We start from the raw sequence: 72,089 nt of genomic DNA, 5'->3' as shown, positions 1-72,089 counted from the left end.
GCAGCAAGCAGAAAACTCGAGCTTGAAGCAGCGTTAATGGCAACCATGGCAGCAGCAGTCCGCAACACGTTTGGACTGGAAGATGAAGCAGCTCGATGAAGCTTTGGTCGCTTAGGTTCTTGAGGTCGTTCATGGGAGGTCAGCTTGGATGTGTTTGGTGAGTGTGTGTGTGAGTGTGATGTGGGGATGAAGGGAATGGGAGAGGGGCAGCCATGGTTGGAAGGGATGTGAGCTTGAGGAAGAAGAAGAAGATAGGAGAGGGGGGGCGGATTGGTTAGGTTTTTTAGGGTTTTCTTCTCTCTTTTTTTTGTTTTGTGTTGTTTGTAAGATAATAAGATGTTGGGTTATGGACTGGGTCGACCCAGTTCGAAATGGACTGGGTCGTAGGGAAGATTGGGCCATTTTTTGGGCCTATGGCTTGAAATCGAAGAAGAGGCCCAATTCCGACTTTCTTTATATTTTCGCTCTCTTTTCTTCTTTTATTTCTCTAAAACTAAATTATAAAAATACTTAAACTATTATTAAGAACTAAATTAAGTTATAAAAGTGCAAATTAACTCCAAATAACAATTAACGCACAATTAAGTAATAATTAAGCATAAAATTGTATATTTGGACATTAAATGCTAAAAATGCAAAAGATGCCTATTTTTGTAATTTTCATTTTTTGTAAACAAATTTAATTAGTAACAATTATAGAATTAAATCCTACATGCAAAATGTGACATATTTTTGTATTTTTTATAATTTAGCAAATAAACACGCACAGACAAATACAAATAATTATTCAAAATATCACAAAATATCACAAAATTGCACACCAAAGAAAAATCATTTTATTTTTAAATTTTTTGGGAGTAATTCTCATATAGGGCAAAAATCACGTGCTTACAGTGTCAGCAGCAAGCAACCAAGCAGCAGTAACACAACAATGCAAACAACAACAGTGTAACCTCTAGCCCAAGAAGCCCAACAACAGTTCAATAATGATAACCCAAGGTGGTCGAGTACCACAAAACAAACCCAGAAACAGAGTTGCAACCAGCAGGAAAAACCCAGAATACTCAATGCAATAGCAACAGAAATCCAATAATCACAAAAAGCTCGGCAAATAACCAACAACAATTGGCAAAGACAGCTTGACCAACTTAATCTCTTCTGCAGTTTTCTGACAGTGTTTGGTTACAATGTTCGGAAATTTTCTTTCTGATTCTTTCTTTCAGTCTTTTTCCCTTAAAAACCCAACCACCTACTTAGCTAAAATAGCTCTATTTATAATCTGAAAGAGACCCCCTAAGGTCTTCCTAGAACTACACAGCCTCCAGGTCTGCCCATACCCTTCACTTCCCATGCCTAAACATCTTCTTGATGCAAGTTATTTGGTTCCCCATGCTTGGCCTATTGCTCTAATCAAGAGTCATGGGTTTTAAGTATTCATTTTAAACTCCCATGCTCCTATGTTTTGTCCCCACTAATACTAGATTAATAGTATTCCTGATTAAACAATTGATAGCCCATTAATCCTGAACATTTAATCAGTTTTTTGCCCAACCAAAATTACCCAAAAGGCCCTTGATCATTACTGCCTTGCCCCACCCTTTTACTCTATTGAATCTGCCAGTTATAATCATTTGAGAACTAGTTCGAACCCCCCCCCCACAGCTAACAAACAAACCTATAATCAGTCCAATACAACCATTTAACAAAATCAGCCAGTAACAGTTAGGTCGTTTGTTATTTAATACTGTGAATCTAACGACAACATGTGTCGAGTCGACTTTGCGAGTTATCACGTATACTAATTAGTCGCTAATCAACTAAAGTCAAAACAGAATAAACTGAGTGATTCAGGCATTTTTCGGACAACTATGGAACTTTACGACACTTAATTATTTGACGACGTTACTCAGGTCGACTATACGAACTATTATACGTAACAATTAATCGACTAACAACATAGACTGAACAGGGCACCAATTTATTTCAAAACTCGGGACATTTAACATGTAGCACGAAAATTAACTAGTCAACAACATCAATCGAAGCGAATAGACATCTTATAACACTCAACTAACACTTAAGAAAAGAAATCGACCAAACAAAAGGGTCTTTGAAGATGGGGGGAATTGACAGAAAAATAATCAAAAATTCAGAACAAATCTACGAACATATGCACAACACAAAGGGAAAGAAAAGAAGATTATACCGGAAACATACCTCAACACGAACCAGGTTTGGTTTTTAGGGCTCTTGAACTCAGATTTGGGGTTCGAAGAGCTCTGCTTATATTTGATCGGAACCAAAGCTGATTAGGGTATGAGGGATGTTAGGGGAGTGACTAGGGTGAATTTGGGATGGTTTGGTGTAGATCTGGGTTTGGTCTCGAATCTTCAAATCAAGATTCGAGATGATGGAGTGTGATTCGAGGTACATGGTTGGTGGATTCATGTTCAGGGTGGTTGGATGTATCGGGGGTGTTGTTTTGGCAGTCACTGGCGCCCTTGCCGCCGGCTTTATGGTGAAGGTGCACAGGGGCGGCTAGGGTTTAGAATGGGAGGTCTGGGTTCGTGTTTGGGACGATGGAAGGGGGGGGGTTCGGATAGAGGGGGCCGGGTAAAGGTTTAGGTTTATATATGTAATGGGCGATTAGATCTTGGCCGTTGGATGAATCGAGATTGATGGCCAGGATCTTTCACTTAATATGGAACGACACCGTTTGGCCTTGGTTCGGGGTCGGTCTGAACCGGTTACTGGGTCGGGTTTGGAAACGGGTTGCTGAAAGGGTCCTGGGCCGTTGGATTGGACTGGATGGATGGTTCAGATCAAACGCCCTATGCGGCGGCGTTTAGGGTTCGTGCCTGGGCAGCCTGTGTTTGGACTGGATTTGTGTCCTGGTTTTGGACCTCACTTTGGGGCCCAATCTGATTTTCCCACAACTTTTTTCCCTTCTTTAATTAACAAAATTAAACTAAAACTCTTAAATAAATTGTAAAATTAAAAATAAAATTACACACATATTGGTTAACACCTATAACAATTAACACACAATTTAACATTAAATAAAAATCACTCAATGACAAAACATATATTTTTGATTTTCTTTTTCTTTTGGAGTAACTTTCATGAAGCGAAAATCACGTGCTTACAGCTGCCCCTCTTTTCCCGAAGACACGAAGGGTTTTTGTCCAAAGATAAAGTGAGCGATTTTTGCTCGTCCGTGTACTCCGTGTGAAGCATTTTTTGAAAAAGATTTGACCGAACCTTTGCTTCAGAGGTTTCCTACATATCCTGGGCTGAACAGGAATCAGGCCAATGTAGTTCGGGAAGTTTTGGCAGCTGGGACTACCGTGTGACTGTAACGTTCGCTGTTGTTGTGTGCTGTTACATGCTGCTGTATGCTATTATTGCTTACCGATCTCCTTGTTACATCGTGCCGAAAAAGAAAACAAGAAGCTATGCTAGACTAACGGATCATAAGATCTCATCTATCTTCAACTTGTTCTTGTTGCCTTGCTTTCTTGTCGGCTTGCGCCTTCCTCTGATGCTTTTATTTTGTTGAACTTGGGGAATGACACTGGCCCCTTTGCTTTTCTGAATACCAGTTTTCATTATTTTGCTTGGTCCGCTGGGGACATGGTTTTCTTTATTGAGCTTCTCGGCGGTTCCTTTGGGGGTATGCTCTCTTCAATAGACTTGTTATGCTGGGCATATTTTGATGTTCACAAACCGCTTCTTTCAACACGCGTCTTTTCTTTCTTTTGACTCATGCGCCTGAATTTGTGTTGGGACCTCTTGTTGCCACTTTTTGCTTCCCGGTGCCGGGGATTTTTATTGTTTCCTGCTGGGTATTCCTGTTGTAACCTTCTGCCTTCTGGTGGGGTTACTGATTTTCCAAAATCTGTAGTATAAGACTCAAAAGTATTCCTCTTGTTATACAAGTGGGCGCCTAAATGCAAAACATGACATGTATGCCCGCATTATACATGGTGGGCGACCTAGAACAGAAAGTATTCCCGCATTATACTGGTGGGCGACCTAGAACATGAATGTATTCCCGCATTATACTGGTGGGCGACCTAGAAAAGAAAGTATTCCAGCATTATACTGGCAGGTGACCTAGAACAGAAAGTATTCCCGCATTATACTGGTGGGCGACCTAGAACATGAATGAAAGGACATAAAGTATTCCCGCATTATACTAGTGGGCGACCTAGAACAGAAAATATTCCCGCATTATACTGGTGGACGACCTAGAACATAAATGTATTCCCGCATTATACTGGTGGGCGACCTAGAACAGAAATGTATTCCCGCATTATACTGGTGGGCGACCTAGAACAGAAATGTATTCCCGCATTATACTGGTGGGCGATCTAGAACAGAAATGTATTCCCGCATTATACTGGTGGGCGACCTAGAACAGAAATGTATTCCCGCATTATACTGGTGGGCGACCTAGAACAGAAATGTATTCCCGCATTATACTGGTGGGCGACCTAGAACAAAAATGTATTCCCGCATTATACTGGTGGGCGACCTAGAACAGAAAGTATTCCCGCATTATACTGGTGGGCGACCTAGAACATGAATGAAAAGACAGAAAGTATTCCCGCATTATACTGGTGGGCGACCTAGAACATGAATGAAAGGACAGAAAGTATTCCCGCATTATACTGGTGGGTGACCTAGAACAGAAAGTATTCCCGCATTATACTGGTGGGCGACCTAGAACAGAAAGTATTCCCGCATTATACTGGTGGGCGACCTAGAACATGAATGTATTCCCGCATTATACTGGTGGGCGACCTAGAACAGAAATGTATTCCCGCATTATACTGGTGGGCGACCTAGAACAGAAATGTATTCCCGCATTATACTGGTGGGCGACCTAGAACAAAAATGTATTCCCGCATTATACTGGTGGGCGACCTAGAACAGAAATGTATTCCCGCATTATACTGGTGGGCGACCTAGAACATGAATGTATTCCCGCATTATACTGGTGGGCGACCTAGAACAGAAAGTATTCCCGCATTATACTGGTGGGCGACCTAGAACATGAATGTATTCCCGCATTATACTGGTGGGCGACCTAGAACATGAATGTATTCCCGCATTATACTGGTGGGCGACCTAGAACAGAAATGTATTCCCGCATTATACTGGTGGGCGACCTAGAACATGAATGTATTCCCGCATTATACTGGTGGGCGACCTAGAACATGAATGTATTCCCGCATTATACTGGTGGGCGACCTAGAACATGAATGAAAGGACAGAAAGTATTCCCGCATTATACTGGTGGGCGACCTAGAACAGAAAGTATTCCCGCATTATACTGGTGGGTGACCTAGAACAAAAATGTATTCCCGCATTATACTGGTGGGCGACCTAGAACAGAAATGTATTCCCGCATTATACTGGTGGGCGACCTAGAATATGAATGAAAGGACATAAAGTATTCCCGCATTATACTGGTGGGCGACCTAGAACATGAATGAAAGGACAGAAAGTATTCCCGCATTATACTGGTGGGCGACCTAGAACAGAATGTATTCCCGCATTATACTGGTGGGCGACCTAGAACATGAATGTATTCCCGCATTATACTGGTGGGCGACCTAGAACAGAAAGTATTCCCGCATTATACTGGTGAGCGACCTAGAACATGAATGAAAGGACAGAAAGTATATGAATTTGTTTCCTCGTTCCTCCGAGAAAATTTTTGACAACGGCAGAAAATTTTCTGTCCCGATTTTGGTGACCTTTCTGGCATCGCGTCCTTCTGCCATCATCAACCTTTATTTTCCTGCAGCAAACAAAAGGATTTGGTTAGTTTTAATCATGGTGGGCAGCGATGTCCTTTTCGCTGAGGGATGATTTTTCCTTTTCTTTTCCTTGCTCTGTGCCCCCACAACTGGTTGGTAGATAAAGTTGCCTGCTGGGGGTGACCTGCCTGCTGGGGATGGTTTTCCATTTTATCCCCTTTTCTGCTTTCTCCTTGCAGAGCAAGCTGTGAGAGTCCTCTTCAATCCCGAAACCACTCCCTTAGGAGTTTATCTCCTCCCAGAATTGCAAGGCGTAGAATTTCATCGCATGGTGATAACCTTTAGGACTATTAGGGTTATCCTGCATCGGATTAATTCTCCTTTCCTGTGGGGTCTGACCACTTTGGATTCGGGTCCGTGATTTATCGACATTCTGTGGGGAGACCTTCTCGGAACTAGATCCACAAGTCTTTCACCCGTCATTTTCCGCTTTTTCCACGTCACCTTTAACTTTCTACGCAATTCGTCCTTTGGTTTTGCAACCGACGCCTTTTGTCTTATTCTCGGCTTTTGGCCTATCCCTTTTGTATTTTGCTTTTGTACCCCTTCGGCCTCTGGTAGTAAACTTTGAAAAATACTTTTCAAAATGAATTTTTAGAAAGAAATGAAACAGATAGAAAAAGGAGAAAAATCTTTCTGAACCAATACTTGGTGGAAAAAGGAAAAGAGAAGAACTTATCTAGATGACATGACTGGTCCTTATGATCATGATGTGCACCATAGATTCCCGACCCAGTCTATTTGTATCAATCATCTTGCCTGATGGTCTTACTTGCTAGGGACAAATGAGTGTCCATTTCTTCGCGAACATGGACCCTCTTGTCGATCTGTCCTGTCGCCTTATAGTGCCCTTCGAGGGGTTTTCACTAATGAGACTCTCTCTTTTCTCTCATCTCCCGGCGCCTTATGGTGCCTGTGAAGGTTTTCTCCGATAAGACTCTCTCGTTTTATATCTCTCATCTTTCGTCGCCTTATGGTGCCTGCGAAGGTTTTCACCGATAAGACTCTCTCGTTTTATTTCTTCAGCGGGGAATTGGAGTGCTGTTGATATGACTCTCTCTTCTGGAGATTCCTTTTGACTATCAATTCATTTCCAGTTTTATGATCTTCTTCTTTGCTGGGGATCAATGTATTATTTTCGGCCTTATTTGCCTGACTTGACACCTCTTGGAGGTTGATCGGGAGGTCTTTTTGGACATCGATGATGGTTTTGGTACGGGGCTAAAAGAAAAGCTATCAAGGATTCGAAATAACTTTGACGGATGAGCCACTACAACTCTTGGAATCAAACCTTTGTTGAGACTTTAAAACATATCCTCTGTCCCAATTTCTTGATAGGGGGATTTTTATTTTTTACACTATGTTGAGCTATGTGCGTTACGCACTCTGTGCACACTATGCACACTATGACCGAGTCGTGAGGTGCCTACGTATCCTCTTTGAGGAATCAGGTCAAACGTAGTTCCTAACGGTTTTGTTTTTCTTGTGATTTTTATCTTTTCTTTTTTTTCATCTTAAATCTTTTTTCTTTTTCTTTTTCTTTTCTTTTTCTTTTTTTTTCTTTTCCATTAGTGATTCCAAAAGTGGGGTATGAAAGAATAACTTAAGGCTCAAAAGGGGGAAACAAGGGTTAAAAGTGTTTGGATAGAAGAAAGAATTGCCTCCGTCATTTCATTATCCAATAAGTACCAAATACAAACAAACGAACCAATAACTACCATAATCACAGAAATTACGCATAATATCTTTTAACTGCATCAGAATTGATAGCCATGTCAACACATCTTCCTTCGATATCCGTCAAACATAAAGCACCATTGGACAACACTCTGGTCACGATATAAGGCCCTTGCCAATTTGGGGCGAACTTGCCTTTTGTCTCGACCTGATGCGGGAGGATCCTCTTCAATACCTGCTGCCCTACTTCAAACTTCCTGGGGCGTACCTTCTTATTGTATGCCCTTGCCATTCTCTTCTGATACAGCTGACCATGGCACACTGCTGCCAATCTTTTCTCGTCTATCAAGCTCAACTGTTCTAGTCGAGCTTTGACTCATTCATCATCATCAATTTCGGCTTCAGTGACAATCCAGAGGGACGGAATTTCGACCTCCGCTGGTATTACGGCCTCAGTTCCGTACACTAACAAATAAGGAGTTTCACCTATGGAGGTCCGGACGGTAGTGCGATAACCCAACAAAGCAAAGGGTAATCTTTCGTGCCATTGTCTAGATCCTTCCACCATCTTCCGCAGTATCTTCTTGATGTTCTTATTGGCTGCTTCGACCGCTCCATTCGCCTTGGGACGATATGGGGTGGAATTGCGGTGTGTAATCTTGAATTGTTGGCATACCTCTCTCATCAGGCTGCTATTAAGATTCGCACCATTATCCGTGATGATCACTTTTGGGATCCCAAATCTGCAGATGATATGGGAATGCACAAAATCCACCACTGCCTTTTTAGTTACTGACTTGAAGGTTTTAGCCTCAACCCATTTGGTGAAGTAATCAATGGTCACTAGAATGAATCTATGGCCGTTGGATGCTGCTGGTTCGATAGGTCCAATGACATCCATGCCCCATGCTACAAACGGCCAGGGTGCTGACATCGTATGTAACTCTGTTGGCGGAGAATGAATCAGATCTCCATGTATCTGGCACTGATGGCATTTCCTCACGAAAGTGATACAGTCGTGTTCCATGGTGAGCCAATAACACCCTGTTCGAAGGATCTTTCTTGCCAATACATATCCGCTCATGTGTGGCCCACAAACTCCAGCATGTACCTCTGCCATAACCGTCGTTGCTTGACTGGCATCTATGCATCTCAACAATCCCAAATCCGGGGTTCTTTTGTACAATACTCCTCCACTGAGGAAGAAACCATTCGACAAACGCCGAAGGGCTCTTTTTTGGTCTCCAGAGGCATGTTCTGGATATATCCCCATTCTGAGGTATTCCTTGATATCATGAAACCAGGGTTCGCCATCTGCTTCTTCTTCTACGGTGTTGCAATAAGTGTGCTGATCACGAACCTGGATATGCAGAGGGTCAACATACATTTTGTCCGGATGGTGTAACATTGATGTTAAGGTGGCCAATGCATCTGCAACCTCGTTATGGACTCTCGGGATATGTTTGAATTTCACTGATCGAAATCGCTTGCTCAGATCGTGCAAACATTGTCGATATGGTATAAGTTTCAAATCCCGTGTTTCCCATTTACCCTGAATCTGATGTACCAAGAGGTCCGAGACTCCCAAGACCAAAACGTCTTGGACATCCATGTCCGCAGCTAATCGCAGACCCAAAATGCAAGCTTCATACTCGGCCATATTATTGGTGCAATAGAAGCGTAGTTGAGCTGTAAAGAGATAGTGGCGTCCTGTTTCAGAAATGAGTACTGCTCCTATTCCGACCCCTTTCGCGTTTGCGGATCCATCGAAGAAAAGCTTCCAACCCGATTCCTTGGGTAATTCCAGCTCACTCGTATGCATCACTTCTTCGTAGGGAAAATACGTTCTTAAAGGCTCGTATTTTTCATCAACGGGATTCTCTGCCAAATGGTCGGCCAACGCTTGGGCTTTCATGGATGTCCTTGTCACATAGACGATATCGAACTTTGTGAGCAGAATTTGCCATTTTGCCAATCTCCCTGTGGGCATAGGTTTCTGAAAGATGTACTTCAATGGGTCCAGACGAGATATAAGATAAGTAGTATACGAGGACAGGTAGTGTTTCAACTTCTGAGCCACCCAAGTTAGGGCGCAACAGGTTTTCTCGAGTTGAGTATACTTAACCTCATATACTGTGAACTTCTTGCTGAGATAATAAATGGCCTGCTCCTTCCTTCCTGTGTCATCATGTTGTCCCAGTACATAACTAAATGAATTTTCCAGGACCGTTAGATAAAGAATTAAGGGCTTCCCCAGCTTAGGTGGAACCAACACGGGTGGATTGGACAGATACCCTTTGATTTGGTCGAAAGCCTCTTGACACTCTGTCGTCCAACTTACCGCAACATCTTTTTTCAGCAGCCGAAATATGGGTTCACAAGTCGTTGTGAGTTGAGCGATGAACCTGCTGATGTAATTGAGTCTTCCCAGCAGACTCATTACCTCTGTTTTGTTCTTTGGCGGTGGCAAATCTCGGATGGATTTGATCTTGGATGGGTCCAACTCAATACCCCGTCGACTGACGATGAATCCTAACAGCTTTCCTGATGGAATCCCGAATGCGCATTTGGCCGGGTTGAGCTTGATATCATACCTTCGGAGTCTTTGGAAAAATCTCCTTAGGTCTGCTACATGGTCTTCCTGACGCCAAGACTTTATGATCACATCATCTACGTACACCTCAATTTCTTTGTGTATCATGTCATGAAACACAGTAGTCATTGCTCGCATGTACGTTGCCCCGACATTCTTCAATCCGAACGGCATTACCCGATAGCAGTAAGTTCCCCATGGCGTAATAAAAGCTATTTTTTCCGCATCCTCCTCGTCCATTAGGATATGATGATATCCCGCATAGCAATCCACAAAGGATCCAATCTCGCGCCCAGCGTAATTATCGATCGGGATATGGATGTTGGGCAAAGGAAAATTGTCCTTAGGACTTGCTTTATTGAGATGGCGGTAGTCGACGCACACCCTGATTTTCCCGTCCTTCTTCGGAACTGGTACCATATTGGCCAACCACTCGGGATACCGAGTGACCCGAATGACCTTCGCCTGCAGCTGCTTAATCACCTCTTCTTTGATCTTTACACTCATCTCTGTTTTGAATTTCCTTAGCTTTTGCTTGACCGGATGGTATGCCGGGTTAGTGGGCAATTTGTGAACCACTAGATTGGTGCTTAAACCCGGCATGTCATCATATGACCATGCAAAAACGTCTTTGAATTCCACGAGGGTTTGGATCAATTCTTCCCTGACATTTGGCTCGATGTGGATGCCGATTTTGGTTTCTCTGACGTTATCCGCATCTCCTAGGTTTACAGCCTCAGTGTCATTTAGGTTAGGCTTGGGTTTCTCTTCAAATTGGCACAGTTCTTGGTTTATCTTTTCGAAGGCTTCATCTTCGTCATATTCAGATTCAACATCACAAACGACCTCTTGTATCATTAAGCCAGACTCGGATTGATTTATTAGACTAGGTCGAAGATCCGCTGTGCATGCCATGTCATTAGAACCAGTAAAAAGAGAACTGTTCATAAAGAAAAAGAACAAAACAAAATTAAAATGAGACAAAAGAAGAGAACTTTATTAAACTTGCGGGATAACAGGGTTCACACTTTTACAAAAACAAAAATAAAAATTGGGATTACACCCTGGAATAATCCGAACAAGAAAAGCATAAATCAGAGCCTACTACCAAGACTCCCCCCGGACAGGAAGAGGAGTAATCGTCCAATTGTTGGTTTTGGGCTCAGGCCCCACAAACTGTATATCCGCTCTACTGGAACTCTCTCCAACTTCTACCATATTGACATCAGCGAATAACCTCTCGAAACTCTGATTCAGGTCCCCATCCATATCAATCAATGGTCCGAGAATCTTTGGGACCGGCGACCCCTTGGCACTTGCTTTAACAAAAGATCTTGAGAGACGCGGCACAGGCTTGGGTAGAAACCAAACTTTCTTCTTCATTTTTCGCGCTCGCTTCACATCTGCCGTAGTTGGTTTGAACCCCAACCCAAATGTTTCCAAATTTTTAGGCAGGGAGACAGGTTGGACAATCCCCTGAAGCTCAACTCCCAAGCCTTTTCCCGGCACAAACCCGTTGCCCAGCATTTCCGAGACCATCATAACTATTGCGGAAGCTACCCTAGGGTGCGGGATGATTTCACCCTCAGAAATCTTGTTTGCGGCCATCGTATCGAAAATATGGTAGACCCAAGGACCTTTGTCATCATCGGTCTCTATGAAGGGCACAATGGCGCCACCCATGGTGCACGCCGTGTCCTCGCCGTGCAGTACGACCTCCTGCCTATCCCACTCGAACTTGACCATCTGATGTAGGGTGGAAGGCACTGCTTTGGCAGCGTGAATCCACGGTCGTCCTAACAGAAGGTTATAAGATACTGTGGCATCTAACACTTGGAACTCCATGGTAAACAGGACTGGACTGATGGTCAATTCAAGTACAATATCCCCCATAGTGGCTGTTCCATTTCCGTCAAACCCTCGGACGCAGATGCTATTCTTGTGGATTCTTCCGTGGTCGATCTTTAACTGGTTCAGAGTGGATAATGGACAAATGTTGGCACTTGAACCGTTATCCACCAATACCTGAGTAACTACCGAGTTTTCATATTTGACAGTTAGGTAGAGAGCTTTATTATGCTCCGTACCTTCCACAGGCAGATCATCATCTGAGAATGTTACCCTGTTCACCTCGAAAATCTTGTTGGCAATGGTTTCCAGGTGGTTTACAGAAATCTCATTGGGCACATGAGCTTCGTTCAATATCTTCATCAGGGCCCGACGATGTTCCTCAGAATGGATTAGTAATGACAGCAGCGAGATCTGGGCCGGTGTTTTCCTCAGCTGTTCGACCACGGAGTAGTCCTGCACTTTCATCTTCCTCAAGAAATCCTCAGCCTCTTCTTCGGACACAGGTTTCTTGGTTGCAGCTGGGTTGGTCCTTCTCAGCTCCACCGGAGCAAAACACCGTCCTGATCGAGTCAGACCTTGCGCTTCACAACTAACTTCCTCCACTTGTTTTCCCTTGTACATCACCACTACCTTCTCGTATTTCCAAGGCACGACCTTGTTATCAATCATTGGCAGCTGGACTACAGGCTTTATGGTGACCAGTTCCCTGTATACCCCTTTCAGCACAACTGCAGGTGTGGGTGGAGTCCCTGATATTACCAACTTGTTTGGCTCGGGTTTACTTGTTATGGTGGACGGGCTCTTTCCCAATATCACTACTGGCTTAACGCCTTATCCCTGCGACGGTACCCTCGTTCCTCCACTGGTCGATCCTTCTTTCGGAGCGGCCTGGATCATTATCACCGTCTCTGAGGGCTTTCTCAACTCTTCTCCCTCATACACCAACTTGATTATGTGAGCCTCATGGTGTGTTGGCAATGGGTTCTGGTTGATGTTAGGCGCCTCCGGTGTCTGGACCTCGATCTTATTTGCATCAATAAGATCCTGTATGGCATGCCTCAACTTCCAACACTTTTCGGTATCATGTCCCAGCATCCCTGAGCAGTACTCACAGCTTATTGATCGGTCCAAATTTTGGGGTGGGGGATTTGGTTCTCGAGTCTCGACAGGACTAACCAAACCCAATTGCCTCAATTTGTGGAACAAAGCGGTGTAGGTTTCTCCCAACTCCGTGAAAGTTCTATGTTTCCGCAGCCTGTCATTCCTAGCAGCTGGATTTCCCCGAAAGCCTGCCCCTGGAGGGTTTCTATATGCCCTTGGTGGAGGATAGGTGTTTTGTGGTGGTGCATATGTGTTCTGGGGAGCCGGCGTGCGCCATTGGGGGCGAACCGGAGGCTAAGTGTATGTCTGGGCTTGGTGTATGGAGCAATGTGAATCTCGAGGTGGATAGTAGTGCTGTGGTGGGCTGTATGGGTAGTTTGGCCTATGAGGTCTGTGTTGGTTGTAGTGTGGTTTTCCAGACCTGGCCCAACTGCTTGCCTCAATCGTGGCAATTTCTTCTTTCTTCCTCCTTCCCAGCGCACCTCCTGTGCCGTTCTGAATAGCCTGGGTCGTGGCCTTGAGTGCCGAGTAATTCAGGATTTTGTCAGACCTCAGACCCTCTTCTATCATGACCCCTATCTTCACTACCTCGTCGAAGGATTTCCCAACCGTCGTCACCAAGTGACCAAAGTAGGTTGGATCCAGTGTTTGCAAGAAGTAGTCCACCATTTCTCCCTCTCTCATGGGAGGATCAACTCTAGCCGCTTGCTCTCTCCAGCGGAACCCGAACTCGCGAAAACTTTCCCCGAGCTTCTTCCCGGTCCTCAACAATGTGAGACGGTCAGGGACTATCTCGAGATTGTATTGAAAATGACCTGCGAAAGCCTGCGCCAGATCATCCCAGGTGTACCATCTGCTGGAATCCTGCCTGGTATACCATTCTAGTGCCGATCCACTCAGACTTTGGCCGAAATAATCAGCAGCTCATCTTTGCCGCCTGCCCCCCTCATTTTGCTACAGAATCCCCACAAATGCGCCATGGGATCACCGTGCCCTTCATATAAATCAAACTTAGGCATCTTGAAGCCAGCCGGGAGTTGGACGTCCGGGAAAGGGCATAGATCTTTGTAGGCCATGCTGACCTGGTTGCCTAATCCGTGCAGGTTCCTGAAGGACTGCTCCAGGCTTTTGAACTTCCTCAATACCTCATCTTGTTCTGGGGCTTTAACCGGCTTTTCAATCTCTGCCGGTACCTCCAAGTGCGGATTGTAGGTATGTGGCTCGGGGGAATGGAATGTGGGCTCAGGGGGATACTATTGCATATCGTGAGCCTGAAACAATGGCTCGCTGGTCGTTCTTTGCAGGGTGGCTGATGTGGGTCCTACAAAAGTGGGAACATTTGGTGTTGGGAGAGGTTGATGGGGTGGTGGAGCTTGGGAATCATGGGGGCTTCTCTCCTGATGATAACGGGGATTCGAGAGGCTTGTTGAAGGGCCGGAATGAGGGTATTCCGGCATGTGCCCCAGTGGCTCAGGGCTCTTTTGTGCTTTGGCTAGGGCTAACTGCATTGCATTCATCTCTAGTCCCATCCTTTCTATCTTTTCCATTGCTTCCTTTAACAACTGGCTCATCGGCCTTTCTTCCTCGGTACTATTCTCTGAAGTAGTCATGCTTGTTGCTACCGGTCCTTTGGATCTGGTTTGGTAAGGGTGTGTTGCCAGAATTCTTTAACAACTAACTGTCTGGATTCAGACAACAACAAACTTTGTTAGCGTTAGAGTTTAACAGATCTGATAACAATACATAGAGGATGCAATGCTCCTAGGCAGTTAATCGTTTCTACATGCTTTACTTCAAACAACATGCGTCATCCCGGCTTGCTCATTTGTCCTTTTAAAGCACTTTGGGAAACCCCGTATTTTATTTTATTTGTATTTCCTTTTCTCATTTTTTTTTCTTTTGTTCTTTCTTTATTAAAAGTGGTCGAATCTGATGTGGATTGCCTACGTATCACGTCCCCGCGCGAATCAGACCGGGCGTAGTTCTTCCATAAAGTAAAGACACACAAAATTCTTTTTGGAATCATTGAATTCATCATCAAAATTTGCTATTACAAATTACTTCAAACAAAGAATAGCAAAAGTACAGACTCCACAGTTTTTAACCCTATTTGATTAAAAGAAAAGAAAACAACATATGGGAAAGCAACAAAGCCAAATAAACAAGACTCGACCAAAGATTAATTTTCCAACTTAGGGGCCCGCGAGGCATCATTCGGCCTTTCCGCGGACCTTGGTGTAAGGTCTCTTTGCAAGCTTTTCAATTCATTCATGATCCAGTGGACGCAGCCCATGATGGAAACAAGGAGGGTTTTCCGAGGCATTTGCTCGCATGCTAGGCATCTCATGTAGATGTAGTACCCAATCTTGTCGATCCTTCCTTGAATGTTGTCCCTTTCAGCGAACAATTGCCTTATTTGCCGGTTCTTTAATCCCAGTGCTTGAGCATTGTCGGCGAGTCGATCCTGGAACATCTCCATTTGTCTTTCCATGCAGGTCATTGCATCGTAACAACGTCTTCTGTCGGCCTGGGCATCTCGTGCTTGTTTGATGATCCGATCATGAAGAGTGGAGTTCATTTTTCTTAATATCCCGATGCTCATTTCATAATCCCTTATAACCTATTGCAGACGCTGCCTCCGGGCCATTGTACCTTTTGCCCATCTAACCTTTATCCTTGCTATGCAAGCCTTTGATTGTTCTAATTCTTCTTGGCTTTGGCTGACCTGACTTCTTAAATCTGCTATCAATCATTCGTCGGAGAGACATTTCTGTCGGTCAATGTTACTCTTGCTAGCTTGGCGAATGCGGGCCTTTAGTGTTTGGTTCTATTGGGCTAGCTTGTTCTTTTCACCCCGCTCGGAAGCGACTTGCACGTTGTTCTCAAATATAAGCCTTTCAACTTTTTGCTTTAACTTCCCGATTTCAACCCGGTAGCCTTTTTCTTTTGCAAGCCAACCCCATTGCTCTTGCGATGACTCAACAAAATCTTGGAGGTGAGGCCGTTTGGTTGGCCGCTCTGGTTCGTCTCTCGCAATGTTCTTCTTATTATGCCAAGCGAGATAGGCCGGCGAGACTTCACCCCTAGACACATTACCTACCCGAGTATTTGCTGTCAGGTACTGGCATTCACTCCATATGCGACAAACTGTCTTTTCAGGAAATTGTCCGTCATTGCTGACCTCGACTGTATAAGTACTGAGATCTTCGTCCGGGTGTACCACCTGACACCTTCCTAATTGTCTCATCACCCTGTAAGGGGCATAAGGCTGAATACCTCTGAGTCCCATTAAGAGGAAGTGGGGACCAGTGGCGGGCATATACACAATTTCTTCCACAGGAAGCCAACCCAATGTCCAATTTATTTGTTTTGCGGTGAGGGCACGGAGATAGGATACCCATTCTTCAAACCCTTTTGGTAATCGGAGACCTGAAACCCTCAGGTTATAACCTTCGATGCAGTCCTCGTTTGTAGACATGTAGCGCATATACTGAGGATGACGACATAAGTGTTCGATCATCAACATCTGTAACAACAAATTGCACCCTTCGAAGAAATCTGCCCCAGCTTTACAAGCCGTGAGGGATCGATATATCTCCGACACTACCATAGGAGCAAGGATGCTTTTATCGTTGGTAATCAGGACCTTGACGATTCCGGCCACCTTCAGATCGATATTTCTATCTTTCCGGGGAAACACCACAATGCCCAAGAATGATACCATGAAAGCGAACCGCCTATGTTCATTCCACTTTGCCAGATTCCCTCTGCTGCAGACACCACTTTCTGGATCATTGAATCCTCCTATGTGCCCATACCTCTGGTATGTGAATTGCAAGGTAGAAAAACCTCTATCCAATTCAGCGTACGGGACTCCCTTGCTTATCTTCAACAGATCCATGAATTTGTGTGAATTCACAGCTCTTGGAGCGATCAGGTATTTGTGTCTCAAACCTTCAGTGACGTCCATGTAACCTGCTACTTCTTCTAAGGTTGGGGTGAGTTCAAAATCCGAGAAGCGGAATACGTTGTGGGCCGGGTCCCAAAATGTAACCAAAGCCTTTATGATGTCGCATCTGGGCCTGACATTCAACAAACTAGTCAGACCTCCCAGGTGCAGTTTGATCTTGTCTTGCTCTGACTTTTCCAAATCCTCCCACCACAATCGCAACTCCAAAGGGATTTTGCTCCTAACTGTTACCGGCAAACTTGGGCTTGTGCTCATTCTGCATGTTTATTGGGGCGATTAAGCAAAGATACAAACTCATTTGACTCAAATACCAAATTGACACACCTTTCTTTCCAAAAAAAACGACATCCGGCTATTTCTGAAAAGCACGGTCACCTTGACTATTTCAAAACTTTTGTTCTTTTGGATTATTTTTTTGAAAAAGTAAGTTGGGCCCGATGGGGGTTGCCTACGTATCTCACACCCTGCGAGAATCAAACTGGCATAGTTCGGGTAGAAAACATAAACCAAATTTTGGAAACCATATTTCTCATGACAAACTATTTTTCCTCTTCTGTTTGATAAGACAAAACAAAGATTCTTTTCTTCTCTTTTTTTTCTATTTTTCTTTTGCTTTTAATAAAACAAATTAATAAGACACATTTTTCATTTTGTCAAAATTTCGGCAGAGTTTTAACCGTTTTTTTGGGCATTGGTTTTTTTTTCAAAAATAAACAATTAATTCCCTAACCGCTATTTCTCTTTTTTTTCCACCACATTCCCGATATTCAAAAGCCGGTCAGCATGCAAGTCTGAAACAAGTAAATGGATAAAGCAAACAGGATGTAGCAGGATGGTCTTTCATTTTAGGTTGCTAGTCCTAGACGGACCCAGCCCCTGTGTTGAGTCCCCTAAGTTAAATGCAACGTGATGCAAATAAGCGTTCCTACTAGGGATCCGGCATGAAGTCATGTTATACTAAGTTGTAAAACCTAGGTGTTTATTCTAGACCTAGCTTACCCGAGCGGACAACTCGAGCCGAGGATGGGAGCTGTGTACCGGTAACCAAAAGGCCATCCAATTTTGCAACTCCTCCGAATCCTCGTTCTATTTTGGTTTATGACACTAACCGAAAGAAGTCACGACCAGCGTGCACTCCTCAAGAGAGAGAAGAGAGGGGTTTTGGCACAGTTTATATATACAGTCAAATAATATCAAAGCGGTAACTTACATCATTTTGCACATGAATCACATATAAGAATATCAGATAACAAATAAAGCCAAATAGAACAATTATTCTAAGCTCGAATTTCTAACCCTGAACCAGTGGTTCTGGGTCAAACAAAAATCCCCAGTGGAGTCGCCAGAGCTGTCATACCTCCTTTTTTCATACCCGCGAGGGTACAAGGGAGTTTTTTCCAATTAAAGGACAATCGAAACGAGATTTATTTGTTTGTTTCAGAGTCGCCACTTGGGAGGTTTTAGGGTGTCCCAAGTCACCAATTTTAATCCCGAATCGAGGAAAAAGAATGACTATATATTACAGTCTGCGTACCAGAAATCCGGATAAGGAATTCTGTTAACCCGGGAGAAGGTGTTAGGCATTCCCGAGTTCCGTGGTTCTAGCACGGTCGCTCAACTATTATATTCGGCTTGATTATCTGATTTTATACAAATATGAACTTATGTGCAAATTTTATATTTTAACCGCTTTATTATTATTGTTTTTAAAAGAAATATGAACATCGCTTAAAACACGTCTTTGGACTGCGTTACATGAAATGCACCCACAATCCGGAACACGTTTTATTTGATGTTTTGGGATTTGGATTCGGGTCACATGAAATGCACACCCAGGCTTAAGAAAGTAAAATATTAAACACGCGCCTAAAGAGACTATCGCGTTATTATTTTGGGGAAGACCGTAAAACTCGCTAAACAGCCTGTCCCGAATTCTAAGTGTTTTAATATATATACATTTAGAGGGCCCCGCAGCTTGTGCATTATTGTTTGTCGAGGCTCGTCTCATTCATTATTTAAAAAAAGAATTTGCAACGTCATGGAAATGCATCTCAGACCACGTCACAATCAATGTACCCGTGATTAGAGACACATTTCGATTTTGTTGAGATTTGGATTTGGGTCACATAAATGTGCACCCGAGTTTAATGAGATAACATTATTAAAATACGCGCCTAAAGCAACTAGCGTGTCATTAATCTGAGAAAGGCCGTGAAATTTTGCTAAAACGGTCCATCACGAAGCCTAAGCAATTTTAAAGCAAACCTTTACTGAGGGCCCCGCAATTTCGTATTTTCATTTGGCGAGGCTCATCTTATTTTTTATTTCTAAAGGATATCTTAAAGCGACTACTTTCTTCTATTTTTGTCCGTCTCTAGAATGAAAGAGAGAAAAAGATCCTACTCCCATTGCATACTTAAAGTTGTTGTAGTCGAACTCCAAATAAAAGACAAAATTTATAAGGTTCCGAATACAAAGGCACGTGTGGGCCATCGGTTTGCCAAAACGTGGGCTTGGGTCCAACGCATAGGGTATTATACTGGGCTTGGGCAGTCCTTATCCCGATATTAGGCTAATTGCTAGTTTTCACGCCTATTTGTGAGTTTGCAAAACTGGAAGATAAAATGATATTTTTCATTTAACAGTCTGTTGTAAATTTAAAATAGGCTATATGCTGTCATGAAAGAACTTTGAGATCAAGTTTTAGTCCTAATTTGAACCATTTGCATACTGAGATTAGACTGTTACGACAATTAGAAGTCCATTTACGTGATTCAAGTCTGACATGCATCTTTACAAACGACTGCAATAAGCAGGGTGATTTCTAGCATCATATCCCTCTAAGGACTTACCTAGGGAGTTCATAAGCTAAATTATACAGTTCCTTGGAAGGAATTACATATTAATGATACACAAAATGGCTTAAGTACAATCAAATAAAAAAATTCAGTTTATAGCTTCAACTTCTCCAGATGTGTATTCATGCTTCAAATATCAACTTCAAACATGGAATTACATCGATTAAGTATGTGTACCTGGATTCAGATAACAAGAACAAAAGAAGAGGAAGGGTGTCAGAAGCAAGCAACCAAGCAGCAGTAACACAACAATACAAACAGCAACAGTGTAACCTCTAGCCCAAGAAGCCCAACAACAGTTCAATAATGATAACCCAAGGTGGTCGAGTACCACAAAACAAACCCAGAAACAGAGTTGCAACCAGCAGGAAAAACCCAGAATACTCAATGCAATAGCAACAGCAATCCAATAATCACAAAAAGCTCGGCAAATAACCAACAACAATTGGCAAAGACAGCTTGACCAACTTAATCTCTTCTGCAATTTTCAGACATTGTTTGGTTACAATGTTCGGAAATTTTCTTTCTGTTTCTTTCTTTCAGTCTTTTTCCCTTAAAAAACAACCTCCTACTTAGCTAAAATAGCTCTATTTATAATCTGAAAGCGACCCCCTAAGGTCTTCCTAGAACTACACAGCCTCCAGGTCTGCCCATACCCTTCACTTCCCATGCCTAAACATCTTCTTGATGCAAGTTATTTGGTTCCCCATGCTTGGCCTATTGCTTTAATCAAGAGTCATGGGTTTTAAGTATTCATTTTAAACTCCCATGCTCCTATGTTTTGTCCCCACTAATACTAGATTAATAGTATTCCTGATTAAACAATTGATAGCCCATTAATCCTGAACATTTAATCAGTTTTTTGCCCAACCAAAATTACCCAAAAGGCCCTTGATCATTACTGCATTGCCCCACCCTTTCACTCTATTGAATCTGCCAGTTATAATCATTTGAGAACTAGTTCGAACCCCCCCCCCTCCCACAGCTAACAAACAAACCTATAATCAGACCAACACAACCATTCAACAAAATCAGCCAGTAAGAGTTAGGTCGTTTGTTATTTAATACTGTGAATCTAATGACAACATGTGTCGAGTCGACTTTGCGAGTTATCACGTATACTAATTAGTCGCTAATCAACTAAACTCAAAACAGAATAAACTGAGTGATTCAGGCATTTTTCGGACAACCATGGAACTTTACGACACTTAATTATTTGACGACGTTACTCAGGTCGACTATACGAACTATTATACGTAACAATTAATCGACTAATAACATAGACTGAATAGGGCACCAATTTATTTCAAAACTCGGGACATTTAACATGTAGCACGAAAATTAACTAGTCAACAGCATCAATCGAAGCGAATAGACATCTTATAACACTCAACTAACACTTAAGAAAAGAAATCGACCAAACAAAAGGGTCTTTGAAGATGGGGGGGAATTGACAGAAAAATAATCAAAAATTCAGAACAAATCTACGAACATATACACAACACAAAGGGAAAGAAAAGAAGATTACACCGGAAACTTACCTCAACACGAACCAGGTTTGGTTTTTAGGGCTCTTGAACTCAGATTTGGGGTTCGAAGAGCTCTGCTTATATTTGACCGGAACCAAAGCTGATTAGGGTATGAGGGATGTCAGGGGAGTGACTAGGGTGAATTTGGGATGGTTTGGTGTAGATCTGGGTTTGGTCTCGAATCTTCAAATCAAGATTCGAGATGATGGAGTGTGATTCGAGGTACATGATTGGTGGATTTGTGTTCAGGGTGGTTGGATGTATCGGGGGTGTTGTTTTGGCAGTCACCGGCGTCCTTGCCGCCGGCTTTATGGTGAAGGTGCACAGAGGCGGCTAGGGTTTGGAATGGGAGGTCTGGGTTCGTGTTTAGGACGATGGAAGGGGGGGGGTTCGGATAGGGGGGGCCGGGTAAAGGTTTAGGTTTATATATGTAATGGGCGATTAGATCCTGGCCGTTGGATGAATCGAGATTGATGGCCAGGATCTTTCACTTAATATGGAATGACACCGTTTGGCCTTGGTTGGGGGTCGGTCTGAACCGGTTACTGGGTCGGGTTTGGAAACGGGTTGCTGAAAGGGTCCTGGGTCGTTGGATTGGACTGGATGGATGGCTCAGATCAAACGCCCTATGCGGCGGCGTTTTGGGTCCGTGCCTGGGCAGCCTGTGTTTGGACTGGATCTGTGTCCTGGTTTTGGGCCTCACTTTGGGGCCCAATCTGATTTTCCCACAACTCTTTTCCCTTCTTTAATTAACAAAATTAAACTAAAACTCCTAAATAAATTGTAAAAATTAAAAATAAAATTACACATATATTGGTTAACACCTATAACAATTAACACACAATTTAACATTAAATAAAAATCACTCAATGACAAAACATATATTTTTGATTTTCTTTTTCTTTTGGAGTAACTTTCGTGAAGAAAAAATTACGTGCTTACAAATGATAGACAGCAAAACTGTGGGAACCCAAATTCAGGAGCTTCAACTTATTTTTCACGACCTTATTGCTAAAGGTATGGTCGTGAATGAAGCATTTTAAGTGGCTGCAATGATTGAAAAATTGCCTCCTTTGTGGAGAGATTTCAAGAACTATCTTAAGTACAAGCGCAAAGAAATGAAGTTGGAATATCTTGTGATATGTCTAAAGATTGAGGAAGATAACAAAACAACCGAAAAGAAGTCTCGTGGAAATTAAACGATCATGGGAGCAAATATTGTTGAGGAGACTGGTCCAAAAAGTAAGAAGAGGAAGAGGTCTTCTGGACAGACTAAGGAGCAGAACAAAAAGAAATTCAAGGGCAACTGCTACATTTGTGGAAGAGGTGGTCACAAATCCCCTGATTGTCGTCTCCCGAAAAAGGATAAGAAGAAGGGACAAGCCAACATAGTAGAGAAGAATGATGACATTGATGATCTTTGTGCAATGCTTTCAGAATGAAACCTAGTTGGAAATCCGAAGGAGTGGTGGATTAACTCTGGAGCCACTCGACATGTTTGTGCTGTCAAAGAAGCATTTGCTACCTCACGGAGGGCCTTTTCAAACTCAATGTAATGGTTGTTGACAGTATGAATAAAATTTCAGCTTCTTCTTATTTATTGGAGTCAAATGATTTATGGCATATTTGTTTAGGACATGTCAATTATAAGACCTTGCGGAAGTTAATTAATTTAGAAGTACTGCAGAGTTTGGGGGGGGGGAGCTATCCTTACAGCTAATCGAATACTCAACAGAGTACCCCACAACAAAACGCAATCTATTCCAAATGAAAAATGAAAAGGAAGAAAATCCAACTTGAAATATTTCAAAGTGTGGGGGTGTCTAGCAAAGGTACAAGTTCCTTTACCTAAAAGAGTTAAAATCGGACCAAAAATAGTAGATTGCGTTTTCATTAGATATGCTACAAACAGTAAAGCATGTTGGTTTTTAGTTCATAAATCTGATAATCCCGAGATTCATATTAATACGGTAATGTTGAATTCTTTGAAAGCATCTACCCGTATAAAACTGAATGCGAGTCGTTAAGTGAAAGACCTAAATGACCTCGGGAAGAACCAAAGGAAAATACTCCAAGTATATAAGATCCAAGATGTAGTAAACGTCAAAAAACATCTACTTCCTTTGGACCAGATTTTGTGACATTCTTGCTTGAAAATGAGCCTCAAACTTTTAAAGCAGCTATTTCGTCTTCTGATTCAGCGTATTGGAAAAAAGACAGTCAATAGTGAAATTCAATCAATTTTGGATAACTATACATGGGAATTGGTTGATCTTCCTCCAGAAAATAAGCCTTTAGGTTTCGAAATGGATCTTTAAACGAAAAATTAAATCTAATGGCACTATTGAAAAATATAAGGCAAGACTTGTTGTCAAAGGTTATAGACAAAAGGAAGGCCTTGATTACTTTGACATTTACTCGCCAGTAACAATGATAACATCTATTAGGGTGTTAGTGGCACTAGAGGCCGTGTATGGTCTTGAAATCCATCAAATGGATGTTAAAACAACTTTCTTAAATGGAGAATTGGAGGAAGAGATTTACATGGAACAACCTGAGGGTTTTGTGGTTCTTGGTAAAGAAAAGAAATTATGCAAACTTATTAAGACGCTTTACGGACTTAAATAAGCACCCAAACATTGGCATGCTAAATTTGACCAAACAATATTGGTAAGTGGATTTAAAATCAACGAGTGTGACAAATATATTTACATTAAAAATACTCTAGTTCATGAAGTCATTGTTTGTTTATATATTGATGACATGTTGATAATAAGCAAAAGTATGGCAGATATAAATGCTACAAAACACATGTTGGCAAGCAAATTCGATATGAAAGACTTAGGAGTTGCTGATGTGATCTTAGGAATCAGAATTCACAAGACTCCACAAGGTCTAACATTATCACAGTCTCACTACATTGAAAAGGTACTTGACAAGTTCAAGTATTTGGATTTCAAAATTGCCAAGACTCCAATTGACGTGAGTTATGCACTTCAAAATAATAAAGGTGAAAGTGACTCACAACTGGACTATGCAAGAGTATTGGGAAGTTTAATGTATATTATGAATTGTATGCTGCAAGATATATCATGTGCTATTAGCAAACTGAGTTGGTTTACAAGTAACCCCAATCAAATACATTAGATGACAATGAAACGAGTTTTGGGGTTTCTGAAACATACCCAAAATTATGCTTTGCATTATAACAAATATCCCTCCGTGATCGAGGGACATAGTGATGCAAATTGGATCACCGGATCATCTGAAGTTAAATCCACGAGTGGATATGTTTTCACAATTGGGGGTGGAGTAGTGTCTTGAAAACCATCCAAACAAACGTGCATCGCCCGTTCTACAATGGAATCTGAATTCATAGCATTAGATAAGGCCGGTGAAGCAGCTGAATGGCTTCGAAATTTCTTGGAAGATATTCCATTTTAGCCCAAACCTTTGGCACCTATTTGTATACATTATGATAGTCAAGCGACAATAGGTAGGGTAGGGAGCATTATGTATAATGGAAAATCTCGTCATATACGACGAAGATACAATACCGCTAGACAACTACTCTCTAGTGGTATTATCACAATTGACTACGTAAAGTCAAGAGATAACATATTGGATCCACTTATAAAAGACCTATCTAGAGAGGCAGTTGAAAGATCATCAAAGGTAATGGGGTTAAGGCCTAGGACAAGTCATCACGGTGGTAACTCTACCTAGCAGACTGGAGATCCCAAGAGCTAGGTTCAAAGAGATCAAACAAAGTTATGAATGATAGTTCAACATTATCAAATAACTCAACCCATTCTCGTGATGAAGACAATGTTCAAAAACAAAGTAAAGCATTAAGGTTTTTTGATGAGTCAATAAAACTTAAAGCTTTTTAATGATTTGCTAAGTCTGGCAGGGTATGACCAGATATTGTGTCTTTAGGATTACACGTTTAGGAATCACCTATGTGAGTGTGAAGTGTAAGTCGCTTCAAGGGAATGAAAGTAAAGGCCCATTCTCTAAGCACTCAGGAAACCAGGTGGTGTTCATGGCTGAAACGAACACAACCGTGGGAACCATAGATGGTTAAGTATTGATTATGTGACTTATGTTGTCTGGGTATACAACAAAGCTCGATAGTTCAAAGATATCAAATCTATCGATTGACAGAGTATATCCGATATAAGTTCATTGCAGAAAGTTCAAAGGAAAATCTACTTATCCAGATGCAATTAATTCTTGCATGTAAAACACACACACATCCGTACATTCCTTTAATTTTATAGACATTCCCCATTCATATGGGGGATTGCTGGATTTTTGTTATTAATAACAAAGTTGGTGTGAATGAAAAATGGTGGGGAAAAAATGGAGGGAAGTGAAATTTTGAATTAGTTCACTTTACTAATGCACCTTGTCCCTCATTGGTAGAAGGAAAGAAAATCATTGCGTATATATATATATATGTTAGCAGAAACGTAAAAGAAAGAACACAAGATTTAACGTGGTTCGGATCAAAATAATCCTACGTCCACCAGAGAACAATTGCCCTTTTAATATTAACAAAGGAAGAGGAGATTTCCCAATTACACTTAAGAGAATTTCTCTCTTAACTCTCTACTCACTACAATGTATTGTATTATTTTGGGATGATTTCTACAAGTGAAGGAGTGCATCTATTTATAGAGGTAAAGACCTCCTCTTGATGTCATTGGTGACATCAAACTACCTCCTCTTGATGTCATGGGTGACATCAAAGGAGGAAGCTTCCTCCTAGCATCCACACCAACTCTTTCCACCAACTCTTCCAATTGGCATGCCATTGTTGACTAAACATAAACCAACATTTTCAGCATGCCATTGTTAACTAAACATAAACCAACATTTTCAATCTCCACCTTGGTTTGCGTTTCGAGCGTGTGAACAACTCTGGCCAAAACTTCTAAGCTTACTGGGCAACCCCGTTGTAAGAAACAAGAAGAATCAAACCATTGTTGAACATACCACCTCCACCTAGCAACTGTTCTCTTCGGAGTTGCATCAGTTGATGCACACCCCCGCCAAGTCCTTGCAGTGTGCAAACTTAGCGAGCGGGACTATCTTGGTCAACATGTCTGCAGCATTATCGTCTGTGATAACCTTCACGACCTTGATAGTTCCCTCATCAATAACATCTCGAATAAAATGAAATCTGACATCAATGTGTTTAGTGCGCTCATGAAATCTCTGATTTTTCATTAGATGAATAGCACTCTGACTATCACATCTAAGAGTTGATTCCAGCTGAACCAAACTCAATTCCGCTACTAAACTTTTCAACCAGATAGCTTCCTTTACCGCCTCCGCTGCTGCCATGTATTCTGCTTCTGTCGTAGACAAAGCGACAATCGACTGCAAAGTCGACTTCCAACTGACGGCACTGCCAACGAGGGTAAAGATGTATCCAGTTGTGGACCTTCTTCTGTCAAGATCTCCTGCATAGTCAGAATCCACATAACCGAGAATTGAAATACCTGTACCACTTTTTCGAAAGGTAAGACCAACACCAGAAGCTCCTTTGAGATATCTCAATATCCACTTGACAGCTTCCCAATGCCTCTTTCCTGGGTTGGACATGTATCTACTTACCACACTTACAGATTGAGCAATATCTGGACGTGTGCATACCATAGCATACATAATACTACCAACTGCACTGGCATAAGGAATCTTTGACATATGCTCCACCTCATCCTCGGACTGAGGCATTTGTGACTCTGAAAGTTTAAAATGAGGAGCTAATGGTGTACTTACAGGCTTGCACGTTTGCATATTGAATCTCTCGAGAACCCTTTCAATATACCTCTTCTGAGAAAGATGTACAACATCGTCTTCTCTTGAAATCTCCATACCAAGGATTTTCTTTGCAGCTCCTAAATCCTTCATGTCAAATTCCTTACTCAATAGTTTCTTCAAAGCATTTATCTCTGTAATGTTGTTAGCAGCAATAAGCATATCATCAACATACAACAGTAAATAAATCATTGAGTTACCAGACATCTTCTTGTGATACACACAACTATCAAATGCACTCCTTGAGAATTCATGTGTAGTCATGAATGCATCAAACCTCTTGTACCACTGTCTAGGGGATTGCTTCAAACCATACAAAGACTTCTTTAGTTGGCATACGTGATCTTCTTTTCCCTCAGCTAGGAAACCTTCAGGTTGATCCATATAGATTGTCTCTTCTAGATCACCGTGTAAGAAAGCAGTTTTGACATCAAGCTGTTGAAGCTCCAAGTCAAATTGTGCAACCAATGCTAGTAGCACGCGAATTGAGCTATGCTTCACGACCGGAGAGAAAATCTCATTGTAGTCAATTCCCTCCTTTTGGCTGAAACCTTTTGCAACCAATCTCGCCTTGAACCTAGCATCTTCCACTTCAGGAATTCCCTCTTTCTTTCGGTAGACCCACTTGCATCCAACTGTCCTCTTCCCCTTTTGTCTTTTCACTAAGACCCATGTCTGATTCTTGTGAAGAGACTCCATCTCTTCAGTCATGGCTAACCGCCATTGTGCGGCATCCTTGCAAGAAGTTGCTTCAATATACGAGGAGGGCTCCAGATCTTTAATCTCTTCTTGTGCAGCTACGAACGCATATGCAATCAAGTTTGCTTGATTTATAAGGCGTTCCGGTTCTCGTGTCTGCCTCTTCTCCCTCCCCTTCGCAATTGTGTATGGTTCATTGACAGCAAGTTCTTCAACGCCTACATCTTCTGACTCATCTTTAACCTGAGTCTCTTGATCCTTTTCCTTGGCAAGCTCCACCGGAAGCTCCACCTGCTCGTTGTTCTTGTTTCCTGAAAACTCCACGGAAACTTTACGGGGATCAAGTATAGAGGATTCATCGAAGGTGACATCTCTACTAACTATAAATTTGAGTAAAGACAAACACCAAAGTTTGTACCCTTTTACTCCATCCACATACCCTACGAATATGGCCTTCTTAGCCCTTGGTTCAAGCTTTCCTTCATTAACGTGATAATAAGCTGGACACCCAAATACTCGTAAGTATGAATAGTTAGAGGGTTCACCTGACCATACCTCATTCGGAGTCTTAAAGTCAATTGCCGATGCTGGAGATCGATTGACAATATGAGCAGCAGTGTGAACTGCTTCAGCCCAAAATACTTTGGACATTTTGGCTTGTAGGAGCATACAACGAGCCTTTTCAAGAAGAGTTCTGTTCATTCTCTCGGCAACTCCATTCTGCTGTGGGGTATGCCTGACAGTCCTATGTCTTGAGATCCCATGAACCTTGCAGAATTCATTAAACTCTTCATTGCAAAACTCCAAGCCATTGTCTGTGCGAAGATACTTGATTTTCCGCTCCATTTGATTTTCAACCAAAATCTTCCACTCTTTAAATGCTTCAAAAGCATCACTTTTTGCCTTCAAAAAATACACCCAAACCTTTCGTGAGAAATCATCAATAAAAATGAGAAGATACCTCTTTCCGCCCTTCGATGGAAGTTTAGAAGGACCCCATAAATCTGAATGGATGTAGTCTAGCACTCCTCTTGTCTTGTGTTTGCCAGTGCTGAAGCTGACCTTCTTCTGCTTCCCTAGAACGCAGTGCTCACAGAAGTCAAGCGTGCTGATCTTCTCACCTTCCAAAAGTTTACGATTGCTCAACATCTCCAGTCCACGTGCGCTCATATGACCCAGTCTCATGTGCCATAGTCTTGCCTTGTCATCATTAGATAACTGCACTGTAGATGCATTTGCAGAGCCAACAATGGTGCTTCCGGCCAATGTGTAAAGGCCGTTCTCCAGCTTGCCTTTCAGCATGACTAAAGAACCTTTAGTCACCTTCATAGTTCCTGCTTCGCTCATGTACCTGTAGCCTTGTTCATCCAGAGTACCCAAGGAGATCAAATTCTTCTTCAGATCAGGAACATGACGGACTTGTGTAATAGTCCTCACGATTCCATCATGGCAGCGAACCCGAACTGAGCCAATGCCAACTATTGCACAAGTTGCATTATTGCCCATTACTACGGTTCCTCCACTTTTCTCGTAGCTGCTAAACCAGTCTTTTCGGAACGTCATATGCAGAGTACAAGCAGAGTCTAACACCCATTTGTTTTCATAACTACTATTATTATTACACGATGTTGTTAGTACATAATCATTATCAAAATTATGTACCTGTTCAACTGTAGATGCACTCGCCTTTTCCTTGGACTTTGACATTGGGCAATCTCGTTCAAAGTGCCCCTTCTTGCCACAACCCCAACACTCTGTATTCTTCTTGTTCACACGAGACTTTGATCTGTGCTTTGATTTGGTCTTTCCCTGTTGGCTAGTCCGGCCTCTTACAAAGAGGCCACTTGCCTGGTCATCTCTATCTCCTTCAATGTGCCTCCGCACATCACTAGAGTTAAGTGCCTGCCGCACTTGCTCAAGCTTGATAGGCTCCTTGCTATACATCATTGAATTCTCAATATCACGATATCCTGAAGTCAATGAAAATAGCAAAGCACATGCAAGCGTCTCCTCCTCCCTTTTAATTCCTGCAATCTGTAAGTCCATGACAAGTTTATTAAACGCATCTAAATGATCTTGTAACGAAGTACCTGACCCCATCTTAAATGTGTGAAGACGCCGTTGTAACAACATTCTTGTTGTCACTGATCGGTCTTGGTATAGCCCTTCTAGCTTTTCCCACAACTGTTTGGCCGTCTCTTCGGTACCCGTACTCACTTCACAAAGCACGTTAGGTGCAAGGGATAGTTGGATTGCACTCAATGCATCCCCTTCAATCTTCTCCTTGTCGGGAGCTGATATATCCGTAGGATACTTTCCGTCAATAGCATGGATTGAACCTTCCCTCCGCAGTAACGCCATCATCTGGATCTTCCAGATATTGAAGTTGTTGCGTCCATTGAATCTATCAATTTCAAACTTCATGGAACTCATATTTGCTTGTTCTTTCTCCTTGGATCGTTAAAGAATCCTGTCGCTCTGATACCAATTGTTAGCGGAAACGTAAAAGAAAGAACACAAGATTTAACGTGGTTCGGATCAAAATAATCCTACGTCCACCAGAGAACAATTGCCCTTTTAATATTAACAAAGGAAGGGGAGATTTCCCAATTACACTTAAGAGAATTTCTCTCTTAACTCTCTACTCACTACAATGTATTGTATTATTTTGGGATGATTTCTACAAGTGAAGGAGTGCATCTATTTATAGAGGTAAAGACCTCCTCTTGATGTCATTGGTGACATAAAACTACCTCCTCTTGATGTCATGGGTGACATCAAAGGAGGAAGCTTCCTCCTAGCATCCACACCAACTCTTTCCACCAACTCTTCCAATTGGTATGCCATTGTTGACTAAACATAAACCAACATTTTCAGCATGCCATTGTTAACTAAACATAAACCAACATTTCCAATATAGAAGCTCATCTTTTAGCTCATAAAGAGTTAAGAAGAAGGCAAGTCTCGCGCCGTCGTCGTCGCTCGCTTGGCTTCGGTGATTCGGATTCGGATTCAGATTTGGTTAAAGATCGGTTAATTGATTAATATTTTTAGACAAAATTCTTTTCAATTATTTAATTAAATTAATTAACAAAAATTCAATCCGGAATAACCCATGACTCGCGACCCGGTTTGATCCGGTCCATTTTCTTTCCCAACGTAATTTATCCCCACCTGTTCCAACAGTTATGGCTTTTCCGAAAGGTTACAAACCTTTTCAGAAAGAGTGCCAAATTGGCTATAAATATTCCTTCAATCCCAGAATTTTTACTTACGAAATTTTTTGATTATCTTCTTCTTCTGTACAATATTTTCCAGTGTGTTTTACGACCATTGAGTGGTTCGCCAATTACCAGAGTTTTTGGTACTAATATGCTGGTGAGTTAAATCGTTCTATCCTGGGAGGATATATTCCAGAACCTCGGGTACTTGAGGGGAATAATTTCCTTAAAGACACACTGTATTCAGTTGGCTCGATTTATTCCTATACTGTTTTCAGAATTTATTTTGACGTTCTAGTTCTGCTAAATTTCTGTTTCTGCTTATCCGAAAGTTTATTTATTTTATAGCAATACAATTTGGTTAACAAGAAGAAGTTGCATAACTAAATTAGAAAAGAGCTATACTTAAAGTTAGTTTCAATAACAAATGATGCTGGGAATTCGACTTCACCAATTGCAACTCAAGTTTAACAAGCAAGAATTCACTTTGCTCGTTCCACTAAGATATAAAGGAGTAATAGTTTTTCTTTGGTTCCATCCAGTACTCGGTATTAATTTTGGTCCGATTAATTAGGATTTGCATTAGGAATTATATTTTCAGAGTAAAGTGTTCTCTAGTAAAGATAATTTCATTTACAGGACTCAAACTCAAAATTCTGATTAATGATAAATAGACATATTTCAGCCTAGACCAACCTTCGACATTGAAAGAAATAATATTGAATAGAAAAGAAACACAGTATAGATATCACCTAGACTTATTTTATTTTACTTGTTATCTTCTAATTGATAATAATAATTGAATCCCAAGTAAAAACACGCCCTAGGTTGCGTGGTCAAGGCAATATTTTTATTTTTCCCCCCAAATTACTCATTGTTTAGTAGGGGAAAGACTTCTTCTATACCTTTTCATCAAAGTCGTCATTGAATTTTCGCCAGATAAAAATAAAGAAAGAAAGAAAATCAAATAAAATAATATGGTCGTTGGATGACCTCACCATATCACAATTTGATGGAATTAAAAATTAAAATTCTTAGACTATAAAACCAAAAGATAGCTTATAATAAATGGAAACAATTCAATTTGTGGAAACATTGCTTTTGATCTTTCTTTGGCAACTATTGCGAGATCATGATGAAAGATGAATCAAATGATATAAAAATATGAAAACTTTATGGGGCATAATAAACAAGTATTTTAATTTGGAGGAGTAGAGTGATAATGATTTGATAATTGAAAGGTACATAAAGAAGTGAAAGTGATAAAAAATGAGCAGATAATGAAAAGATAGTGACAGCTGCTTGACAGGGAGAGAGATTTTATTATTAACTTCTAGAAATTGAAATATTTTGTCAAAAAAAGGTTGGTCTACCAGCAGCAATTGGGAATAGGCTTCGTAAAGGGCTATAATGGATGTAGCATATCATGGACACGTGTACGTGAGGGAGAAGAAAGTGTACTAAAAGAGGGTGAAAAAGATAAAAAGTGCGATATTTTTGTCTGATTAGTGTTCATTAATATGCTATTGCCTATTGAGATAAAAAAAAATGGAGACTATATACCAAGGATTCGAGAGATAAAAAAAAAAAATTAAATTCTATTCTTGAATATAATTTTCAAATGACCAAATTTATTCATATCTAATTTCATCCAAATATTTCGTGGGACCAAAACTGGATCCTTATTCTTGTGATGAAGGAGTAACAGTTTAATAAATTAATTTTTATAATAGTTTGTAGTTTTTCTTTGTTACAATATGTTACATTTAGTACAAAAAAAGGTAGTGCGAAATAAAATAATTAATTCAACACTTTTGGATCCTCAAACAAAATGTCATGATCTTTTGCCCTTTTCATGAAAAGACCAAAAAAAATTGCAATGGTTGAATGATGAATATCTTGTCACTAGATAGAAGCAAAAAAGAATCATACTAATAATATACTAAAAGAAAAATATTTTTAGTAATTTAGAGTACAAAACCAGACCCCTACCCATTCCTTTCCCTTATTGATAAGTGGGAAATTGAATTATTAGACGAGTGAGTGTGCAACTTTTGGGGAGCAAATAAGGATGGGACCCTAATTTCACCCCACAAAAAATTAATACTATGGTATCCAAGAAATTATATTCTCTTCGTTCTTTCTTTTACTGGCCATATACAAATTTTAATACAAATAAATTTTTTGATGAATTTTAGGATAATAACATCGAGTTATAGTAACTGGTTATAAATTCAAATTTTATATATATTTGATGAATTTATTAATACAAATAAAAATTTCGGACTAAAATTATTAGGTTTGACCAAATTCGTACATCGACTTTTGGTTCCGCCCTAACAACAGATATAAATCTTGCAAAAGGGTAATCCACTGCTTGGAAAATTTAAGTTTTTCGTTGGAAATAGAACTTAAATCTAACATTAATAACAAAATCATCTGCACAAAGAGAGAAGCTTAACCTGTATTAAAAAATGAGTAAATTTCATGGGTGGTCATTCAACTTTGTGTTCATTACCCAAAAGTTTTTTTTTCTTTTGTTATGTAAAAGTCATTCAACTTTGTGTTTATTACCCAAAACTAACTTTTCTTTCTTTTGTTACACAAAAATCATTTTACTATACTCTAGTTATCAGAGCATCTCCAACCCTCCTCCATTTCGGGTGTCATAATGGAGCTCCAATGCTCTCTCATTTTGCCCGCAAAATAGGGGATGGATAGTGTTCCTCCAAATATGGAGTGACACTATTCATCTCCTCCATTATTATTCATGTTTATTTTATTATTATTTTTATTATTTAACTCTTTTAATTTATCTCTTTATATATACCTAATTATGTTTATGTAATATCTTTATAATGTTAATTTTACATCTTAATTTTGGCATATAATTTTGATAAATTAATTTTCATGCATTTATTATTTTTATGTAAAATTGTAAATTAATTTTGTTATAAGTTATAATGGTACAAAAAATATATAATCATCTCAAAAAATGAATGGTGCAAATATAAAATATTAAATGTTGCTAAAAGATAATAATATAATATTGAAGAGAGAGAAGAATATAAAATAAAATATTCTTTTTTAGAGTGAAAAATAGAGTAATGGTTGGCGTAACTTCACTCAATTTTGGAGTTTAATGCATTTTGGAGGAAAAAATGGAGGCAAGGGTTGGAGATGGCCTCACGATTATCAATTTGACCATATTTTACAAAACTTTCACCTGAAAAGTCTATTATGCCATTGACATTATAAATCCTCCCATTTATGTAATATCTTTTATATTATATGCTATATAATGAGCAGATAAAACACTTTTATCCAAGTATTTTACTTGTAATTAAAATAACTTAATATTATTTTATTTATTATTTTATAATATATTCGTACATTTAATTTTTTTCTTAATATTAATTTTCAAGATATATAAGTAGCATTATTAAATTTGTCAATAACATTACCGTGAACAAATCTCAAGTCCACGTTCTTAAGCATACTTAATTTAAAAAATCAAAGCTCATTGATTTATCAGCCAAGTTATACCCATTAATTTAATAAATAATACCCACTTAGAAAAATGACTTTTGAGTAACGAACACAAAGTTAAATGATTTTTACGTAACAAAAAAGTAACTTTTATGTAATTAACACAAAGTTAAATGACACCCATGAAATTTACTCTTAAAAAAAGTACTAGAATTTTTTACTATTAAGAAGAATAAAATTTAAACTTTTGATAATAATTATTTTGCACTCTTTTCTGCCCTTTTCCAGTGAATGCAGTGTAGTGTAGTGATCATTCAAATGATGAGTGGCAACAAAAAATCAAAAGGGTAGAACGAAAAGGAAAAGAAAGAATGACAATGACAGCAAAAAGGGCAGAAGAAAATAGAAAATGGTTTTTAAAAAATAACTACTAATTAACAATAGGTACTTTTTGCATCAAATACATACTATTACTAGATACACTTGCTAAAAAAAGAAAGAAAGAAAAAATACGCCTGATAGTCTCCGTTTTCTTTAATTCGTGAAAGTAACTTCTCCTTTGTTATTTCTTTTAGATTTTCCTTTTCCTTTTATCACATTAACAAATAGTACTAGTTTTTTTTCTTTTTCGGTTGCATCATTATATCCTATGCCTTCTTTCATGTTGTTGTTAGTGATTGTATTACTATCGCTTCGTTTTGTATTTTTTCTAGTGCCAAGAGTCTATAGAAAACAATTTTTTTTTATCCGTATAAGATAAAGAATGTCTACCCTCTTCAGACTTCACTCGTGAGATTTTATTGAATTATTATTTTGTATTATATTCTTGTTAAATACATTTGGTAATACCTTTTTTCCATTTAAATTTTACTATTATTACACGCTTTATCTTTTTAGTAGATAATTTGTTTTAATTTTTGTTAGTGTTATAAATATAAACAAGATTATTTATACATATCCTGGTAGTGTAAATTTCTTTTGACCCTGTGATAGTATTAGTTAAACTAATTCCATTTTCTCAAAATAATAATAAAATCTCTTTGTTTTGGACTGTTTCCTCTTTCTTCTTTTTCTTTTTCTGACACCTCTCTCTCATTCACACACACACACACACACACACACACACAGAGAAAGACTGATAGGCACGCGCGCACAAGCACAAGGCAAGGACAAATAGAGCATTTGGATTGTGATTCTACTGCAGACGACTAAGCATATAATGGGCTTATTCAATTGAGGCAAACTATTTTCTTGGATGAGTGTGGAGGTGAAGAGGTGGACTTGTTCTTCAAGTCTTTAGGGCATCAAAATATCTTTTTTTCCGGGGATTTTTCAGTGAACTCACTCCATTGTTGCTGATAGGTCAGGTTTCTTTTCAATTTGATTGTAAAGTTTCAATCTTTATATGTTTTCTTCACATGGGTTTTGCTTAAATTCTATCACTTGACCTCTCTTGCTCAATATTGACTTTCTTGAACTGTGTGGACTTGTTTTATCTTTTTATGTGTGCAAGAGATGTTCTTTTCTGTATTTATTATTCGGTGCTAGCTTTAGTTATTGTGTTACATACTGAGGTGAGAGCAAATAAAGGGTGCATTTTGACCCATTGCTTACAAAGTTGCTTGTTGGTTTCTGATTTTTTTAATCTTGAAATGCACAAGTTGTTTTTCTCTTGGTTTTGGAATATTCTTAGCATTTTTTCTCTTTCTGTTCTTGCTAATGTTTGTTCATGTTAATGTAAATTCCAGGTGCAGTTTATTGATTGCTTTGATTTGTACAATGTTATCAGGTGCCTCGGTATGGATTTGGTAAGGTTAATTATGTTATTATGCTGGTATTTAATTTATGTTTTTTGCTTAGTCGAACCAATGGAACTAGTACTTCATATAGAACTTTTCCTTTCAAGGTTGAATCTTAGGGGGAGCTTTTGCAGCTAAGCAGATGTTTTAATGAATTATCAGACAGGAAAGTTAAAACGATGGATAGACTGGATTTAAGATTCAATCACTCTGGATCCGAGAAATCAGAGGAGTCAGCCCTGGATTTGGAGAGGAACTGTTGTAACCATATAAACCTGCCTTTGTCAAGTCCACCACCACTGCAAGGCTTTGCATCAGGTTGTCAGCTCTCTGAGAGCAATGCTGCCTACTTCTCATGGCCTAGCCACTTGGATGCAGCTGAGAACCGCGCCAATTACTTTGGTAACCTTCAGAAGGGGGTTCTACCTGAAACCCTGGGGCGGCTTCCCACGGGACAGCAAGCCACGACATTGCTCGAAGTTATGACCATTAGGGCATTCCATAGCAAAAACCTGCGCCGCTTTAGTCTTGGTACGGCAATTGGATTTCGTATCCGGCGAGGTGCTTTGACAGACATACCAGCTATTCTTGTCTTTGTTGCCAGAAAAGTTCACAGGCAATGGCTCAGCCTTGTCCAATGTCTACCAGCTTTTCTCGAGGTTTAATCTTGTTGGAACTCCTGTACTTGCATTTGGTAGTTGTAATGTAATAATTATATTGCTTAGGTGGCCCTCATGAATTAAGGTTTCCTATCAATTTTTCTCATTATCTGTCCTTGTTCTTCATAAGAACATGGTTAAATAGTAAACGAATTTCACCTAGCAGTTAAAAGTCCTGCGTCTCAATGTGGAGAAGATCTGCAGATTCATTTAACTTTTTTTTGTTCTTTTGATAATGATGGTGTCGGGGCCAACTTTGATTCATTGACCTTTTCAGACATCTTACTGTACTGCCAATACTTTTGGGCTTGATGAATCTTTTGTAATTGGGCAGGGACCTGGTGGAGTTTGGTGTGATGTTGATGTTGTGGAGTTCTCATACTTTGGTGCACCGGCAGCAACTCCAAAGGAACAGCTATATACTGAACTTGTTGATGGTTTGCGGGGAAGTGATCCATGCATTGGTTCTGGTTCCCAGGTAATTGACTCTTCTTGGTTATGAAAAAGTATATATATATTGATAAATGAGAATGTCCTTACATTACTATGTATCAAGATGGTCAAAAAATTACAAGTGCTTAGCACTGATCTCCCAGAAAGGGAAAATTATGAGTTGCCAGGCCGAGGGTCTTGAACTCCTGGGAAATGCGATTCAGCCTTAGAATTCAAGCTGTCGACAACTTCTAATTAAATGAGGTTTCATGTACATCCTTATTTTGGGTTTTCTGGCATTAAGGAAGTAAAAAGGGAAAAAACTCTAGCAACTACAGCTTTCAGCAGGTAACTGTTTGTATGTATGAGTATACCTTATGTAAAACCAGTTTCCATTTTTTCAAAAAAAGAAAGCACTGAGCTTCCAGAAAATCAACCCAACCACCTTGGGGACGTTTTCTTTACACCAAAAGTTAAGGTGAAATATTAGATTCTTAGTCCTCTATGATGATTTCCCTTAGTTGTAGTGTAAACTGTTGTAAATAGGCAGATGCAATTTTCACTATGCATCTTCTTGATGCTTTTTAATGAAGTCCCATTACTTCATCCAAAAAAAAAAAAAACTCTGTTGATTTCTCAACTTCATCAAATATTCATCTCTGTTTCTATTCGCCAGTTCGTCCAAAGAATGCATAAGCAGACTAGTCGCCAGAACTTCCTCATCTATTTCCCTATTTTTTTCAATCTCCATGTTACTATGGTCTCCTCCGCTGATCTTGGCGAGAAGTAAGAACTCAAGGAATACACTGAACTCTATAGCTACTGCAAATGCGCAACAAAGGAGCTGATGATTCATGTCCTTCCTGTTCCTTTTGCACATGCAACACCAATTCACCTTTAGACAGCCGTTTCTCTTCAAATTATGTGCTGTTAGAGTAGCATCTCTTTTTTTTTCTTGGTAACGTGTGCCGCATGATAACATTCCGTGCGGCACATCTTACCAAGAAAGCTACTTTTTGGAGCCTTATTCCACAAATACACTCCTATAGAGTTTCCTAACTTGTATCCAGACATTTGTAATATGATCTCCTTGAAAAACATTCCACTGCGGAACCTCTCCACAACGTCCTGTCACTGCCCTTTACAATGTCAACGTTGTAAACCTTCTGAAGGTCTCCACCTTATCCCATTCCTGAGTTTGGATGTTTTTCTAAGGATATGTCCGTGGTTTATCTTATGCATCCATTCATTGTTGGTTATGATGCAATTTTCCTTTTATGCAAGTCTTTATCCCATTGGGGTGGACTTGATTTCCGCTACACCCATTAGAGTAAAATGATATTGCTAGGTGTGCTAGTCTGATAATGAGAACGTGGTAGACATTTTGTCTTATCACTAATGACTAATCTAGTGAGAATTCCTTCTTGGTCCTTTTTTTTTCATTCTCAAAAAAAGGACGAAGAAGAAAAAAACAATTAGCAAACGAGAAAGTAAATTATGGGAGTTGGTATATGCATAACTCAGAAAAGCGGCTTTCACTTGGATATTTTTGATGCAAAAAGAAAATAAATAGTGTTTTCATGATTTATGTAAATGATTGGTTTCAAAAACCAATCATGGTTTTATAAATATAAGGTGATTAGCCATGGGAAATTTTCTTGCTAATCTTAGACAAACTCGGGATTTCTGATCCCTGGTAAGAGCGGCTCAGGATCTTCGGATCCTTTTCTATCACATGGGGAGTGTTGTAGCACAAAATGTAGTTATTAGTAATAGCTCCAGTAGATCCTATATTTATCAACATGAAGAAACTAAGTAATGGAGGGGATTGATCTATTCTGTTAACGTGAAATCCATCAATGACATAACTATGTAAGTAAAATCACATCTCTGAAAGTGTAAGTATCGTATCAAGGGCATCAATCACAGGATATCCTTGTCTCTATAGTTCAGGAATATACTATTTGTATCGACAAACTGGTGCTCGATACAATTACTCTACCAATATAACACATTCAATATGAATCTTCCAAAACCTTCATGAACTGCGAGCATCAATTGCTGTAACACTAACTGCTGGCCTTTTGAGTCAATCTATCTGATCCGTTTCGTCACTTTCTTCTGGCACTACCTACATAGGAGAGCACCAGCTACCATAAATTTCTAGATTTCTCTATAGTCTATCCAGTATCCATCACCTTACAGCACCATCTTAAGACTGCTATGACACCTCATTTTTTTAAAACGTCAAGTGCCCCTGCAACATCCTCTCCCCCTTCTTTAGGTGGGCACAATCTCCTCATCCGGTGGTTTAGCAGACCTATAATATGTATAGGACTCGACTATGCTGTAATCATCAAATTTCAAAACATTAAATAATGGTTTCCTAATGAGCAGTATACAAATATTTACATAATAAAGAGACTGTCCAAATGAGTTTTGTCAAATTGAGATATTAACATGTAAAGTAGGCAAATATTATTTATTCTATGCTCGACCTTTTGAGGAACTATTTTTTCGAGTTTTCTCATGTCAATCAGAACGAGAACCCTGTTTCTTCCACCTATTTGTTTGTTCGTTTTTTTTTTGTGCTTTTCTTATACAGTTGGAAGCATATTTAGAAGACTCTTTTGGTTACCTTGTTTCTAAGGGATGGCATTGATACAAGATAGAAGATCTTTTAATTCATGAATCTGGACATTCATGTGTATTTGGTTATTATCTAAATGTTTTGAGATAATTTCATTCTATCTTCATTAAGAAGAGTTATCTTTATCGAATCAATTTTTTTTTTTGATAAGGTGGTTGAATCAAGAATTATGTGTATTTAAATTCCTGACTCAACATGAAATAAAAGCGTAGAACTATTCTAGAGTGAGAATCTCCTTTCTAGAATGCCGACTAGAGTTCAAGAAATCAAATCTCTTCAAATGACTAGAAGATGAAGAGCTTTAAGTCGTATAAGGACGTAGTACCTTGGCTCTCCTTCACGCCATATGTGATTTTCTGGAGTAGCATAGTAGGGAACTAAAGGATGTTCAATCTGGGTAGTGGAGGAGCGGACAAGAGGAAGGAGTTCCTCAACACTTGTTTGGTGCGACATTTCAACTGCCAAACAAGGTCGATGGGAGTAATCACCAACTTGGCTATGAGAGCTTTGAGGGTAATGGCGGAAGGTGGCCTAATTTGGCAATGCTCTGCGCAGTTTTTTTGGGTCAAAAGGAAGCTAGTCGTGTGTGCAAGATATGTCACTTGCATATAGGTAACACCTATTCAATGCTTAACTGATTGTCATTTAAAGCTGGTTGCTGCACTATGAGAAGAAATACAATGTATTGGTGGTGAGTCTGGTGGGATCACCAATTCATCCGTGGTGTCTTAATATGTTTTGACAAATAGGCAATGCTTTAGAGGCTACTTGGATATCGATCTGCTTTTCTGATTGAAGCTGGGCATTATTCTTATTCCTTACTGGGATTTTACCGCAGAAATGAATTGAACTCATAACAAATCCTAGAGATGGAGCACACAGAAATAAACAAAAAGGTGGGAGACATAAACCATGGCCGATGCAATAGATGAAGAACAATAGCACCGATGAAAACGTTGACTTCAACTGTTCATTCACCTAGGGTGGTAAAGATCAAGACCAATTTGACTTAGTTTTCACATATATCAAGTTGGGCTATAATTGGGTCAATTCCGAGGACTTTTTTCCACCTTCCAACGGGTTAATAACAAAAAATATGATCAAACACCAGGAGAAAAAGGGGAACAATTTGAAAGAATATGAGCTAGCCCATTCTGCTGAAGTAGGGAAGAAATAATGCAGCTCAGACAAAAATCATTTTTATTTGAATTCAAACATCTCTACTCTGCATTTCTCGCTTCTAATCTGACTTTAATCACTTTTCTCATTGGCATGGCTTTCATACTGGACATCTAAGGCTAAGAGACAAAGAGTTACTGCTCTTCGAATTAAGGTTGTTAACTATCAAGAGGCTTTCGGGACTAACATACTGTCATTGCGGATTCGATCTTCATTACTCCCCTGTCCCATTTTATGTGACATATTTTCCGTTGTAGTATGTCCCAAAAAGAATGACATCTTTCTATTTTTGGAAATAATCTAATGTTATCATCCTTTTTACCCTTAATGAAATAGACTTGTTGGGACCCACTTAGTATAAAAGTTCATTCTTTTATGAGGAAAGAAAAAATAAAGGCATGTGGAGCTCTCACCACCAGGGTAATTTTGGTACTTTGAGTGTATTTGCCATACACGTCTAAGTTTTTTTTTTTAAAGTTCTTAAACTTCATTGCCCAGTCAAAAAACACTTAGGCGTGTATTCACTTGTTTCTATAACATGTCTCTTCACCGCAAACCTATTTCTATTTCTTGGACCTATCACGTGAAATATTTTCTTCATGGGTGGCAGGGGGATTTGAATGTAGGATCTCTATCTGTTTTTTTATATTTTAGTGTTAGACATAATAATAAAAAGATAATTATGCAATGTGGACAAATGGTTAAATGGTTTCTCGGTTGATTGATCTGAAATGGATTGCTTTTCTAGCCTCACCAACGTATGCTATTTTTGTACTTCTAATCCTCTTTTCCTTGCATATCTAATCCTAGTCATTTTTGTGATTTAGAGGCAAAAAGTGGATTTGATGTCAGCCTACTGTGAAAGTGATTGATTTGACTTTAAAAATATTCTTGAAGTTTGCAGTTTCCTCCCTTACGCTTAAATAACTTTTTAACTTCAAAAATACTAATACGCCTCTACTGTCTTTTGTCAGACTCAGTATTACAGCACTAAATCTTGTACTTTCTTTGTCCTATTTTTTCCCCTGTTTAGAATGGACCTAAATTTTGTTAGTAGAGTTAAAATTGCAAGTAATTTGAAGAGAATGGGTGCTCGAGCTGGTAATAGAGGTACTTTTATTGATTTAGAGATTTCATAAACTTAACAGTGGGACCAGTGTAACTTCTGAAGTTAGTTATAATTTTTAAAAGTTAATTCATCGTTAAGAAAAAAAAATTCTCTTTAAGAATGTTGACACCAAGCCCATGTTGAACAACCCAAAAAGGAAACTAAGATAGATGGAATAGTTACCTTTCTTGATCATGCAGATTTATTGTCTTAATTGATTTGGCTTCACATAACATTGTATTCTGAAGCAACCTTTTCTCTTTCATCTGTCTTAGGTTGCTAGTCAGGAAACGTATGGAACCTTGGGAGCAATTGTTAAAAGTCGGACTGGAAACAGGCAGGTCGGTTTCCTTACAAATCGTCATGTTGCAGTTGACTTGGATTTTCCAAGTCAGAAAATGTTTCATCCCCTGCCACCTAGCCTGGGGCCTGGGGTGTATTTAGGTGCTGTGGAGAGGGCTACATCCTTCATTACCGATGATCTTTGGTATGACATATTTGCTGGTACAAACCCAGGTAATGTGAAAAATGTCAGTTTGTACTTTGTTGTATTGTTTACTTTGAGAATAATAGTAGTGTTTCGAATTGGGTCCTGACACCCATGTGTTCTCATTGTGAATATTGCAGAAACATTTGTTCGAGCTGATGGAGCATTTATTCCATTTGCAGAAGATTTCGACATGTTGAATGTAACGACATCTGTGAAAGGAATAGGAGAGATAGGTGATGTCAATAAAATAGACCTACAGTCTCCTGTTTGTAGCGTCATTGGTAGGCAAGTGGTGAAAGTTGGAAGGAGCTCCGGTCTAACCACTGGGAACATTATGGCCTATGCCCTGGAGTATAATGATGAAAAAGGAATTTGTTTCTTTACAGATTTTCTAGTTGTTGGTGAGAACCAGCAGACTTTTGATCTTGAAGGTGACAGTGGTAGCCTCATTCTCTTGACTAGTCCAAATGGGGAGAAGCCACGACCTATTGGAATAATTTGGGGTGGGACTGCCAATCGAGGTCGTTTAAAATTGAAAGTTGGCCAACCTCCTGAGAATTGGACTAGTGGGGTTGACTTGGGGCGTCTCCTTGATCTTCTTGAACTCGATATCATTACAACCAATGAGAGTCTTCGAGGTTGGTATTTCTCAGAATCTTGGATATCAAAATTTTTGCCTTCAAATTTCCTTCTTCTGTGTCATTTTTATTATTTCTTCTCTATAGTCTCTGCGTGCGTATCTATTAACTTTCTCTAAATTAGCTGCACTGCAAGAGCAAAGAAATGCATCAGCTGCGGGTATTGGTTCTGCTGTTGGAGAGTCGTCACCAGCTGAGCGGATACAATTGAAAGATAATACTGAAGAGATCTTTGAGCCAATTAATTTAAACATCCGACAAGATCCTGTTGATGATGAGTCCGACCAAGGAATAACTCCACTACTTGGGCATCAAGAGTTTCACATTCGGGGTGGAACTAAAGTAACTCCTAGAGTTGAGCATCAGTTTATCCCAGGTGTCTCAGGTACTTCGCTAGTATGCCAGAAGATTCAACCTGGAAATGGGGAATTGAAAAGACTCTCGGTGATAGGTGGGTCGGATGAAGAGATGTATGTTTCTTTGCAGTTAGGGGAGCGTGAACAAAAGAGAAGGAAACAGTCTTGAGGCTCAGTTCGCCATATGAGCAGCCAAAATAAAGGTGAATCGCCTCATTTTATATGCTTCATTTGTCTTCGGGAGGCTGAGTTGCAAATTTATATCAGTAGTGCCCATGCACTGAACTGTGCGTACTTCGATGTTTTTGAGCTCCTAGGAGAAATTTAAGCCTCCCACCGATATGAGTATTATTCTTTTTCACTTTTAATTCATGAAGCTACATCTATAGGTTAGATATTAAGCTGTACAATATGTAAGAAATGTGTTTAGAAGAGAACTGCACCTATTTAGTATCTGGTTGTATCATTTCTGTGAAGCTGTCATACAAAATCTATGAAGTGGAGGAAGCCCCAGAACTGTTCTATGATGAACTGCCATCGTAGTTTAGCCATTTGTATCCATCTCTTTTGCTCAACAAGAAAGATCAGAGAACGTGCAACTTTCCAGGGAAGTAATACAAAAAGGTATTTTGAGTAACTGCAATTATTCAGCATGTATATGAATCTCTGCTGCTCTATTCAACAAAAACAGTACTATGAGTTTTGAGTTCACACAGCCACGGGGAATGTCATTCGCAAAAGGCCCTTGTTCGCGTCGGTTTGGATTGTTCCCCAAATTCATGTTTAAAACTGTTCTTTAAAGGTCATTATTTTGATTAGCATAGCAACTTTCAGTGGCTTCATTGCTGTGGTACAGAGGAAAATGCCCTTGTAAAATGTTTGCACTGTTAAGTTTGTAAGTGAATTTTTTTTTAATTGAAATCATTAGTAGTATTAGCTGTTGCATAGCGCTATGCATTGATGAAATTCTTTAGTTTAACAATTGATACGTACTATTAAGAATTAGTTGGAGCAACTAATATAGAACACAGGTTGAGACGCTTGTAAATGACGGTATATTTTTTGCCCATAAATAAGGTAGGTAATACGTACTTTTGATAAAAGAATGTTTTCTTATAATCATACGTCAGACAATGATTAATGAAAAATATTTAATCACACCACAGGCAAAAATTTAAGCTTCTAAAAGAGTACCCGCTGAACCTATACTATATTGAGTTTGATCTTAGTACGATTGTTTCAACTTGAAATGCAAGAAGAAAATACTATCAGGACAAAGGATCACAATATGCGTGCATTGTGCAGATAATCGAGATCCATAATGTTTCAACAGGCCGCAACCTCTTCACAAAGAGTTAAAAGAAGTCTCTAGCTGTACCTTGAAAAGCACAATAGTCCAAATGGACAAACAATTTTCATGAAGTACAGCAAATCCAGAAAACTGACGAATCTAGCAATCAGCCTATTGGATTCAGATTCTCCATTGAGTGATCCATATGTACCCTTTAGATATATAACTCACCATTAATCGAATTGCAGATGGTGTTGTACGAGCAAGCAAGAAATCAAGTCTTATTTGACTGATAAACAATACATACATGGTTATTTGAATATACACATATATACATATATAGATATAGTTATGTTCAGCATTTCATTGCTTTTCATTTCTTGAGATCAGGAATACAACTAGTTGGTATATACAGAACGGATTGCCTCAAGAATAGGTAGATAGATACGCAACAAAAGAGCCCCTTTGACCTTTGAAGTGGTAAAAGAAGTTTCAAGCACTTGCAGAGACGGAAACAGCATTTAACTCGACGTGCTGCTTACCTTCACTCTTAGGGTGGACAATGACAGTGGCACGGGCTTCTTCCCATGTAGTTTTGTCACCTCCAACATGAGAGACAGATATAGAACCCACCTTAGGCTTTCCGCTAGCTGCATTCTCTTCGCCATCCTGGCTTTCTGAAACAATTTCCCACTCCTCTCTAAGAGAGGTTACATCCAAGCCTTTCTCATGGTGCCTTTCGATGTCAAATGCAGTGGGTAGGATAACATAATCGTTGATTGGATTGTAATAAGGATCATGATCTGCTCTTAACCAGTGTTTGACTACTCTAAACACATGGCGGTCACAAATGATTCCTCTGTGATCCCCAGGGACTCCAACCCTAGCTTCTGCATTAAGCCCATCAGCCTGAAAAAAGGGATAGCACATTAAACCATATACAAGGACCAGGGAATGACAGGATCAGTTGGCTGTAAAAGCTTATAGAGTAAACAATCACATCTTCCATTAGTCTGCAGGTTAGGTTAGCTGAAGAAATCCAATGGGCCCTTTCAACAGAGCTCTTATTCAATGAGAACTTTGTTCAGATTCTAACATCCAAAAGCAGGAAACAAAAGGATACCACGCAGAACAATGCAAAGCACAGCTCTCTCTCACAGATCTAAGATGCTCAATTTTAAACATGTAACTATGGGAAAGGATAGGATTTAGATATAAAACCATAGACATATATCCTATACTAAAATCTCGTGCTAATAAACATCTTTAATAGCAAGAGCAATTTAGCAAGGAAAGATGACAAACGAGAAAATTTTATATTACACATTAACCCTCTTAACGCAATATGTTAAGAATACATGAAATACCGTAGGCTAAAGAATCCGCTAACCAAATATATGCTTTACCCCTTCCTTCCATCCCCCCCCTAATTACATCCAGGTCCAAGCAGAAAAACAGTGCTTACCACGTTTTATAATACACTGGTTCCAATTTGGCAAGCAAAAGAGAACATACAAAGTCGGACTAAAGTATTATTGAAGATCTCTCTAGCGATGAAAAGAAAACGATTAGGAAAAATGTATATTATATACCTTCGCGGATTCTGCTGGAACTGTACCATCTCCATCAACCGAAATGTAGTTAGACTGTGAATATGCATAAAAGATGCTAGTCAGTGAGAGCAGCGTGAAAAAAAATAACAGGGAAAAATGAAGCTATATAATTACTATCCAGTCGGCCCAGTCCAAAAGTAAAATAAAACAATTTTACCTGGATAAATGGTAATTGTTGAAGATCAGAAATGGGTGCATTCTCACTTCCATAACTGCAAAGCAGCCAATTCAATGACCAGATTCTCGTGAATTTAGAACTATACACAGTATATAAACTACAAATATGTGCCATTATTCACATATAAATTCAGACTAGTGATAATTAATTGAATCCAAACATTTAGGAAAGAATATAGTACCAGACACTATGAGGCGTCTTGTAATTGGTGCCGTAGATGTTGTAAAACTTAACTTTATCAGGAACCTTGGCATGGCACAAAATCTCTCGGGTCTTGTTAGCCCAGCTCAAAAGTTCCTGGTTGAATGGCAAGGAAATTTTTTCGCCATTATAGGTAACCTGCAAAGACATGGAAAAATGAATTTTATAGTTTCCATGCAAATTCATGAAAGGATGAAACAACATCACCACTAATAATAATAAAACATGTCTGGTTCAAGGTCAATACACATGCTCAAGAGAGGGAAAAAGGAAAAGCCTAGGTACTTCAATGATGACAAGTCTATGACCTATCCACAAACCCTGCAATGTAGAGACCTCATGAATTGACCAACTTTTCAGCATAAATTGTTTGACATACTATTCCATCACCAGCTCACCTTGTTATTTGAAAGAGCTAGCTCATACACTGATACAGCTTCCAATGGAGAGTAAGACTCCAGTGTAACAGTAGACTCCCCATTACTGTTAGATTTCTCCTTCCAAATTTCTAAAACTGGCGCATGTTCCCATTGGAAATCAGGACATCCCATTAATTCATATATTGATGGACACTCGATCAACTGCAAGTCCAAATATCAGGTGTTATTGATCTATCAAAGAAAGCAATATTTTGCAACAAAAATTGTATTCAAAGTAGTTTCTTGTCCATGTTGCAAGACAAAATGGATGTCAAAATATGCAACTCAAGTCTAACCAATAAATAGATCAAAGAAATTATCCAAAAAAATGACAAATGGAACACATAATAATTAGAATGGAGATTATATTATCTAGAAAACCCACCCTTATGAACGTAGAGTAGCACAGTGGGTTAAATCACATCAAGAAATTTAAAGCCTTCAAAAATATGCAAAGCAGTGCCTCCGCAGATCATTAATTACATTTTTAGATTGACCGGCATATGTGTAAGAAATACACAACAAATTCCACAAGATGGCAGAAAAAAACAAAATTCCACAAGATGGCACAAACATAGAAGAATACTGACCAGTTTCTGTTATGATTGAAAAGGATACTCAATTAGCTAGCCAAACAGGGCAAGGGATCTAAATCACAAAAGATGCAAAGGGATGGAGGAACAAGAGAAAAGGGAAAATTTTATGATCATGGTCCAGTTCAAGTGGCACTGAAATACAAACCAGCTGATGCATACTCCATTTGGATATGAAAAACCGCTCTTCCCACCCATGCACAAATGACGTTCCATTCAATAATGCAGAGGTAATATATCCAGGAGCACCTGTAACGTGATAATTGCACATAAGAATCGAATCAATCAGGAAATCAAATTGAAAAACAATAAAACAGAAAAGGACACCATGAACAAAATCACTAAAATTGATTTCAAAACTATAACCTAAGAGATTGGATATTATCCCTTGGCAGATCTAAAGTTCCACACCAAATTGATAACGGCATAATTATACAAAATGCAAATTATTCTACAATCAGTTTCCTGGAAAGCTCCCATTTCTGAAGGGTGAGTAAGGTTAAAAGTAAAGCAGCAGTACAAACTTAGTTCTTAACTGTTTTCATTAGTAGCACGTCTATTTTCTGAGCCCCGCTCCCACCTCCACCCCAATCCCACAACCCAAATAAAAGAGTGAGAGGGGGAAAGAGAATCGATATTTACATGTATATAAATTTGAAGTGCATCTGTACGTACATGTATATGGATGGAGAGATAGATGAAATTCGGACTTTCCAAGTGATCTTAGAAAAGTTAATTTGAAATATGGAGACATCATTCCGATAAAATGCAGCTTACTAGAAAAGACAAAGAGTTGCTTACCTTGGAATGGTGCAGCTATTGCAATCCAATTCTTCACATATTTTTCAAAGATCTGTAAATACAACATTTACTACAATATTAAAACTAACATAAAGTTTTTTAGGGCTAAGAAGAGTGGTTAGGAAGTGTAGGAGGAGCAAGACCACAAATAAGAACAGGACAAGAGGCTTTACATCGCTGTGGAGGGCCATGAAACATTTAACAAGAAGACCACCCATAGAATGACTTATGATGTTTATCTTTTTGCCCCCTGATGCAGTATGTATAGATTCTAACTTTTGAGTGAAACACTCCATTGTTTCCAGAAGCCTGCAGAATAAGAAAAGGAAAGGGAAAATTTTCAGCATTAATAAACATATGGAAACATATTCAACACAAGATATAATACTTCTGTAACATTTAAAACTAGACATAGAGCAATGTTTGAGTGGGTCACTAACAAAATTAAAATAATAAACAATATCGAGATATGATAATGGAGAAACACCACGCAGACAGTTGTGGTTATTAACCTCGCTCAAATATTGTAAAGCGAGAGATCAGATCTGTAAACAACATCTCTGCTTCTATTCTTCAGGAGGATTGAGAAACAAGCACAATTAGCAATATTCTTTTTTCTTTATAAAAGCTTCAGTAGAATTAATTAACAGGAAAAAAATATTTGAAAAATAGTTAACAGCAAATTTTTTACTCGAAACCATGTTGAATATCTATAAATGACCAGCAGCTACCTGTTACTTTGCCGGAAATCATAGCCAAACCCAAAGAGAGTTTTTCCTTCTTGGTAACCCCAGCTGAGCATCTCAGCTATCATATCATGGAAATAATACACACAATCAGAGCCAATAACCTGCAAAGAGGACGAGTCAAAGTAGTCAAACATCTGATTTCACAAAAGTCATTACTGTATTTACGCTCTTTAATATCATAGCACATACAACGAGCACTGCCTTTAGTACTTAAAAGGATCATCAAGGAAAAGGTCAATTGGCTGCCAGAACACAAACCCTTTGTTCTCTCCTCTACTGAAAGGTTATGGCGATATAGTACTTTTTCCCTGCCCCTAGCCCACTGCAGCTCCCCTGATCATTTATTTTGCCTATACATCATAAGGTTCAATCTTACTGCATTCTACCTCGTGTCACCCTTATACTAAGGAACTTTAAAATGACTCCTCTTCAAGGTAGATTCCTCTTTTCAATAAACTGAAAAGAAAATCTGTCGGAAGACTGGTAATGCTGATTTCTTCAATGAATTATCTACGCTGATTACTGTTTTCATTACTGTAATCTGTCCACTTATGTTATCCCCTTGAATTAGAACACGCTTAACAGATGAAAGAAGCTTATTTATCCTTGCTGCATCTCTAACCAGAAAGAACTCAGTCAATATCTCTGTGCTAAAAAGCAAGTGGAAGATCTACACATGACCAACCCAATGCACAAAGTATTTTTGAAGTATTACCTTGAAATATATATACCAGCCTACAAGAATTCTCCATTATTCAAAATAAATGTTACTGGACAAACTGTTGCTTCCTCGAAGGTAAAATGTTATGTGGACAAAGAAATGCACAAACACAATTACTTTCAGAGAAGTAATACAACTAGGATCCTACACTAACTTAGAAACGAAAAGCAGTTTGGTGTCTTCCCCTCTCTTTGGTAAATCCCAATTTCCATCCCTCTTTATATCCTAAAACCCCAAAATATAAGTGCTTTATAGTTTAGTCTGCGATAGCGCTCTTGAAATAAGACAAAACAGTTCTTTTGATTCATCATTAGCACAAATCTCCGCACTTCTCTAATCCGGTTTTATACGTGGGTTTTCAAACACTAATGATTCAAAAAATTAACCTTCTATAATATTCAACACTGTCACTACGCATAATATAATGCACAAAGGCAGCTAACCATGTCGGGGTCCAAAGTATCAATAGCATAAAGTCCATATCTGTCTTGCGGGACCTCAATGCTTGTGTCAGGGTCTAAATTGGCAGTTCTACCTGTTTCAAAATAAATCAGTAAATTATTAACACCTAAAAAGCAGCTTCTTTTTTCTTTTTATTGTTTTACAGTAAAGATAAACATAAAAATGCAGCCTTTAAGAGTATATCACCAGAAATTTATCAAAAACGGATGAAAAGTGAAGTTACCAGTAGAAGGGTCAAAGCGACACCATAACTTGTCACAAAACTCATGGTCAGCACCAAGGATTCGGACCCAAACCCGCTCGGTTCGACCCGTTTTCTTATCAGTAGCGTTGAGGATCGATCCGGCGATACCCGGAACCAATAAAACCGGGTCAAGGGTCGGGTCAATGTACTCCTGAGGCTTCTTAATCAGCTTCAGCCACATCTCTATTGACTTCACCAGCTCCTCTAATAACACCGCCATCTCCCCCAACGACTAAAAACCCTAATAAAATTTAAAGGTTTATTAGACGAAATTGAAGAAAAAAGGTGTATATTTTTGGTTTGATTGGACGCAATTGAAATAGTGATATTTAGGGCAGCGGAATTTTGGATAAGGGAAAGAGGAGGAGTAAGGTAGCGATCGGTAACGGAGAAGAGCCGTGGATTAGACGGAAAGTGACTACGAGCCGTGCATTAGTAGTGTTTGGCAACTAAAAAAAGAGCTTAAAAAAAAAAAGCAAAAAGCAACAAGCACGTTGTTTTGGACGGTAAATACAATGTTTGTTTGTTTTGATTGTTATTTAAATTTTATTGTATCGTTTCGTTAAATCCATCATTACATAACGACGAAATGTGCCACTTTATATAACGATCGATTTTGTGTGGTCGTGTCGTTATCTTGTCTTTTTCTCTCAATCTCACCCTTTATTATTATTAAATTATTTTATTTTATCATTTGCCTTACTTTTTTATATAGTAATTTTATCTTGTATCATAATTTTTTTTTATAATATTCCAAGTTTATTTTTCATATTGTTGGTGTGTGATATCATAAAACGATGACAAACGACACAATCTATCCAAACATTGTATTTATCAAACGATACGCTACAACACAATACAATATACGACCATTGAAATAAGCTGTTAGTGGGAGATGTTTGAAAATAACCTGAAGCAGGGATGAAAATTTCCAAAAAATAACCCTGAAGCAGGACGAGGAAGAGCACCTATGACAATCATCATTGAGTCTCAATCAAATCAAATAATATAAACTTCCGATTCTGGCTTAACGCTGTACATCCCTTTTGTTAAACACGTAAGCGCCAACACGGTCTTCAGTTTCTCATCTCACCCTATGTGCTCTCTCTTTAGATTCTTCTAGGTATAGATGTCTCTATTACCTTGCGTTTTCTCCCAAGTTTGGAATTAAAGATGCGTACTGTGGGCTATTGATTTTGTTCCTGGTTTTTGTTGGTATTCGAGAGTTCTGGTCGAATTGATCCCAAGCCCAAGTTGCTTCCACTATAGCTCTTCACACCAAATCAAGACTGGAGAAGATGAACATTTGTGATAGTCTATTTGTCACGTCAATCAGGTGTTGGGGTGTACTTTGCATTGTCAAACACGTGGTGTGCAATTCTTCAACCTTCCCTTGTGGTTGTCTTTCCCTCTTTGTTTTTCCTTTTAGGTTTGGAATTAAAGCTATGTAATTTGGTTTGAGTTCATTTTCATCGGATTGGAGTCAGTGCTGGATATGTATCTTCAAATAGCGACGAGTGTAGGTCTTGTGAAATGTGGCTGCCAACGCAGTTGGACTCCCTGTTTGTCTGCTCATCCTCTTCCTCACTCTGTTTTGCGCAGTTCGTTCTTCTTTTTACGGCTGCTGGGTGATTCATTTTTCTTCCTCCTGTTGTTCTTCGTGTTGGCGTTGCTGAAACGTAAAATTACGAGTTTTGTTGAGAGGTGAGATTTGCTTTTGCTCGAATTTTATGTTTGTTGTTGTGTGCTACTCTGCTAACAAGTTCGACTTGGTTCATTTAGTTAGCTTTCTGTTTCATCTTGATAAATCTTATGGCTCTAATTGGCTTATTAGCTGACACATAACCAACTATATATATGAATTAAGTTGTTAGTTAAAGCTGATATAGGATTCATGGCAATTCGATACTATAAATGAATTCAAGATGAGGTGCATTTTTGGGGTTTTAATATTTAAAAAGCGATAACCAATTGCTTGACATATTTTATCGGAATTGCTGGAGATGGATGCTGACTTAAAGGGGGTGGCAGGAAAGGAATTGGGAGTTGGTGAGGTTGGAAATATTTGAGACTCTGGCTGCTGAAATGTTGAAAAGGTCGAGTTTTCTTTGTGTAGGCCACGACAAATTTATTTTATTTAATTTCGGTTAACGTTGGGATATATGTTACCGGGAAGAAAATTATTGTCACATGACAGATTGGTCAGGTCATTACAAAGAAACAAATTTAACTTTTAGAATACAAAAGATTGGTATAGTCGTGTAATTGCATTAGATGACATTATCGTAGCTAACAATGACCCTGAAAAAGAAGAATAGTTTGCAAGGAGATGCTTGTACGTGCCCCTATGATTACTTTGTATTTGTCGATTACAAACAAGCTGAATATTGTTGTTGCTGCATTTTCTCTTGTTTCCATTGTTTTCCCACATTGGAGAACTTCAATTAAGCTGTCGATAACACCAACAGACATAATCAGGATCTTGGTATTCTCATGTGTTCAAAGGTTGAGCAATGTTGTGACTGCATTCTTACGGATTCTTGTATCACAGGAACCAAGCAGAGTCATCAGAAATGGAATAGCTCCAGACTCAGCTATGATTCTGCGATTGTCCATTCCAGTTTTCATGAGCAATCTTAGCTCATACGCTGCATGTTTCTGTATAGCTGTAGATCCTGTTTCCAGTTTCCCAACTAAAAACTTTGTTGTCATTTTCACAACATCTGTGGCAGCTTTAGTAGCAGAAATGTAGTCAATCGCCTTGTCACCTTTCTTAATCTTACTATTGCTGTTACCTTCTGAATCTGAAGGAGATAATGTAGGTTCTATTGTTGGGATGTTGTTCTCTTGGCACCACTGATGGATTAGACTTTTTAGTGCGTAGTTGGGAATGAAAGCCATATGTATCAGCCACTGACCACTTTTTGGACAAGTGTGGTGCCCTGAATTTATCCACTGAGCAATTAAATTTCGATCATAAGTATGGCCTGATGCTACTATCACAGGGTCCCTCATCAAGTCAAGTGAAGTTGGACAACAGAATTCGTTAGGGATGTCGGAAACCACTGAATAACACAAGGAGGATTGACCAGCACGAGCACTCATTAGTTCTGGCTGCTTCAAAGTTTGCTTAATCATAAGGTGTTCTTCTTCCAAAATTGTTCCTTTAAAGTTTGTCTCTAGATTGTGTGAACCAGCTTGAAAGTGCCATTTTTTTTAACAAATGAATAAGACATGAATATAAGTTTTTTTTTTTTGTCTTTTACTGATTGAATATCATATTGTATTCACTTATATGATGTGCTTGTATATGTTTACCTTCATTTTGGCTTAGAGCATTCTAAACTTTGGTTCTTAAAAGTGCAAATGGAAAATATTAGAAGCAAGATAGAAAGTATTAGAAGATGAAATATAGCTTTTTTGAAGACAAGCTGTTTAACTATGCAAGAACTTATATTAGGAGACATTGCTTGTTAACTTCTCTTATTGTGCAAAGGATGTTTGGCTTGTGAACTTACTACAGAAACACATGTTCACAACTTTATCTGACAAAAATGTATCCATCTTAAATTGGCAATTACAATTTGACGAAATGATAATCTTACACCTCCACCGGCCCCTTCCTTGGAAGGCTACTTGGCATGTTAGTTCTACGAAGATTCCATGGTATGCTCCTCTATGAATAAACAATTTGTTCTCTTGGACTAACTTTTCCCCTTTTAGAACTGGATTTCATCATTTGAAATGAATTGTCTTAGTGGTTTTCCTTCAGCTATCCTCAACTTGTAGGTACTCTACTCAAGCTCTCAAAGGACGAGGAGGGAATGACTACCTTAAACAATTCAAGTTTGCTCATGGAAACTTAACCAGAAGTCCTTTAAATTGAGCAAGTGTTAATGGTACTCTTTTCTCTTGAGAAAAAAGCTGCATATCAACTTGTCTGACCAAAAGTCCTTTGAAATTGTATGTTTTCTCTCTTTATATTTTGCTTATAGTTATAAGGTGGGTTTTGATTTCTTCTTTTCCTGATTTTTGGAATTTTAGCTGGGTAAAAATTGTTCAAATTGGGTAAATTGTTGGCTGGGACAGTTTGTGAAATTATAGACAATTTCATCTTGATTGGCCTTGCTACATCATATTTATAAATTTCTTACCATAAAAAGCTTATGGGTTTTAGTTTCCAAATTAACCAGACAAGTTTAGCTAATTATCTCATTGTTCTTCCTCCGAGTCATCACTGAAATATTAAATCCATCTAAGGAGCTCTGCTTGAAATTTATTTATAATTTGGATACTTTATTGATACAGTTGTTGAAGTTCAACATCTTCTGCAGACTCTGATAAGCTGTTGTTGCTCATCTGCTGGATTTTGTATTTCTCTTTTCAGTTGGTAGGAAGTTTTGTTAGGTCAATCATTACTTTTAGCTTTTCCCCCTTTTAATAGCTCTGTTTGATTCAATAGTTCACATTGATTCTTCGCAGAGTTTGGTGGTACGTTACATGCTTAAAATGGTTTTAAAATTATTATGAAACATCACATTACCTTATCTTGATGAAGCACAAGGTACTTTCCCTCTTGTTTTATTTGTGCACTTTTACTTATAATTTGACCTTCATGCATCTCGCTTCTACCGGTAGTTTTACTATTTTAATGGTTTCGCCAAACAGTGGTGTCAAACCTGCCATTATTATTATTATTAATTGGGTGCTTCAGTGCAGTAGCAAAACTAAGTAGAAAACTGAATAGAGAAGTCATTCTTGGATAAATCTATAAAATTGGACTACGTCTTAAAAAGAATTTAAAAAGTGTAATGTAAGTCCTTGATATACAACTGTACATAGGTCCTTGATGTACAACAGTATGCACTTAGTTCCCATATCAATTGCGCGTAAAAAGAGTAGAAAATATTGTAATAGGGAATTCTAGGATACTCATTGAAAATCTGCCGTGTAGGAAATCTTTTCTCCAAAAGGAGAATGTATTTGTATCGGTATGGTTTTGTCCGTTTCAACCTTTGTTGAATATTTGCTTACATGAAATTCATCGTGCTTTATTAGGATCTTGTTATTCATCCCTTGGGCGAGCAAGACTCTCAAAGCTAGGAGCAATTACTTAATGAAATTCCTGTTTGGTTAAATATCCAGATTATGACAATGTATGTATTCAGTTACATGTTTAACATGTCTTTAAAGTTGCTTAGTTATGTATATATAATGATTTTTTTATATGTTGCTGAAGGTGGAACGATGTAGGAAATTTTTGCTTTCTATTTTGTTGCTTTGGTATCCTTACTCGACCACTAATTGATTGCATTATTGGACAGACATATGATTTCCACTAACTGATTGTAACGACCCGGCCGATCGTTTTAAGAATTAACGCCTTGATCCCCTACTAACTGCTTTCCCCATGTTTCTTGCTGCTATTCTGATTTGCTGGGATGTTTGGTTTTGAGTTTCGGAGTGTTTTGGAACACTTAGTCCCTAAAAAAGAGCTTAATCTTTAGAATTTGGACTGCAGTCGGAGCAGTGTGAAGACAGCCTAGGAATGGAATTCTGTTGGTTCCGTTAGCTCTGTTGGGTGATTTCGGGCTTAGGGGCGTGTTCGAATTGTGTTTTGGAGGTCCGTAGCTTATTTAGGCTTGAATGCCGAAAGTTGAATTTTTGAAGTTTTCAGTTCGATAGTGAGATTTTGATATCGGGGTTGTAATGAAATTCTAGAAGTTGGAGTAGCTCCATAGTATTGAATGTGACATGTGTGCAAAATTTCAGGTCATTCGGACGAGGTTTGATAGACTTTTTGATCGAAAGCGTAATTTGAGAGTTTTTGGAGTTCTTAGGCTTGAATCCGATGTGAAATTGGTGTGAGTGTTCCGAAGGTTGGAACAAGTTCGTATGACATTTTAGGATTGGTTGGTATATTTGGTTGAAGTCCCGGGGGCCTCGGGTGAGTTTTAGGTGCTTAACAAAAATTGATTTTGGACTTAGGCAAAAATTTGATTGCTGAACCTGTCATAACCGCACCTGCATGTATGGGACTGCAGGTGCGGCGCCAAAGAAGCGGCTAGGTGACCGTAGAAGCGGAATTTGGTCCAGGCTCCAAAAGCCGCAGGTGCGAAAAGTGGAACACACCTACGAGATCGCAGGTGCAGAAAGGCAGTTGCAGAAGCGGAAATTTGGGTTTAATGAAAATTCGCAGGTGCGACTTGGTCTTCGCAAAAGCGGGACCACATGTGCGGTCCCAGGGCCGCAGATGTGGTTTTACTGGTCAGAAAAGGGCAGAAACGAGGGTTTAGTCTCAAAACTTGGAAAATTGATTTGGGAGCTCGGGATTGACAATTTTGAGAGAGATTTTCACCTGGGTGTTTTGGGTAAGTAATTCTTACTCGGTTTTGATTAATTTCCATGAATCTATGCTTAAATTCATCATTTGGAGAAAAATGGGGAAAAGTTCTTAAGCCTAATTTTGAGGTTTTGATCTAGAATTTGATGTCGGATTGGAATAATTTTGGTATAAATGAACTCGTGAGAGTATGGGAATTTTGAATTTGTAAATTTTACCCGATTCTGAGACGTGGGCTCAGGGAACGTTTTGGTCATTTTTCCTAATTTTGCGTATTAGTTTATAATTAATTAGTGGAACCAGTTACTTGAAGTTATATTTACATTATGCAATTGATTTGAATAGATTTGGGCCATTTGGAGTCGAGTACTCGTGGCAAGAGCGTGGTTTCGGGTTGATTTTGAGCCAGTTCGAGGTAAGTGGCTTGCCTAACCTTGTGTGGGGGAACTCCCCTTAGGATTTGGTATTGTTGATATTTGAAATGCCCTGTACGTGAGGTGACGAGTGCGTACTTGTGCTATTTGTTGAAAATCCGTTTTCATTAAGTAACTTTAACTGTGTTTCCTTTCCTGTTTATACTACTTGCAATTTAAGCCTGCTATTAGCTTATGGAAGCATGTCCAATTGACTTAATTGCTTTACTTGCTCAAACTGCCTTATTTGGATTATGTGTAGCATGCTAGGTTAGAAATACCTGTTTTACCTTGGTATGGAATTTGAATTAAATTGATATTCTTCGTGTTGTTGTTGTGTGTTTACTTTGGGACTACGGGACGGTATACCAGGAGATCCCCCTGCATGTTTACTTTGGGACTACGGATTTGTATTCCGGTAGATCCCCCTGCACATATATTGATTTGAACTGTAGTGCGGGATACTAAGAGATCCCTAGAACATATATTGAGAATACTAAGAGGTCCTCAGGATACCGAGAGATTCCCAACACATATATTGAGGATATTAAGAAATCTTCGGGATACCGAGAGATCCTCGAGTATTTATATTTGGACTACAGGACGGTATCTTGGGAGATTCCCAGTTGTTATCTCTGGGTTGAGTTGTATTCCTTCTGTGATTATTTTGTCTCGATTATAGTTGTTATTCTTATTATCCTGTGTTACTTCATACTGTTAACATTTATTTATATTGTCGTATTCTATACTCTTTTACCTCGTTTTTCAGCTATAATCAGTTGGCACTTACTGAGTACTGCTGTGGTGTATTCATGCCCTTGTTGCACATGTTTTTCATGTGCAGATCCAGGTACTTCGACCGCCCTACTACCCTTGAGGCAAGACGATTCTCCAGAGACTTCGAGGTATATCTTCCGCATCCGCAGACCGAAGAGTCCCTTTCCATTCTCTCTTATAGTATCGGCCCTTATGTATTTACTTTTGTTTAGACATTCTGGAGTTAGACACTTGTAGTTATTCAACATCTTGTGATTTCATGAGATTTCGGATTTTGAGAAGTTGTGCAGTTTGTGAGATCTTGTACTAGTATATGCCGAGCGACATCTTAAACGTTTCTATATTTACTTATCTTCAGTTTTTATTAGTTTTTCAGCATTTTGTTTCTTTTTCCGCAATTGTTAGACTTACCTAGTCGTAGAAATTAGGTGCCGTCACGACAGTTCAAGGAGGGCGCACTTGGGTTGTGACACTGATAGTATTTGCAAATGCGATTCCTTGTCATCTGAATAGTATTCACTTTTAACTTCTTTGTCGCTTATCCGTCAAATTAGTATAAGGTTATTGAATAATACTTCCAATACAACAGTTAAGAGGTTCAACACCAGAGGATCAAATAACTTCTCAAATCTTAGCTTGCCTCATATTTGATAATCTTATTAACTTTGCCAAATTTTAGATTGTGTTAGATTTGATAATGTCATAAGTAATTTCGGATGAAAAGAGGGATTGTGATACCTCCTACTATGGCAGTTAGTAGGGTTCTATAAGCACTTTCGATTGTCTTCTTTGAACATTATTTGGCTTTTAAATTTGCACTTGGCATTATACATACAATCAGGAATTCCCTCATATTTCAAATTTAGAGATTTTAACTTTTTAGTCAACGTTGAACATCAATGTGAATTTGCGAAATGGATGAATATAGAAGAATGAATATGTTTGTAAACTGCTACAATTATGAGTGCAAAAATGGCTTAAGACCTATTTTGTACCATAGCTACCTCATTGCCTGGATTCTGTTTCAGCCTCTCCCCCAACTGATTCCCTGTCTTGCTTCGTTTTTTCCCGTTGGATTGGAATTTGGTTTTCGAGAAAATAAAAATGGTTCTTCAAGAAAACTGCTTTTATCATGCCTATATTCAACAAGCCTTGAAAGTTGGTTAGCCTTTTGCTGTCGAGCTTTCAGTAAACTTTTAACTTTATTTATCTTCTTGCTAGGTTACTTCAAATGGTGCTGGAGATAGTCAATCACAATGGCTGAAATACACACTTGAAAGTAGTGAAAGCAAATGGTACCTTCAAGCTGCATTATTCTACTCCAAAGAGAAAATATGATAATGTATTTTGTGACCTGACCTTCCTATGTGACTAAAGTGATATCGTGTAAATGTAGGTGCATTGCTGTCAGAATTCATCCATTGATAGCTTGCGAAGAAGATACTACTCTAACGGAACTAAAGCATAAATTACAGTCTTTACATGACGTATTCCTGAAATATGGAATGGTAAATCAAATTATTGATGTTTATGGTCCATATCTATAAGAACTCGAGGAAAGTGACGACCCAAAGGGTCATCACCTGTTTTCTTATCCATTCCGTGCTTCCGAGGCCTTGAAAACCTTATTTGTAGTCGCCTCGATTTGCGTGTGTAGTCCGAGCGCGTAGCCGGAAAGCTTAAATATGAAATTCTGTGAAAAATGCTAAATTTTGGTGTTAAAATGAATAAGTTTGACTTTGGTCAATATTTTGGGTAAACGGATTAGGACCCATGATTTGACGGTTCCGGAGGGTCCGTAGGAAAATATGGGACTTGGGCGTGTGCCCGGAATCGAATTCCGAGGTCCCAAGCCCGAGAAATGAATTTTTAAGTAAAATTGTTTACTGAAGATGTTTAAGGAAAATTTAAATGAAATTTGATTAGAAAGTAATGGTATCGGGCCCGTAATTTGGTTCCGGCGCCCGGTACAAGTCTTATATATGTTTTGAATTACTCCTGTAAAGTTTGGTTAAAAACGGTCGTCGTTTGACGTGATCCGGACCCTAATTGGGAATTGATGTTTAAAAGGAAATATGAGAAATTTCACTGAACTTGAGGCTTAATTCGATGTTCATGATGTTATTTTGGTGATTTGATCACACGAATATGTCCGTAGGGTGTTTTTGAGGTAGTGTGCATACTTTGGTTAGAGTTTTGAGGGCTCGCGTGAGTTTCGAATAGGTTCCGAGATGCCGTAGGCTTAAAAGATCAGATGTTGGAGGTTCAAGAAAATATTGCAGGCCTCTGAACCCTTTAGCGCGACCCGTGAGGAATCGCGTGCGGCCGCGGTCGCCTTTGCGCGGTCCGCGGTGGGTGCTGTGCGGCCGCGGTCAGCTTTGCGCGGTCCGCGCGGGGCAAAGATCCGCAGGTCTTCAGGAGGGGCCAGCGCGGCCGCGGTCGGCTTAGCCCGGTCCGCGGTGGGGGCTTCAGAGGGGTATAAATTCACGCGAATTTCAGTTATTTTTACACTTTCCAAAACCCCAAAACATAAGAGGCGATTTTCTAAACAACTTTTCTTCTCCAAACGATTGGTAAGTGATTTCTAACTCATTTTCTTCACTCCTTAGCATCTTTTAACATGATTTCAACTTCAAATCAAAGATTTTCATGGGGAAATTGGGTGTTTTGGGTAGAACATAGGTTTTCTAAAATTGGGGATTTGGACCTCAATTTGGGGTCCGATTTCAAAAAAAATTAGACATTTGGATTTGTGGGGGAATGGGTAAACGGGTTTTGGTCTGAACCTCGGGTTTCGACCATGTGGGCCCGAGAGTGATTTTGACTTTTTGAGTAAAACTTTGGGAAAACTCATTTTCATGCATTGAAGTTGATTCATTTAGCACTTATTGATGTAATTGAGTAACATCTGACTAGATTCGAGCGGATTGGTGTTGGAATCAAGGGGTAAAGCTATAATTGAGGCTTGAGTGGTGTTCGAAGCTTCGAGGTAAGTGTTTGATCTAACCTTAGCTTGAGGAATTAGGAGTTGAGTCTTATTTGCTACGTGCTAATTGACGAGTACGGCGTATAGGCATGGTGACGAGTATCTATACGTTGGTGTCTAGTATGACCGTGAGTCCTTCTATTGCGGATATTCTGATTTTGTTGTATCTTCCATGCCTTAATGATGATTTTCTATATATTGAACAAGCATGTGAAAGAAATTTTGATCCGTGCACTTCGAGGAGTGGTGGCTTGAGTTATAATACGAATTGTGAAAGTGTACGAGATGATTGAACCCCTATGGAGCGTTGACTCAGGTGGTAAAGTGAGATGAGAAGTGAAAGTGAAAAAAAGAGAAAGAATTATTAAATTGCTCCCTTGCCGGGATGTTTGTCGTTTTGTTGATTATTTCCCTTGCCGGGAAGCTGAGAATATTGATATTGTTCCCTTGCCGGGATTTAGCTGCTTAATTGTATTCCCTTGCTGGGATTTCTACCATTATTTGTCTACTGCCTCGCCCCTTTGTTTGTGATTGTTGTCTGGGTGAGGAAGAGTGTTAAAGCACGAAGGGTGATGCCGTGCATTTTTTGCTATCGTGAGGAAAGAGTGTAAAACACGAAGGGTGATGCCGTGCATTGTTTGCTATTGTGAGGAAAGAGTGTAAAGCACGAAGGGTGATGTCGTGCCGCACAATGTACCATTTCGTGCCGATTTTATTGATTATATGGTGAGGAAAGAGAGTAAAAACACAAAGGGTGATGCCGTGCATATTTTTATTATATGATTGTTTTGGTGAGGACGAGAGTAAAAGCACGAATGGTGATGCCGTGCATTTGTTGATTCCTGATTCCTTATTGATATCCGAGTTATGTTGCTTCTTTCATTACTTGTTGTTATTTGATTTACTTCGAGGTTATAGATTCCCTTACCCTATTTGCCTTGTGATTGTTGTTTGGGTGAGGAAGAGCGTAAAGCACGAAGGGTGATGCCGTGTATTGTTTTGGTGAGAATGAGAGTAAAAGCACGAAGGGTGATGCCTTGCAAATTGTTGACTTTTGATTCTTGTTGATATTCTGGCTTTGCTGCTTCTTTCTGTTATTGGGGATTTCTATTTGAAACTGTTACCTCCCCACAACATGTTTTCCCCCTCCCACATTGACTGGTTATTTCTGTATCTCTTTTCCGCTGTATATATATATATATATATATATATATATATATATATATATATATATATATATGTGTGTGTGTGTGTGTGTGTGTGTGTGTATGAACCGCATAGGTCTATTTGGAGTCTGGTCCTAGCCTTGTCACTACTTCGCCGAGGTTAGGCTGGACACTTGCCAGCACATGGGGTCGGTTGTGCTGATACTACACTCTGTGCTCTTTTTCACAGATCCAGGTCTTGGATAGCAGTAGTAGCACGGGAGCCAGCCTTCAGTTCAGTGAGACACCGAGGTAGCCTTGCAGGCGTCCACAGGCCTGACGTCTCCTCTATCTTTTATTTTAGTCTGTTATCTCATGTATTCGAGACAAACAATTTATATTTTCTTTCAAACGGTTGTATTTAGTACTCTTAGAAGTTCGTGAGTAATGTGACACCAGTTCTTGGGTAGAGGCATATGTTGATTCTCGCATTATTTTTTTTTTGTATTCTTTAATTAAAGTCTTCCGCATAATTATTTAAATTCCGTTGCTTTCATGTTGTCACTGATAATTGTCAAAAGAAGAAATTGTTAATGAAGTAAGCAGTTAAGGATTGACTTGCCTAGCTCACATTAGTAAGCGCCATCACGACTCCCGAGGGTGGGAAATCCGGGTCGTGACAAGTTGGTATCAGAGCTCTAGGTTACATAGGTCTCACAACTCACGAACAAACTTAGTAGAGTCTGAAGGATCGGTACGGAGACGTCTGTATTTATCCCCTAGAGGCTACATAGTTAGGAAAAATCTCACATTTGTTCTTTCTTGTCGTGCGGATTTGTTCCTCAAATGCTAATTGAACTTCTACTCTGTTCTTCGTAGATGGCGAGAACACGCGCTTCCTCATCTACCGCTCAGCAGCCCGAGCCCCCTGTAGCTGCTCCCACTAGGGGCAGAGGGCAAGGCCGTGCTAGAGGCTGAGGTAGGGGCAGAGCTCAGCCCCGAGCAGCAGCACCAGTGGCGGAGCCTCAGGTTGATTTTGAGGAGGAGGTTCTGGTCCCAGCAGTTCCAGTGGGCCCAACTCAAGTCCCAGAGGGGTTCATTGCCACCCCAGCTCTTCATGACGCTCTGGTCCGATTGGTGGGCCTCATAGAGAGTGTCACCCGAACAAGTTTGCTTCCAGTAGCACCCACCACTTCTCAGGCTGGAGGAGGGGCTCAGACTCCTGCTATGCGCACTCCAGAGCAGGTGGCTCCCCAGGTTCAGATTCCAACGGTTCAACTAGCTGTGGCGGTCCAGCCGGGTGTAGTAGCTCAGACCGGCAATGGAGCGGCTATGTCCGTCGATGCTTTATGGAGGTTGGATAGGTTCACCAAGCTCTTCACTTCTACATTCAGCGGTGCATCTACTGAGGATCCCCAGGATTACCTGGATAGTTGTCACGAGGTTCTTCGGAACATGGGGATCGTTGAGACCAATGGAGTTGATTTTGCTACCTTTCGTCTGTCTGGATCCGCCAAGACTTGGTGGAGGGATTATTGCTTAGCTAGACCAGCCGGTTCTCCATCTTTGACTTGGGAGCAGTTCACAGCGTTGTTTTTGGAGAAGTTTCTCCCCGTGACTCAGAGAGAGGCCTTTTGAAGGCAGTTTGAGCGCCTCCAACAGGGTTCCATGACGGTCACGCAATATGAGACCAGGTTCATCGATCTAGATCGCCATGCTCTTGTCATACTTCCCACCGAGAGAGAGAGAGGGTGAGGAGGTTTATTGATGGTCTTATTCAGCTGATTCGTCTTCAGATGGCCAAGGAGGCCGGGAGTGAGATCACTTTCCAGGAAGCGGCCAATGTGGCCCGCAGGGTTGAGATGGTTCTATCACAAGGAGGTGGTCATGGGTCGGATAAGAGGCCCCGACATTCAGGCAGATTCACTGGCACCTCGTCTGGAGGTAGAGATTCATATGGTAGAGGCCATCCTCCTAGACCCTTTCAATCAGCACTCCAGGTCTCACATGGTACTTCAGGTGGTCGTGGTTCTCAGACGCATTATTTTAATTAGCAGCCTTACAGTGCACCACCTGCTCCCATCAGTGCACCACCACTTCAGAGTTTCCGAGGTGGTTATTCAGGTCGACAGGACCAACAGTTTCAGCAGCCGAGGGCTTGTTACACTTGTGATGATCTGGGTCACATTTCTAGGTTTTGCCTTCGAGCACCGGGTAGCTCTCAGCATCAAGGTTCTCATGCGATGGTACAGGCAACAGGTGTTCCACAACCCGTCCAACCAGTTAGGGGTGGGGGTAGAGGTGCTAGAGGTAGAGGTCCTAGAGGTAGAGCTCAGGCTGCCAGAGGTGGAGGCCAGCCAACAGCAGGCCATCCTAGAGAGGTAGTTCAGGGTGGTGGGGCCCAGCCCCGATGCTACGCCCTTCCAGCTAGGCCCGAGGCTGAGGCTTCAGATGCAGTTATTACATGTACTATTCTGGTTTGTAATAGAGATGCTTTAGTGTTATTTGATCCAGGGTCTACGTATTCGTATGTTTCCTCTTATTTTGCACCATACCTGGTCATGCCTAGTGATTCATTGAGTGTCCCTGTTTATGTATCTACATCGGTGGGTGATTCTATCGTGGTCGATCGAGTCCATCGCTCTTGTATTATGGTGATTGGGGGTCTTGAGACCCGTGTTGATTTATTGCTTTTAGACATGGTCAATTTCGATGTTATTTTGGGGATGGACTGGTTATCACCTTACCATGCCATTTTGGACTGTCATGCCAAGACTGTGACCTTAGCTTTACCGGGTATGTCTCGTTTAGAGTGGAGAGGAACTCCTGGTCATTCTACCCGCAGTGTTATTTTGTACGTGAAGGCTCGGCGTATGGTCGAGAAGGGGTGTTTTGCTTATTTGGCTTATGTTCGTGATTCTAATGCGGAGGTCCCTTCTATTGATTCTATGCCCATTGTTCGGGAGTTTCCTAAGGTTTTTCCTTCAGACCTGCCGGGTATGACACCAAACAAGGATATCGACTTTTGCATTGATTTGGCTCCGGGCACCCAACCCATTTCTCTCCCGCCATACCGTATGGCCCCGCCTGAGTTGAAAGAATTGAAGGAGCAGTTACAAGACTTGCTTGAGAAGGGTTTCATTAGACCCAGCGTTTGCCGGTGTTGTTTGTTAAGAAAAAGGATGGTTTGATGAGGATGTGCATTGATTACCGGCAGTTAAACAAGGTCACAATCAAGAATAAGTATCCATTGCCGAGGATTGATGATTTGTTCGATCAACTTCAGGGTTCCTAGGTATTTTCAAAGATTGACTTGAGATCTGGCTACCATCAGTTGAGGATTAGGGCATCCGATGTCTCTAAGACAGCATTCCATACTCGGTACAGGCATTACGAGTTCTTGGTTATGTCATTTGGGTTGACCAATGCCCCAACAGCCTTTATGGATTTGATGAACCAAGTGTTCAGGCCTTATTTGGACTCATTCGTGATAGTCTTCATTGATGATATTTTGATATATTCCCGTAGCCGGGAGGAGCACGAGCAGCATCTTAGAGTGGTTCTTCAAACCTTGAGGGATAGTCAGTTATATGCTAAGTTCTCGAAGTGTGAGTTCTGGTTGAGCTCAGTTACATTTTTGGGTCATATCGTATCCGCAGAGGATATTCAGGATGATCCGAAAAAGATTGAGGCAGTCAAGAACTGGCCTAGACCAGCATCAGCTACAGAGATTCGAAATTTCTTGGGATTGGCAGACTACTATCGTCGGTTCGTGGAGGGGTTTTCATCTATTGCAGCCCTGATGACCAGGTTGACTCAGAAGGGTGCCCAGTTCAGATGGTCAGATGAGTGTGAGGCGAGCTTTCAGAGGCATAAGACAGCTCTGACTACGGCACCGGTGTTAGTTCTGCCTATAGGTTCAGGGCCTTACACCGTTTATTGTGATGCATCTCGCATTGGGGTTGGTGCAGTGTTGATGCAGGAGGGCAAGGTCATTGCCTATGCTTCTAGGAAGTTAAAGATTCATGAGAAAAACTATCCAGTGCATGATTTAGAGTTGGCAACCATTGTTCACGCATTGAAGATTTGGAGACACTATCTGTATGTCGTGGCATGTGAGGTGTTCACTGATCAAAAGAGTCTTCAGTATTTGTTCAAGCAAAAGGAATTGAATTTGAGTCAGAGGAGGTGGTTGGAGTTGTTGAAGGATTATGATATCACTATCTTATATCACCCGGGAAAGGCCAACGTGGTGGCCGATGCTTTGAGTAGAAAGTCAGCCAATATGGACAGTCTTGCTTATATTCCAGTCGGTGAGAGGCCGCTTGCTTTGGATGTTCAGGCTTTGGCTAATCGATTTGTGAGGTTGGATATTTCTGAGCCTAGTCGAGTATTAGCTTGCACGATCGCTCGTTCTTCATTATTGGAGCGTATCCGTGATCGACAGTTTGATGATCCCCATTTGTGTTTTCTTTGGGACACGGTGCAGCGTGGAGGTGCCAAGTAGGTTACCTTAGATGATGATGGAGTTTTGAGATTGCAGGGACGAGTTTGTGTGCCCAATGTTGATGGAATTCGAGAGTTGATCTTAGCGGAGGCCCATAGTTTCCGGTATTCGATTCATCCGGGTGCCGCGAAGATGTATCAGGATTTGCAGCTGCATTATTGGTGGCGTAGAATGAAGAAAGATATTGTGGCATATGTGGCACGATGTTTGAATTGTCAGTAGGTTAAATACGAGCATCAGAGGCCTGGTGGTTTATTTCAGAGGATTGAGCTTCCCTAGTGGAAATGGGAGCGGATCACTATGGATTTCGTTGTTGGGCTTCCGCTGACTCGGAGGAAGTTCAATGCAGTTTGGGTCATTGTTGATAGGCTGACCAAGTCAGCGCATTTCATTCCTATGGCAGTCTCCTATTCGTCTGAGAGGTTAGTTGAGATCTATATCCGGGAGATTGTTCGCCTTCATGGTGTGCCAGTATATATCATTTCGGACCAAGGAACGCAGTTTACCTCGCGCTTCTAGAGAGCAGTTCAACAAGAATTAGGCACTCAGATTGAGTTGAGTACAACATTTCATCCTCAGACGGACGGGCAGTCCGAGCGGACTATTCAGATTTTGGAGGATATGCTCCGAGCTTGTGTCATTGACTTCGGAGGATCGTGGGATCAGTTCTTACCTTTAGCAGAGTTTGCCTACAATAACAGCTACCAGTCGAGCATCCAGATGGCTCCCTTTGAGGCTTTATATGGTAGGCGGTGTCGATCTTCGGTTGGATGGTTTGAGCTGGGAGAGGCTCGGTTGTTGGGTACAGATCTAGTTCAGGAGGCCTTGGGCAAGGTTATATTATTCAGGACAATCTCCGTACAGCTCAGTCCAGGCAAAAGAGCATATCGTAAGGTTCGAGACATGGCTTTTATGGTTGGTGAGCGGGTGTTGCTCCGAGTGTCGCCTATGAGGGGCGTGATGAGATTTAGGAAGAAGGGCAAGCTTAGCCCTAGGTTCATTGGTCCATTTGAGATTCTTGATCGAGCGGGAGAGGTGGCCTATAGACTTGTATTGCCGCCGAGCTTATCAGTCATGCATCCAGTTTTTCATGTGTCTATGCTTCGGAGGTATCACGACGATCCATCCCACGTGTTAGATTTCAGCACTGTCTAGTTGGACAAGGACTTGTCCTATGAGGAGGAGCCGGTAGCTATTCTAGATCGGCAGGTTCGTCAGTTGAGATCCAAGAGTTTCCCTTCTATTCGTGTTCAGTGGAGAGGTCAGCCTCCTGAGGCATCGACCTAGGAGTCCGAGTCCGATATACGAGACCGTTATCCTCACCTTTTTCCCGACTCATATACTTCTTTCTTCTGTCCGTTCGAGGACGAACGATTGTTTTAGAGGTGGAGAATGTGACGACCCAAAGGGTCATCACCTGTTTTCTTATCCATTTCGTGCTTCTGAGGCCTTGGAAAACTTATTTGTAGTCGCCTCGATTTGCGTGCATAGTCCAGGCGCGTAGCCGGAAAGCTTAAATATGAAATTCTGTGAAAAATGCTAAATTTTGGTGTTAAAATGAATAAGTTTGACTTTGGTCAACATTTTGGGTGAACGGACCCGGACCCGTGATTTGACGGTTCCGGAGGGTCAGTAGGAAAATATGGGACTTGGGCGTGTGCCCGGAATCGAATTAAAAGGTCCCAAGCCCGAGATAAATTTTTAAGTAAAATTGTTTAGTGAAGATGTTATAAGGAAAATTTAAATGAAATCTGATTAGAAAGTAATGGTATCGGGCCCGTAATTTGGTTCCGGTGCCCAGTACAAGTCTTATATATGTTTTGAATCACTCCTGTTAAGTTTGGTTAAAAACGCACGTCGTTTGACGTGATCCGGACCCTAATTGGGAATTGATGTTTAAAAGGAAATTTGAGAAATTTCACTAAACTTGAGGCTTAATTCGATGTTCATGATGTTATTTTGGTGATTTGATCACACGAATATGTCTGTAGAGTGTTTTTGAGGTAGTGTGCATACTTGGGTTAGTGTTTCGAGGCTCGGGTGAGTTCCGAATAGGTTTCGGGATGCCGTAGGCTTAAAAGATAAGATGTTGTAGGTTCAGGAAAATATTGCAGGCCTCTGAACCCTTTAGCGCGGCCCGCAAGGAATCGCGTGCGGCCGCGGTCGCCTTTGCGCGGTCCGCGGTGGGTGTTGTGCGGCCACGGTTAGCTTCGCGCGGGGCAAAGATCCGCAGGTCTTCAGGAGGGGCCAGCGCGGTCGCCGTCGGCTTAGCGCGGTCCGCGGTGGGGGCTTCAGAGGGGTATAGATTCACGTGAATTTCAGTTATTTTTACACTTTTCAAAACTCCAAAACATAAGAGGCTATTTTCTAAACAACTTTTCTTCTCCAAACGATTGGTAAGTGATTTCTAACTCATTTTCTTCACTCCTTAAACTCTTTTAACATGATTTCAACTTCAAATCAAAGATTTTTATGGGGAAATTGGGTGTTTTGGGTAGAACCTAAGTTTTCTAAAATTGGGGATTTGGACCTCAATTTGGGGTCCGATTTCAAAACAAATTATACATTTGGATTTGTGGGGGAATGGGTAAACGGGTTTTGGTCCGAACCTCGGGTTTCGACCATGTGGGCCCGAGAGTGATTTTGACTTTTTGAGTAAAACTTTAGGAAAACTCATTTTCATGCATTAAGGTTGATTCATTTAGCACTTATTGATGTAATTGAGTAACTTATGACTAGATTCGAGCGGATTGGTGCTGGAATCAAGGGGTAAAGCTATAATTAAGGCTTAAGTAGTGTTCAAAGCTTCGAGGTAAGTGTTTGATCTAAATTTAGCTTGAGGGATTAGGAGTTGAGTCTTATTTGCTACGTGCTAATTGTCGAATACGACGTATAGGCATGGTGACGAGTATCTATACGTTGGTGTCTAATATGACTGTGAGTCCTTATATTGCGGATATTCTGATTTTGTTGTATCTTCCATGCCTTAATGATGATTTTCTATATATTGTAACAAGCATGTGAAAGAAATTTTGATCCCTGCACTTCGAGGAGTGTTGACTTGAGTTATAATACAAATTGTGAAAGTGTACGAGATGATTGACCCCCTATGGAGCGTTGGCTCAGGTGGTAAAGTGAGATGAGAAGTGAAAGTGAAAGAAAGAGAAAGAATTATTAAATTGCTCCCTTGTCGGGATGTTTGTCATTTTGTTGATTATTTCCCTTGCTGGGAAGCTGAGAATATTGATATTGTTCCCTTGCCGACTGCTTAATTGTATTCCCTTGCTGGGATTTCTACCGTTATTTGTCTACTCCCTTGCCCCTTTATTTGTGATTGTTGTCTGGGTGAGGAAGAGTGTTAAGGAACGAAGGGTGATGCTGTGCATTATTTGCTATCGTGAGGAAATAGTGTAAAACACGAAGGGTGATGTCGTGCATTGTGCTATTGTGAGGAAAGAGTGTAAAGCACGAAGGGTGATGCCGTGCCGCACGATATACCATTGCGTGCCGATTTTATTGATTATATGGTGAGGAAAGAGAGTAAAAGCACGAAGGGTGATGTCGTGTATATTTTTATTATATGATTGTTTTGGTGAGGACGAGAGTAAAAGCACGAAAGGTGATGCCGTGCATTTGTTGATCCCTGATTCCTTGTTGATATCCGAGTTATGTTGTTTCTTTCATTACTTGTTGTTATTTGATTTACTTCGAGGTTATAGATTCCCTTACCCTATTTGCTTTGTGATTGTTGTTTGGGTGAGGAAGAGCGTAAAGCACGAAGGGTGATGCCGTGTATTGTTTTGGTGAGAATGAGAGTAAAAGCACGAAGGGTGATGCCGTGCAAATTGTTGACTTTTGATTCTTGTTAATATTCTGGCTTTGCTGTTTCTTTCTGTCATTGAGGATTTCTATGTGAAACTGTTACCTCCCCATAACATGTTTTCCCCCTCCCACATTGACTGGTTATTTCTGTATCTCTTTTCCGCTGTATATATATATATATATATATATATATATATATGAACCACATAGGTCTATTTGGAGTCTGGTCCTAACCTTGTCACTACTCGCCGAGGTTAGGCTGGATACTTGCCAGCACATGGGGTCGGTTGTGCTGATACTACACTCTGTGCTCTTTTGCACAGATCCAGGTCTTGGACAGCAGCAGTAGCGCGGGAGCCAGCCTTCAGTCCAGTGAGACACCGAGGTAGCCTTGCAGGCGTCCAAAGGCCCAACGTGTCCTCTATCTTTTATTTTAGTCTGTTATCTCATGTATTCGAGGCAACCAGTTTATATTTTCTTTCAAACGATTGTAGTTAGTACTCTTAGACGTTCGTGAGTAATGCAGTTCTTGGGTAGAGGCATATGTTGATTCTCGCATTATTTTTTTTTGTATCTTTAATTTAAGTCTTCCGCATAATTATTTAAATTCCGTTGCTTTCATGTTGTCAGTGATAATTGTCAAAAGAAGAAATTGTTAATGAAGTAAGTAGTTAAGGATTGGCTTGCCTAGCTCACATTAGTAGGCACCATCACGACTCTCGAGGGTGGAATATCCGGGTCGTGACAAGGAATGCCTTAATACCAGATACCTTTTTCATCTGCAAATATGTTTCTCAATATTCACAAAATCTAAACATAGCCTAACGGCTTTGATCTTGTGGTAAGAGCGCAACACGTGGTGTACATT

At 40.0% G+C, this 72,089-nt stretch overlaps 2 protein-coding genes and 1 long non-coding RNA gene across 29 annotated transcripts; 2 read left to right on the top strand and 1 right to left on the bottom strand.

Moving 5' to 3' along the window:
- The first annotated feature begins 35,698 nt into the window (after positions 1-35,698).
- Positions 35,699-44,899, top strand: LOC104230215 (protein NARROW LEAF 1-like). Of its 2 annotated transcripts, none has more exons than XM_009782955.2 (7): positions 35,699-36,007; positions 36,394-36,453; positions 36,607-37,103; positions 37,438-37,581; positions 42,748-42,988; positions 43,100-43,600; positions 43,725-44,899. In XM_009782955.2, the coding sequence occupies exons 3-7, from the start codon at positions 36,624-36,626 to the stop codon at positions 44,123-44,125; spliced, it is 1,767 nt and encodes a 588-aa protein (XP_009781257.1). In that variant the 5' UTR covers positions 35,699-36,007; positions 36,394-36,453; positions 36,607-36,623; the 3' UTR covers positions 44,126-44,899. The 2 variants fall into 2 exon arrangements, with proteins under 2 accessions (XP_009781257.1, XP_009781256.1); XM_009782954.2 differs by having other exon boundaries at positions 36,552-37,103.
- Positions 44,900-45,501: 602 nt separating this feature from the next.
- On the bottom strand, positions 45,502-51,662 carry LOC104230216 (lecithin-cholesterol acyltransferase-like 4). Its single transcript, XM_009782956.2, has 11 exons — positions 51,208-51,662; positions 50,966-51,057; positions 49,784-49,902; positions 49,226-49,361; positions 49,053-49,104; positions 48,400-48,500; positions 47,638-47,820; positions 47,220-47,377; positions 47,018-47,072; positions 46,840-46,893; positions 45,502-46,156 (listed from the first exon to the last, which is right to left on the bottom strand). The coding sequence occupies exons 1-11, from the start codon at positions 51,446-51,448 to the stop codon at positions 45,740-45,742; spliced, it is 1,608 nt and encodes a 535-aa protein (XP_009781258.1). The 5' UTR covers positions 51,449-51,662; the 3' UTR covers positions 45,502-45,739.
- A 470-nt stretch (positions 51,663-52,132) lies between these two features.
- LOC104230217 (uncharacterized) lies at positions 52,133-60,227 on the top strand. Of its 26 annotated transcripts, none has more exons than XR_711823.2 (7): positions 52,133-52,932; positions 53,780-55,191; positions 55,537-57,599; positions 57,917-57,986; positions 58,829-58,889; positions 59,983-60,056; positions 60,158-60,227. It is a non-coding gene; the product is annotated as an uncharacterized lncRNA (long non-coding RNA). The 26 variants fall into 26 exon arrangements; XR_011405312.1 differs by lacking the exons at positions 59,983-60,056; positions 60,158-60,227 and having other exon boundaries at positions 55,537-55,618; positions 55,711-55,792; positions 56,287-57,599; positions 58,829-59,128; XR_011405330.1 differs by lacking the exons at positions 59,983-60,056; positions 60,158-60,227 and having other exon boundaries at positions 52,133-52,598; positions 52,831-52,932; positions 58,829-59,128.
- Positions 60,228-72,089: the final 11,862 nt, after the last annotated feature.

This window comes from Nicotiana sylvestris, chromosome 2 (genome assembly GCF_000393655.2).
Source record: "Nicotiana sylvestris chromosome 2, ASM39365v2, whole genome shotgun sequence".
Lineage (NCBI taxonomy): Eukaryota > Viridiplantae > Streptophyta > Magnoliopsida > Solanales > Solanaceae > Nicotiana > Nicotiana sylvestris.
This window is presented reverse-complemented; position numbering and strand designations above follow the sequence as displayed.

Excerpts from the sequence above, each read along its gene's own strand:
- LOC104230216 (XM_009782956.2), bottom strand. The coding sequence starts at position 51,448 with ATGGCGGTGTTATTAGAGGAGCTGGTGAAGTCAATAGAGATGTGGCTG. Across the intron at positions 51,058-51,207 it reads TCGCTTTGACCCTTCTACTG|GTAGAACTGCCAATTTAGAC; the intron begins GTAACTTCACTT and ends ATTTTGAAACAG. Across the intron at positions 49,105-49,225 it reads TCATGGCCCTCCACAGCGAT|ATCTTTGAAAAATATGTGAA; the intron begins GTAAAGCCTCTT and ends TTGTATTTACAG.
- LOC104230215 (XM_009782955.2), top strand. The coding sequence starts at position 36,624 with ATGGATAGACTGGATTTAAGATTCAATCACTCTGGATCCGAGAAATCA. Across the intron at positions 37,104-37,437 it reads GTCTACCAGCTTTTCTCGAG|GGACCTGGTGGAGTTTGGTG; the intron begins GTTTAATCTTGT and ends GTAATTGGGCAG. Across the intron at positions 42,989-43,099 it reads ATTTGCTGGTACAAACCCAG|AAACATTTGTTCGAGCTGAT; the intron begins GTAATGTGAAAA and ends TGAATATTGCAG.